Source organism: Passer montanus, unplaced genomic scaffold, assembly GCF_014805655.1.
Source record: "Passer montanus isolate IOZ18808 unplaced genomic scaffold, ASM1480565v1 scaffold65, whole genome shotgun sequence".
Taxonomy (NCBI): domain Eukaryota; kingdom Metazoa; phylum Chordata; class Aves; order Passeriformes; family Passeridae; genus Passer; species Passer montanus.
In genome coordinates this window covers 3959235-4031323 of record NW_024371593.1, presented here as the reverse complement: position 1 = coordinate 4031323, position 72089 = coordinate 3959235, and the positions used below count along the sequence as shown (strand labels likewise).

General features: G+C 39.4%; 1 protein-coding gene across 7 annotated transcripts; it reads left to right on the top strand.

The window, feature by feature from the left end:
- The first annotated feature begins 15642 nt into the window (after positions 1-15642).
- On the top strand, positions 15643-54391 carry CPT1A (carnitine palmitoyltransferase 1A). Of its 7 annotated transcripts, none has more exons than XM_039728313.1 (20): positions 15643-15714; positions 28637-28716; positions 28859-29013; positions 30015-30154; positions 30557-30728; positions 33829-33930; positions 34629-34766; positions 35616-35693; positions 36386-36493; positions 37316-37403; positions 39835-40030; positions 40590-40778; positions 41781-41886; positions 43569-43685; positions 44560-44724; positions 45452-45586; positions 46633-46785; positions 47774-47878; positions 49703-49795; positions 51289-54391. In XM_039728313.1, the coding sequence occupies exons 3-20, from the start codon at positions 28873-28875 to the stop codon at positions 51373-51375; spliced, it is 2313 nt and encodes a 770-aa protein (XP_039584247.1). In that variant the 5' UTR covers positions 15643-15714; positions 28637-28716; positions 28859-28872; the 3' UTR covers positions 51376-54391. The 7 variants fall into 7 exon arrangements, with proteins under 7 accessions (XP_039584247.1, XP_039584249.1, XP_039584250.1 ...); XM_039728315.1 differs by lacking the exon at positions 15643-15714 and adding an exon at positions 15772-15940; XM_039728316.1 differs by lacking the exon at positions 15643-15714 and adding an exon at positions 16258-16280.
- The last annotated feature ends 17698 nt before the right edge of the window (positions 54392-72089 follow it).

The window sequence follows — 72089 nt, the reverse complement described above, 5'->3', positions numbered from 1 at the left end:
CGATTAATTGTGGTCTGTTGTCTGAAGATAAACCCTCTGCAATTCCAAATCTAAAAAATATTTCTTTTATTAAAATTTTTAACAACCTCCCTGGCTCAGATGGGGCAGCAATGGAAAGCTTCTGCACATCCTGAGAAAGAACCAACCAGAACTAGCAGATCCCTGTAACATCTACATTTAGATAACTCAGAGAAATCTATTTGCCAGTATTCCCCTGGAGCTATCCCCCCTTTTACCACTCCTACAGGGATTTTAGGGTTATTTGCATGGCAGATTGATTTTCTAGTGGTTGTAAGAATTTGTCAATTCATAGTTCATGATTCAAAGTTCACAGGCAGCCAACCATAACCCCACAAACCCCAAGTTAAAACACCTGAAAAGAGTAAATCTGTTTCCGTCGTCCTGCTAAGCGGGGTATCCCCAAAGCAACACCCAGGCAGAGGCACAAGCAGGCACTGTTGAACTTGTCCATGCTACAGCCTCGCTGGCCTGCTGTTCACTCTGCTTTATCAGGGATTATTCCCAGCTGCACAGTCACTTGAGCTATTGATAATATTCCTCACCTTTAACCCAATCCTCCCAACACAGAGTTATCCACCAAACTGCAGAAATTGTTTCTCTTTTATGAATGTCTCAGTATTTCTGCCAATTGACCTTCTTTCATTCACATTTTGGCATGGAGTTATGTTGTTATCGTTACCTGACCACTGTTCCAGTTCTTTTGCAAATACATTACCAAAGAGAGTAGAGCTGTTTCTTGATCTCTGTCATAGTATTGTCCGGCATAGCTGCATCTTTCTTCCCATTTCTGGATTTCTGCTCATCCACCAGAATGCAAAAAAAAAAAAAAAGCACCTTCTAAATCCAAAATAGTCAAATAACTACTTGCCCTTTATTTATTTGGATTATTGCTCTGAAATCCTGCACCGGCCTATGTCCTTCAGAATGGGCCTTCTTTACTGGGAATATATTCTATTCAGATTGACACTCAAGCAGCATTCTGTATCACATCCAGGGTGTCATTCTCAGGTTCCTCCAAGGTCTGGTTCATTCATTAACAAGATTGAGTCTTCTGTGCCTTTTCCTGTGGGATTTGCAACCATGCAAGATTTCCCAGCTATGTGAGCATTTAACTTGCATAATAATCACATCCTCTTTATCCCTGCCCCAATGTTATATAGGGTGAAAAGGAGGGAACTGGCAATTTCCCATCTTCTGGCTCATCCCCTCTGCAACACACCACAACACACCTTGCTGTTTTCACTGCTTCTCCTCAATACATGGCATCAGCATAACTCCTCCAATTCACACCAGTGCCCTGCTTCTCCTCTGCCATCAATCTGCCACCAATGCCATCATCAAGACCTGCAGAGCCCTGCTTCCTGCTCCCACACCATCACAACAGAGCCACCAGTGACCCTGCAAACACCTGCCAAACCACTCATACACAAGCAGCTATTATGTTCAGCAAGGACATCACAAGCAGCTGAACAGGGCATGGGAAGCACATACAGCCCCAGAGTCTGAAGTGCAGTTATAGGCTCCACAGAGAGAGGAAAGCTAGCAACAGCTTTCTCTCCTGGCATTCGTTGGGATTTTTTTGGTAGCAGATGCTGGCTGTTTTCAGGTTTTTTGCTTTAACCTGCTGAAAATAAATAAAATATAGCATGGTATATTGAAAGCACAGGCTGTGTAGTTTGTGGGCTGCAATGCACAATTGAAGGCCTGCAGCTGCTTTCTTTCCAGATACCTTTTGTGTGTGAACAGTCACCAGACATGTTCAGTTTGGAGCTGCAATTGTGGTAGGTTATATTGTGCCACGGTGCACTTAGTTTGCTAGGCAGCTGCTTATCCCCATCTGGTGGGTTTGTGGATGAGCAACAGGGGCAAGGTAGAAGCCAGCAGCAGCTTTCTGTCCTGGCACTTTTGGTATGGAAGCTGTGCTTGAAAGTGTTTTCTTTTGGAAATGGCTTCTGTAGAGTGTAAAATACCATGATGGTTTATTTCCTTTAGAAGGAGAGTGCTTAGCCACTGTGGCAGTGGTGTACTTAACAGGCTGCAAGGCTAAAGAGAAGGTGAGCAACACTCAGCATTTGCTAGGACAAGGTTGTTGAATAGAAAGCACCAGGAGATAGGGCTGCTTGTGAAGACACACCAAACATGCAGCAAGTAAATTACAACAGCTTGAGACTGGCTCTAGTGGTTTGTGGTGCATGCCAGTCTTGCTCTTCCCTCTTTTAAAGCTTGCCAGGCTTTATTTGTAACCTGTGGGATTTTTCTGTGTTATAGTTGACTTTGTTCAGTTAAAGTGAATTAAATGTTCCAGGCAACACTTAAGAACTTCCAGGAAGTAGATAACTACCCAGTTCCTGTAGTTCATAAACACACCTTAGTTTAATAAGTCATCAGTTACAGGGAATTCTTGCACAATTTTTTGCCTTTGGAGCTGAGTCTGCATGTCTCACAGCAACTTTTTCTGTACTTCACACTGTTTGGCTTCTTATTTCCCTGTATACTGGTGAAAATTACTTCTGAAAATTAACTGGTCGTGGCATCTAGCAGAGAAATGTATTTCAGATACCAGACATGCACCAAAAATACTTATTCTTTGAATTCTGTCTTATTTGTGACTCCTGTTAGTGGGACTGGTTGTAAGTTGAAGGCCAGGTTCCACTTTGTAATGTTGCAGAGCCTAAAGGAGGCTTCAGTATAAAAATCCCTGCTGAAAGTAGTTGTTTGAGCATGGATGTCACTCAGATGGAAGGCCTGAAAATCTTAAAAGTGAGAAGTTCAAATACCATGTTTTGGTTTAATGCTGCTCTTGTTGTTCCACATTACTCAGCATGTTAAGGACTTGTTCTCCCCTGCAGCAGCCATCAACATGCAGGTTCATCTCCAAGCACAGGATCACTGACACAAAATGCACAGGTAAATGATTTGAATGCTTTGCTGGATTGGGGCCAGGGACTCAGCACCTCACATATGGACTTCTCTTGGGAAGATGGAGGATCTGCTACTCACTTTGGTTCTGTTCTTGACAAGAGCCCATCACTACAAGTGGAAAGGGCCTGCCCCAAGAGTCAGACAGGACTATGGACAGGACAATTATTATTTAAATCTCACCAGGATGCGGGTGCAGTAAGCACATTTAACAATTTTGATGAAGTGCTGTGATTCTTTAGGCTGTGTGTGCACTATGACCTTCAGCCTAGAGGAACATGGATGTGCTTGAATGTGCTTCTTGGCATTGTCAACACAATCAGCTGTTGGAGACAGGATCTCAGCAGGCTAAATTAGCAATCTTGCAGTGTGGGTGTAAATCTTTCTACAGCAGAGTTTCTTCACCCAGCAAGTCAGTCTTTCATGGAGTGTCATATGGGAAGCTCACCCTAGGCTCCCAAGCATTCCCATACTGTGTCTCTAGCTAAGAGAATTAAGTATACTGGGCTGGATTTCAAAGGAGACTCCCTCAAATTGCAGATACTTCTTGGGATGCCCTGTCATTTAAATGAAGATAAAATGAGTCACTGCAACTTTCTTGCTTCATTGTGGTAAAATATTTTGCTTTAAAGCTGATGTTATGAATCACTTCCTTTTCTAATTAAATGCTTCATTTTTTCAGTTGCTATATAGACACAATGTCAGAAGACACAAAAGACACATAGAAGACCAAATCTGTAGCTCTAACCCACACAGCAAAACACTTCACTCACATGGGAAGAAATGGAGTTAACTGCGCTGCAGTCATCAGTGGGAGCAGGCAGGCAGGCAGTATCTAGCCATAAATAAACATTACTGGACCAACTTATTTGAGAAGGAATCCATCTCACTTCATTTTAGGTGTCTAAGAACTAATTTCTAAGTGTAAGATAAGTGTTGTGGGCTCCTCTCCTAGCCCTGGAGAGTCATTGCAATGCCTGTGGGGCATGTTCCAGCTGCCTGGAAAAGGATGTGTTGCCACCGCTCACAGAAGGACCTGGGATCAGATTTAGTAGATTAAGTATCAGAGAGCCACCATGAGGTAAGAAAACCTCTGTCATGATGGTGGATTGGGGCAAGTGCCTGGACGTTGGCAAATTTTCACTAAACTCAGTTCCTTGGCCTAAAAAAACAACACCTTTATGTACCCTCCCTTTCTAAAGTGGGAGGTTTCCCCCTTTAACCCTCTGAATAAACTGTGCTTTCTCCTTCTGAGGCATAAATCATAAACTCCCCATGTACATGAAAACACCAGTGGCCTCATTAACCACTGCAGCCCAGGGTCTGGGGCCATGAGGAAAACCTGTGCCACCCTGGGACTGCCCCTGAAAGCTGTGGCACCAGCAGTGATGCTTTCTCTAGTGATTTTCCCAGCCAAGCATGCAGTTTCATTGCCTTCTTCTTTTAATTTGTGTGAACAACTGGATCTGTTGTTAAGCCACTTCCACCATGACTGATTGGTATTTGGTGAGATTTTGCTGAACAAGATGTGATTGAGCCACACTTGTCCACCTTTTCTGTCAGCAGCCTGAAATGTAAACACCAGCATAGGTGATAGTGTCCTAGCACCAGTATTTACAGAGAGAGAAATAAATAAGTTGCTAAACCTCAAAGCATGTATCTTGTCCAGTTCAAGAGTCCATTTTGGGCAAGGGTGCCAAGTGTTTTCGTGCCTGTGGCCTTCTTTTGAAATGACAAGCTGTTTGAGAAAGACTCCCTCTATTTGTCCTCACCACTTGTTTTTAAGGGATGATTCAAAGGTCTCTACTGTCTCTTGACTGCTGCAAGAATCTGTGTGAGGGAGGGGCAGGAATGGAGAACATGTCTAAATTTTCCCAGTAAAGTCAGGTCTTATTTCTGATATTTACCCTACAGGCACAGTGACATATGCACAGCCCATGTGCAGCTGCACATGCTGTAATATCCATTACTTATCATCCCTAGTAAGGAGTATGGCCAGTGACAGCATCCTACACGTGAGACTCCAGGCAAGAGTTTCTTTGGTGGGTAATGGTCCTTCATGCAATCCCATGACACTGACAGGTGACATCTTCACTGGAGGACTGCAGGTACAATGTGAAAGGTCAGTCGTGGGCTCACAGGGCTAACACTGTTATCAATGTCATCACCAGCTATCAGAGGAAGATTATGAAGGTGTGCACCCTGTGAAAAAAAATTGAGATTTTGCAACCTCATCTCTGTTGCAGCATTGTTATTGTAATTGTTAATATTGCTTCTGAAAAGTAGTGATGCACGTAGCCAGAATCCCCTCCACAGAAGGCTGGTGATGAAAAGGGGTGAGGGAAGTTAGCATTTGCACCAATATTTGCAGCAATATTTGCACCACATTTGCATCAATATTCATGCTGTTTGTACACTATCACAAGACATCCAGCAAAACTGCACACTTCTATCTCTGGAAGTCATATCCAACTCAATCCCAGGAGAGGGCTGAGAATTGCAGATATCTGTGAGAAACCAGCATTGTGCAGGACTTTTTACCAAGATAAAAATGAACAAACAAGCAAACACCTTTCACTTTCAAGGGGCTTTGTAGAAGTACACTTTGAAAAAGTATGAAAGCAGAGTAACTCTAAGTTTAGCTAATTTCTTGAGTGCAGTAATCCAAAACTATGTAAACACATCTCATGCTGGGATTTAAGAAGACTATTGACCGCCATGCAGGTAGTCCTATGCTACTGACAAAATTATGTAATAACAAAAGATCAGTCACAAAAACTATAAGATGAAAAAATGAGTCCATCATTTCCTTCTTCTCTCCAAACAGATGAGTTGAAGTATCTCCTCAAATATAGAAGAGTCCAGGAAAATGTAAAGGTCAGACAATGTAAGGTCAATGGGTCATCTAGTTGAGTCCTGCTTAAAAGCAGCTGCTGGAAAGGCAAGAAGAAAAGTTTCACAATGAGAAAAATACGCAGTCTGTGTTTTGTGAGTGCCTCTTCTTGGTAGTTATGTTGCATTAAACCCCGAGGCATACATTTTCCAAGGCCTCTGTTTATTATTTCTTTTCGCAGCAGCCACATGAAGACACTAGGACCTATTTTCTGCTGAAGGTGTTGCACAAAGTGCTTGTTCAGTAACATATGCATTGATACTTGCATTCTAAACACCTAATGCGACATAGTGCAGTACCTCACCAAGTTTTCAAAGTGAGGATCACTTTGAAATCCTAACTTAAATTAAGGATTCGTGAAGATAAGTACATTTAGGGACATAGTATTATGCCTTTCTTTTAGAGCACATATCTTTCCCCCATGCATGTTTTCCCAAGAAATTTTCATGCAATTATTTCTAAAAGCAAAATCTGCCTGCATGAAATTCATTATTCAAATAATATTTTCTTCCTAGAAGCCACATAAAATCAGTCACTGGCAGAGTCATTCTCACTTTGTTACAAATACTAGGCCTGCATAAGATATCCTGAGGAATAGCACTCCACTATTTTCATGAGCTTTGGTAGAAAGCACTCTTTCCTTGCATGCTGTGATGTTTCACAATATTGATTTTCTCCACTATTCTTCATTTTAAATCATTTTAAAAAGTACAGTCTTTGAATGAGAGATGCAACTGCTGTCCCTCCTCTGACCAGTAGATTTTCTTATATATCGTCTTCTATACAGAAGACAACAAACTTCTCGGCTTTGCTTTTAATAATTCCACATAGCCATTCCTTTTTTTATCTTAGCCGTTCTCCCCTGACCCTAAACTGCAGGTGTTATTCTAGTCATCAGCAGTTCATCTGTGTGATTGCTAAATTCATTAGCTTCCCAGGCACAAATGCAAACTAGGATTGTTCTCACACACAAAGAAAGAGTGAAGCTCCAGCCGGGAGGACAGGAGACCTGCAATACTCACTCCCTGGCTGACAGTATTTTGACAGTAGCCTGGCAGGCATGGATTACCTGGGAAGCTGACCTGCCCTCAGGTTTGTAAATAGCCCACAGAGTAGGGCATATTGTAACTGTTTAGGTCCTGAAAAACTTGTTTGTGAAATATGTTGATGGTCTGTGCTTCCAGTCACTTTTACTTATCTGCTCTCAGCTGTTTATGTGGTTACAATACGTGTTTTAGATGCATGTAGGAAGAATTTGTGCTTTGTGTATGACCACAAAACTGAGCAGAATGACACGGACTAGAACTGTTCAGTGACAAACATGAACAAAGTCCACTGCATGCTTAGGGTCACTCCACAACGCAGGAAAGGACTTGTGCACTTGGTTTATTTTCTGCTGTCCAGCTTACTACGACCTGAACTTAATTTTGGTAAATAGGTTAGTCAAACATTTTGCTTTCTGTAACAATTTTTATTACTCCTTGGGATGGTTTGATAAACACAGGGTCATTAAATGTGACTAAATAATTCAATTTCTCCAGAAACTGAAAAATGTTATGGTGCACTTCTCAGCTGTTTACTCACAGAGACAATCTTTGCACATATTTAGGTGAAGTGTACCACAAAATTCACTACTTCTGCACCCAGTACAAAACACCTTTTCCAGACTTTATTTATTTTTCATATATGTAGATACATCAATGTTCTCCAAAAGTATTAAATTACATTTTGCCTATTAAATGAGGAAGGAAGACCAATATGACAAATTGTTTGCTCTGGGAATTGCTCAAGCAGGGCTAATAAATAAAAACAGCAAAACAGACAACTATAGAGCAAAAAACCCAACACCCAATGTAACCCTTGACTTCTTCAATTGAATTGAACCAATTCTTCGCCTTTAGACAATTTTGCTCTCTAATGAGGCCTTGGTGGTAAAACTAGCCATTGACTTTGCTGGTGTTAGTGTCAGTTTCTGATGAGGGGAAAAAATGCAAAAAACCCATCTTGCTTGATGTCAGATATTTCATGGCATATATAAGGAAGATTTGGGCTTTTAAGTTAAACATTTATGAGCAGTAACCAAGATCCTGGTTTGGAAGCACACTTTTCTTCCTGGTAAGGATGTAAGAGGTTTCAACTCTTCTTCTGTGATATGTCACAGAACTCTTCTTCTGTGATATGTCACAGGGATATCAAAGGCAACAGAACACAATAGAAGGGGAGGAATGCTTTCTAATGTCCTGTCCCAATTTCTGAAGGATTTTCTCTCTTCTTACCCATTCAGCACTCTGCTTTGCTTGAGTTGAAAGTACTATAGAAGCTAAAGGAAACACATCACAAATAAATTATGCTTAATTATGGCTGCAAATATAAAAAGATAAGGAAATTCAACAGAAAAGGTACAAAGGTAGATTTTAATCATATGTGTACACTCAGCTTTGACTGAAGATGAGACTTGCATACACTGCAAATCTACAGGCCTTAAGATCTGTTGGTTATGCATTATACATCTGAAACAAAGTCTAAGGAATTGAGTTCATATTGCAGCTTACTTATAGAAATTACTGGTGTGATCTGAGAGAAACCACAGCACTGAGAGTTTTTTCTTTAGGATGAGCATTACAATGAAAATGAGCCCTCTTTCAGGACTAAAGTTAGAATATCTTTACTTTCCTGAAAGAGTGGTTGAGGAACAGTCTTCATAAACAGTAGCACTGTGGATCTTAGTTTTATTGCTGGGACCATGGTGTTCAATACTGGATATTTTATCTGGCTTAGTTTGGAAATAGCTCTGATGATGCCAAGAGAAGCTGGATGGGGACAGAGTTGGTGTGATTCAAATTTCCTGTATTTTCTGGGAGGTATCCTGAAATATAGAGAAAAAAAATCCAAAAGCTCTAGGCAGGATAGAAGAGCATGTCCTCACTCTGCTGTATCCACATTAAAGAAGGCATATCTGAGTCAGAAGGAAATTTAGTATGGAAGATGAGTGGATGTGCTTCAGTCAGGCAGGCAGAGATGAATGCTGAGGTTTGAAGGGAAACACTGGAATACAGTGACACAGCAACACTGTGTAACCAACAGCAGTCCTAGTGAGTGTTGCAAGGCTTGGAGGCTTCATTTCATCAAAAACCATAAGGAAAGAGGAATAATCTTTTAGTTTACTTCAGTTTACTACTTTAGTCCACTCAGCATGTAGTATTATCCTGTGCATTTCTCATTGTCTAAAATGGCAAAACCAGGTGAAACAAAAGGACTTTCCTCCTCCTTACTCCCCACCTGTACAGATGAGGTTTTGTGCAGCCTTCCCATGTCCTCTGCTTAACTTGAACTAAAGGAGGAAATCAGCTGATACTCTTTGACTGTAAATTAGAGTAGCAAGGAATTGAACTTACTTCTTTCATTTAAAGTTTCATCTCTAAACAACAGTTCAATCTACTTCTGAAACCAGTCTGAGAACTACTGTAAGGCATGTAATTGGTACACCAGAAATCAAGCAAATAGTCAGAAATAATTTATATTATTGTCCTTGCAGACCTAGGTGGGTAAAAAACAGTTCTGCTTCCATCCAGGAGACTGCAGCAGAAAATGGCACATACAGTATCTGTGGACCAATGAGCAAAAAAAAAAAAAAATCAGCAATGCAAACCCCTTCAGTTTGGCTGGCATTTGAAACTGTTAAGGAAAACTATGCTATCAGTTTTAGAGTGGCTTTTAGTCTGCAGTACAGATTTTCTACTGACAGTAGATTATTTTAAATATTTTAGGAGTGGACATAATAGTATCTTTCCAAAAGTATCTGCCAGATCCACCAATCTGAAAACCAAACCTCTAAATAACTTTTAAAATAATCTCTAGATATACCCCTAGTCTTTGCTAGAAATAATGATGTGTATTTTCAGGCCATGGAGTTTTCTTTCTCAAAGTTTTGCAGAGTTCAGGGAATGTCACAAACACAACCACCATTAAGTTGCAACATTCACTGTGACTTTTTCTAAAACAGTAACCTTTAATACAGTAACCTTTAGTATTGTATTTTTGACTTTTCCCTTACCTTAGAAAACTTCCAACTACATACTTTCTTTTCAAAGCTTGGCCAGGCTCCATTTTGCTACTGTTAGCATAACCTTAGGCACATGCTGTGAGGCTTGTATGTAATACCCTTTAGACCTGGGATCATCCATCTTCTCACATCCAGGATGGTGTCAGATCATCTGTATTCTTCCCCTAATGTGACTGTGAAGGACAAAGGCATGAACCATAAATACACAAAGCAGCAGATAAGAAGTGAAACATCAGAAGGAGAGAAATGAAAACCATGAGATCTAAAAATCTGCATGTGATGCAGTTCTGTCACTTGCTGCAGGTGTTCCCACTAAATGGCCTCTTGGCCCATTTTTCTGAGTGGAGAAAAGTTCTGTGAACTTGCCCAGCTAGGCTCTCTCTTCTGCGTGCTGCAGCAGTGCTTTCATTCTTGTCTTTTGGTCAATATGTATTAAAAATAACATGGAGAGACAGTGAATTGCTTGGAACATTGAGCATGCAGCTGTCACTCAATTTCTTTTGCACTCTTCTGTCAGAGATGCTCAGGCACTTTTAGGAAATCCCAATGGGGTTTACTCATAGTTAGTTAATTAAAAATTTAAACTTTCCTTAAAAACTTCAGGTACCTGCTCAGTTTATGGACATTTTGGTCAATAGCGTATTAGACCTATACTTGTCCACTTCCCAACAGATATTGATTAGTGCTTGTGTTCACTTGGTTCCCTGGTCATCTCTTTGGAGGTATTGTTACAACAGGTGAGACTATCTCAGCTGTTCCACACATTAATACCAGAGACTGGGGACATAACCATGCCATGGAGAATTACTAGAGAGGATTTAATTTCTAAAGCAATAACGTGTAACTTAGTGGTTAAATGGCACCTGCACTTTGCAGATAAACTGTAAAGCCTATTTAGTTTGACAAAGCACTTATTAGTGAGTATAATAAGTATACTTATTTCATTTGGATTTAAATGCCCATCAAAAGTTGTGGCACGTTTTGAGTGATCATTTTGCCATTCCTTAAAAACAAATGCTTGTCTCACTCAAGAAAATTAATAAACTAGAAGTGTTCTAAAAAGGATCCTAGTTAGGAGAAGAGGGGCATAATTATTTTCCCAAAGCATCATATGCACACCATATGTTCTGTGCCAGATCTATCACAGGGTAGTCTGATAACCCTGTTGACAACTCAGTCAAGTGAGGTTAGTTCTGGTTTAAAAAAAAGCAGTGCAAGACATGGCAAGACACTCTGATCTGCTTAAATGATCTGCTAAATAAATAGAATGGAAAAAGACAAAGCCAGCTCAAAGTCTGAGACATTGGTGTGCTGGCAGAGCTTGGTGTTACTCAATATAACAACAGTGGATGAGATGATCGATTCATACCAGTGAGGGTTTGGGACACATGATTGGTCTGGAACATGTAAGAGAAGGAGGATGTGGCCAGGCATGGGCAGTATTTGTGGTATATGAAATCACTAAATGATTTTCACTGGCCAGTAATGTGCAGTACACAGTTTTGCAATATTTTGATCCTAGCAAAACATCTTATCCATTCTGGATACTGGATTTTGTAAACACTTTCATAGAAGCATCTTTCATAGAAGCATAGAGTTGAAAGAGACTCATCAGGATCATTGAGTCCAACTCCTGCCCATGTGCAGGCCACCCCAAGGGTCCCACCAGGTACCTGAAAGGTTGTCCAAACACATCTTGAATTCTGTCAGGTTTGGTGCTGTGACCACTTCACTGGGGAGCCTGTTCCAGTGCCCAGCCACCTCTAGGTAAAAAACCTTTTTCTAATATCTAACCTAAACTTCCCCCACCTTGCCTGGCTGTCCCTGATGTCCCCAGGACAGGGTTGGCCCTCGTGGCTGTCAGGCCCCTGCTGGCTCAGATCCAGCTTCCCATAAACAGGACCCCCATGTCCTTTTCCTGTGGCACTGCTCTCCAGCCTCTCGTTTCCTAATCTGCACACATAACCAGGGTTGCCCTGGTGCAAAATCTGGCACTTGTGCAGAATCTGGCACTTGCCCTTGTTAGACTTCACATGGTTGGAGATTGATTGACCTCTAATTTGTCAAGGTCTCAGCAGGGCCTCTCTGCCCTCCAGGGAGTTGACCAGGGAGTTCTTCCAATTTGCACAATTATTTGGAGAACAAATAAATTAATACTTTTCCTGCATCACCTCGTGCAAGGTAAATGTGGCCATTTAGTGAGACCACACTCCTGCACATGTGTGCACTGTCAGGGCCTGGAGGATATTTCCTGGACTTTTGGCTGCCAGACCTCTGGGCCTCCTTAGAAAAGGATGCAGGTGTCTGGTTTTTAAATAAGCTGTTGGGAGAATCTGCTCTGCAGGGTCCCAATGGGGCTCCCTGCTTAGCCTGGGAGCAGCTTTCAAGCGCCCAGTCTCATTCTCAGTGCCCTCCTGCAGCTGACCCTCACCTGGCTGTTCTCCACCTGACAGCCTTGGACTTGCCCCGTTGCTGAAGACTCCTCTAATGATCCAGCCAGCCCAGTTTGCTCTCAGAGGACCTGTCCTGCTCATCTTGCTCAGATGCCATGAGAAGATGCCCTTGTCAGGGCAGGTCCTGTCCGGCCTGCTTTGCCCTCACCCTTGGCTGCTGGCACACAAACATGCATACACTTACCTTTATGCAAAGTTACGAAGCTACATTTTCGAGCTGTTCTTCATTTCATTATCTACTACCTTGTGTTGCCACTCAGGATATCAGTGACTGTGGAAAATTGACTTACCTGTGCTTACATTTGAACTATGGACACCTTCATTTTTAAATACCATGGGACATAACATGAAAGAAAAAAAAAACCCAAAAAACAAAAAACAACAAGCAGTCTTGGCCCTGTTTAAAATGAAACCGCAGTGGTGTTTTCACTAGCAAGTAAATTGGAAAAATACCTGCTCAAGAAACTGAGACTACACCCAACAAATTTGTGCTTGGAAGATCTTGAATAATTCAGTTCCAATGAGCAGACTAATTCTGTTACTGATATTAAACTGCTTGACGTAAGCAACTTGAGAATCTGAAGTGGGTTTTTTTTAATAAACCAAAACACAGAAACACAAAATTGCACTGGAGATAGCCACGCTTCCATAACAGATCTGGGTTTAGGGTATAATGCTTTGCCACACCTTAAAAATAGACAAAAGTAAAAATAATGCAAGGTAAGTAGACTGAGTAAGAAAAGCTGTTACAAAGAAGTCATGCTGCATGTACAGAAACCAGAAAGTCTTGAAGGCCTGGGGTAAGATAACCAAATATATTTAAGTCAAGAACTACATAACCTTCGTAGTAAACTGATATTATTTCAGTCTGACAAAACACAGATTATCATGACTTGTCATTGATTACTTTGATTTCTTTGGATTACAAGGATCAGAATTAATTACAATAAGTCTTACAGCACCAAGCACATGCAGTCTGTGCTGATGATATTCATAATTTTTTAGAAAATAAAAATAGGCCGATTAAAGGGTAAAAATTGAGTTAACTTTGCTGAGCAGTGCAAAGTTGCTACAGAAACACAGGCCATGCTGCAGGCATGCAGAAAATTGCAGTTGCAGCTACGGGTGTCAGAATCACCTTGTATCTTATCACCTTCTTAGCTGAAGAAACACAGTTAGCAGAGGAGTTGGAGCATTTCAGCAGTGTGTGCTGCCACAGTAAAAGGTACAAAATGTTCTGATTAGGTCCTTCTTATAGAACTACCAACCTGGCTCCTGTGGGTTAATGGGTGAATACAGCCTGACCTAGATGCCAGTGTCAGGACCAGTGGGAATTACTCGCAGGATTATCTGTGATGTTTACACTTGCCAGCTAAACAGAGCCAAGTCAGGTTTAGCTAAATTGCAATCATCACAGCTTTACGTAAGGCAATAGATTTCATGTCTTCACTAAGGTTATCTGCAGGGGGCCTAATCATGTTAAAGTAAGCACTCTGTCTTGACAGAGCTTCCTAATTCACGACAGTTCACACAATTATTTGGAGAACAAAATAATTAACATCAACATATGTTCTCAGCTGACTGATACTCTCCTGGTTTCATGTGTAGATGAAAACAAGAACTGGAGACTAAGATATGTATACAGGTACTAGTAGAATGAACAGACTTGTTATTTTTTGTTCTTTTATTTTTATACAAATATCTTGATAGCAAAAGGCACCTGCAAGATACAATAAGTAAATAAATGCCTAACAAGACATTTTAGGTTGCCTTTGTGCCTAATGAAAAACACACATGATTTTTCCCACTCAATCACCTTCTTGTAACTGTCCACCTTACATTCCTATCCACTATTCCTATCCTAGCCAGATGTAGATATGAGTGCTGTTGATGACTGTAGCTGATTATTTATTCTTTTGTTTTCTTTCTCCCCCTGCTGATATTAATATATCTAAATGTCTCTACTTTTTCTTCTCCTCCCCTTGCTTTTTCCTAGGCTTTATGCTTCCTTCTGGAAGAATAGCACCTTAAAATTGCATCATTAGGCATACAACACTAGAAGGGAAAATTCTGATCAGAAGTTGGGATTTCTTTTCATTGACACTGCATGATCTTTAGAGTAAGGGAAAGATTTAGTCTGTAGTGTCCATGCTTCTGGATTTGGTCCCATTTGTGTATTTTTAAGCTTTGAGCCACATCCTGGAAATTGCAGCAGGAAGGATTGCATGGCTGGGTGGGTGTGCCCACATGGGAAACATGTAGGAATCCCAGCTCTTAGCAGTTCGAAGGAGAGACTCCATACAGACACCACTGTAGTCAAACAGGCCATGACCTCCTTTTGGGACAGAGCAGGCTTCCAGCTGTTATCATGCCAACATCAAACAAAGCATCTGACAGCCAAGCTCTTGAAAGTGGCAAGTTCATTACAAATTCAAAAACTAGTCATTTTCAAACTGACTGCCATTCTGCCCTGCGACTGGCACCTTTGCATTTTAATTACTTTCGTGATTTTGCATTTTTAAAAGAATGTAGTCACTTTTACTGAGATGCATTGAGGGTACTTTTTTCCCTCCAATCCCACTGGATTGGAGCAGAGTGGGCTGGCTGGTCCTTCCCATGGGGGGCTACCTTGGCTCCGTGCTGGGGCTCCCACACACAAGGGGCCAGGACTGGAAGCTCTTGCTGGCGCTCACCGGGGCTCTGCCCTTGCGCTGCCTTGTAAGGCAGTCAGAACCCAGGCTCCAAAGAGAAAACTCAAATGAAAGACCCTCCAGCCAGGGCTCCCGAGCATAAGAAGCCGGGAGGGAGAGCTGTTGCTGTCCTGCGCCTTCCCCTGGAAGCTCCTTCACACTCCCATCTCAGCTGCTCCAGACCTGACCCCGCTCTTGCCAGAGCCCAGGCAAGCAGCTGCCTGGGGCTCACAGAGGGGCTGGGGGCTCGAAATCTCCGCTTTCCTGGGCAGTTCCTTCACCACCGAGCAGGTGCCCCACGCGCGATCCCCCTCCGAGGAGCACCTCTCCCCCCGCCTCGTTTACAGCCCCGGATCCTCTCCTCGCAGTCCCGGAGCTTCTTTCCCGCGGGCGACTGCGAGGCCACAGGGACCGTGTTTCCCGGCTCCTGTCGCAAGCCCAGCACCGCCACTCCCACGGCCGCACTTCCCCGCGGCTCTGCCCGCCTGCGTCCCGGCTCCCCGCCGTCCGCCCAGGCCAGGCCAGGCCACCGCATCCCTCCCCCGGCACCTCCCCGCCCGTCTCCGCTCCGCCTCCGCGGGGCGTGCAGGGGAGCGGCCGCCGTCCCACCGCCGTTCCCGAGCGGCCGCCGCCGCACTCGGCCCGCTCGCCGCCCGTGGCCGCCGGTCTCTGCAGGTGAGCGGCGCCGGGCTCCGGGCACGGGCGGCCGTGTGCCCGCCGTGCCCGGCTGATTCCCCGCGGGATGAGTTCCCCTCCCCCTCCGGCCGGGACGCTCCCGCGGCGCCGCCGAGCGCCTTCCTTGGGGCTGAGGAAGGGCAGCATCGGGCACGGGCGGACGGGCTCGCTCGGTCCGGTTTTAGCCTAATTGTTGTTTCCATGAGGTCGAGCGCCAAGTTCCGTGGTGCGTGTGCGAGTGCGCCGGGTGCTGCTTCCTAAGCGGGCTCGTCCTTGCTGGAGAAGAGGGTGGAAAAGCAGGGAAGGGTGGTGGGCGCGGTGCTGGCGAGTCCGGGAAAGGCGCGGTGTCCTTGGCATCGCGCTCGCGGTTTGCCCCGGTGTGAGGGACAGTGCCTTGGCGCCGCGGATGGGGGCAGGGGAGCGCTGTGACACAGGTGACACAGGGAGAATTTCCCGGGAGAATCGCTGGATCTGTGCCGGCGCCCAAACAAAGGTGACACGGGTGACCCGCGGCTTCGTGGGTTCGACTGGTAGCCGAGGAAGTGTGCTCGCTGCGTGGCATCGTGGTGGGTTTGCGAGTGCGGAAACGAATTTATTGTGTGTGTGTGTATGAGAGAGAGACTGGTCTATACGTCCCTGTGATTGCAGCCTGTAAAACCTGCAGAAACCGCAGTCACTACAAACTGCTGGAACTACAAACACAGGAAATGTAGTGTCTTGTTCAAGGCGTGACAGGTTTACTGCGTGAGAATGCTAATTAGGCTTCTTGTAAAAAGGTGGACCAGGATTCTCGCAGCATCGCATTTTCTCGCCTCGTATTCTCACAGCTTTGGTCTTTGCTCTATGTTCTCTGGTCTAAAATAGAAAATGGAACTTAAACTATTACTTGGGCTGTGATCCAGTTATCATAGATGTGTACTAGTGCTGATGAAACTGTAACAGGAAGCACCTTTTTTGGGAAGAGAAAAGTGCAAAGCAGGACCAAGACAAACGTCTCATTCTTCCTCTTAACCTGGCAGTCTGTCAGCACTTAGAGGACAATCTGCAGTCTAAAGGAAATTACAGTACAGAAAACGGCTCATTTCCTTTTCACGTGTGGGTAGGGGACTAGCACTGAAAATGGAGATCTGATTCCTTCGTTCTTCTTTCATTATGTTTTCCCGAGTGTCTGACGTGTTCATTTTCCAGATCTCCTAACTCCTTTATGCCTTTTCTGACCATCAGGACTGGATGCCACATAAAACAAATGGTAAGCTAGCAGGTTCTTTTCCTTTTCTGAGCATATCGATATAAACTAATGCCTGCCGGTTTACAATAGCACAGGTGGTGTTGTGCGGATCTTTGTCAGCGCAGGAAATGTGACTTCTCATGGTTACACAGGTATCGGGCTCTGTCACAGCCGTGACTTAGTTCGAAAGTTAAGTTGATCTCTGAGTGCTTTTTAAAATTTTGGGGAGTTTCAGCCCTGACTGAAGAGCCTCTTCCAGGAAGAAATCACTATTCCTTGTTCAAGAAAAGCGTAACCTTGAACTAGTGAGGCTTTTCAGCGCCGAGAACCGGACTGGAAATCGCTCGGCTGCACGATCCGAGCACCCCCTTTTCCCCGCAGCCCGCCGAGAGAGGCGCGCTCGGCTCCTTTCATCGCTCGCGGTCCTTTTCCCTGGGAACTTTTGTTTGGCAGCGCCTTTCCCGGCGCGCGTGGAAAGGCCTGGAGCGCCCGGGGCGGGGCGGCGCGCCGCGACCTTTCACCCACTTCTCGGCGGCCGTCACGTGGGCGCGCGCGGGCAGCGGCGGCGCGCCGGGGCGGGAGCGCGCCGGGGCGGGAGCGCGCGCGCAGCCCGGGGACGGCCCCGGCCCTGTCCCCGATCCCGATCCCGATCCCGGTCCCGTTCCCGGTCCGAGCCGGGAAGCGGCGGGAGGCTGGACCCGGAGCCGCGAGGGGCCTCCCGTGCCCCCCGGGCGGCGGTGAATCCCAAGTCTTCTCTCAAAAGTCTGGGGTGAAAGGCGATTTAAGCAAATGTTTGCACTAAAAAAGACAAACAAATAACACCCCCACCCCCCGGAAAAAATCCACAAATGAAGCCCCAGCAAGTCAACAAAACTAAGCTGTGTAATTTTTTTTTTTCTTAACATTCCAAACCATTGTCTTTGCCCTGCAGCATGCTTGTATTGTAGTCCTGAACTCCGCGTTTGGAAAAACACGATCCAAAGACTGAACCTTCTTTCTTCAAGGGTTAAATATAACGTCAATGTCAATTTCAATATTTTTGCAAATCATTGGAACCGGTTCTTCAGTCTTAGAGCCTCGTGCAAGCTGAAAGATCTCATTGAGGTCTAAAGACCTTATTGAGGTCTTTCACCCTTGTGCAGTAAATGACCATTGAGCTACTGTGAAAGCAATTAACTCCGTTTGCTTTCTCATCATCACACATTGTTGTCCATCTTCCAGCATCTCTTAAGTCCTAAAATGTGACATCTTTTATGTCTGGTGAAAGTCCTGTCACTCCAGAAACATTTGTTGTCATAGGGAAGATAATAATTCTTCTTTACTGCAGGAACACAGAAGCTCATTAAGTTCAGAGAGAGAAGGGTTCAACTTGTATATTCTAAATGCCTGGGTATGTCTTTTATAGCAGTTCAAAAGAAATACCCAGGTCTAGAGCCTAGTTTTTGTGAGGTGGGGGAGGTTTCTGCGTGGTATGATAACTGCACAGTGTTTTAGCAGAGTGTGCTTCTCTCTTAGATCATTCCGGATTTCTAGAAGGTCAGAGGATGTAGCTTGCTGAGATGTGGACAATAGAACATGTATTGCAATAGAGGCTAGAATGATCTAAGAGGCCTAGGAACAATATAGTATGTCCTGTATAAGGAAAAAAAAAAACCTAGAAATAATCCAACAGTTGTAAAAATTTCTGGTTTGATTTTGGAGAATGTTGGTGGTTTGTGTTTGTTGGGGTTTTTGAGGAGGTTGTTTATTTGTTGAAGTGTGCATTTTGGAACTATCTTCTACAGGAGTGTGCTATTGGGAAGAGGAGAGAGATCATATGATCCAGAAACTGCAGGATTAATATTCCTTAGGGTTAGCCTAGTAATTAATTAACAGATTGTTTTCAAATCTCCTCTGCTTTCCCTCTTTCCAGATCAGGTGAGAAGACAACTTACTAACTGCGACTTTTCTCCTTGAAGTGCCTGTGAAAACAGTGTGCACTCTGACAAATCTTGATGGCATCTGTGTTGAGGTGAATGGGAGTTTAAAGCCTGCAGACAAACACTTGGTTAGATGCCTTAAAGTGGATACTGAGCCCAACACTGGAGTCTGGCCCCTGAAATTAACTTGCTTGTCACAGGAGCTGGCAGTCACTGCTGGAGCCCTCAGAAATAACTGAGTGGGGAGCACATGAACTTTCTGTCACTCCACAGTTCCTCAGCATCTTGGACATGTTCAGTGTAAACAGTGCCATTCAGTGTAATGGAAAATAGTGTTTCAGAACCATGGTCTGTGACTATTTTCTCCATTGGCATCAGCTTTTCTGAAATGGTTCCAATCTGATGCAGCCCCTCTGAGCAGTTGAAAGCTGTGTGTGAATCAAAGCTCAGACTCTTTCTCTTGACTTTCTGTTTGAGAGCTGCAGCTACAGCTGAGCGAGTGCCCTTGCTGCAGTGTCTGTTAGGAGCTGGGAACATTGGAAAGAGTCTGCCTTGTGCTGTGTCCTAACTTATTCAGGATCCCAGGGCCAGTGAGCTGCTGGGATAGAAGGCTTGTGTTTAGATCTCAGCCTGCTTTTAAGGAAGACAGATGTGGGGCTATGTTTATGTTGCATTCATTGGCCTCTGTCATTATCTCTTTCCATCCATATAGACCTGTTGCTCCAGTTTACCACCAAGGAAGGGAATAAGAAAATGGGCCCAAGATTCCAAAAGAGATATCTGCGGAGGGCAGTGAATATATTCACCCACAGGTGATCTTGGAAAATCAGGACTGTCTGTGGAGGCACAAGTCACTGAAGCCTTCTTAGCTGTTCTGATTCCAAACTCTCCCCTGTGGGTGAGGTTTGCTGTGGGTCCCAGTGTTGCTGTAGCTGGGTAGATACATGAACTCAGTTCTCTACCTTGGCTTGAGCCACAGCATTTGTTCATCTCTTAGTTGTGAGAAATCCTTAAAGACATTTGCAATTCCAAGAGACCACACCTGTTTCAGGTGTATGGGAGGGTGGGAAGGATTGGGGCCAATGATTAGCAATAATCAAATATGAGGACTTGTCCCAACGTAAGTGTCATGATAACACCTGTCAGGCAAATTTTGTTTTCATCAGTGCTATGTTAATTCAGCATTTAAAGGAGAGTGAGTCTTTGGTTTCTGTTTTATTTGTATGCCATAGTTATTAGGTTCACCTGAGAAGCCTTGAGTAAACTTAATCCTTGTGGCTAATTTTTGCACAGATATGATTTGGCTTCACTCCTCTCATATTTCTCTTAAAGATTTTGTGTCTTATGTAAAATATGATTAGTCATTGTAAGATAGCTGAGTTAATGGTAAGACTTGAAAGCTGCAAGTATCTGTGTCATCCTGTATACTGAAGCATGATGAGACATTATTGAAGGTTAGTAGGCAAAGAAGCAATTTAGAAACAGAAATTCTCAAGCAAATCACTGTGTCTGGTTAATCTTTATAGTAAGTTGAGAAGTGAGCACCTTGTGGAATGTCACATGAGCAAAGTATAAATTCAGTAAACTGCTCTTTTTGAGGCTTGGTATCTTGATACCTTTTTGCATAAGTGCAGTATACAGAAAGGTGCCATTACCTCAGAGAATATCAAAGAAACAGATATGAGAGAGCAAACAGTCTTTTTGTTCATGTGTTTCAGTGTTTCATCTGCATATTTTATACTGTTTACTGAAGATTCTGTAGAACAAGACCTGAATTTCCTTTGAAAGGCATAGAACTCTAGACAAATTTGCTGTTTGTTTAGATTTCTCTTAAACTGAGTGCTTTTTCTATAGCTTTAATTTTGCTCAACTGTGCATCAAAGGAGCACCACATTCACACACATGAGAGCATTTTTGGCATCCTTTTGGCATTCCCTGGTTAGCTGCATTACCTTATCGATCCTCTTGCAGTAGGGCAAAATTTTGGCATTTATGTGAGTGACTGCCTCCCCACCACTATCTGACCCAAGAGTGGATGGGACCTCAAGTTATTGGATATACTTCAGTGCCTGAAGTTATTGTATTTGTAGAAAACCCCATGAAAAACCTCCATATACTTTACTGAAGTGACATCTGTTTTATTATTGATAATACAGTCATTTTTAATTTGGTAGGAGCAGCTCAGGAAATCTACCTGCTGCCTTAAAACTGGCAGACTTTCACTGGGCATGGTAGTGGTGTTTAAAATACCAATATGCATTTGAAAACCTTGTGTAATGGCAGTTTAGTACTTTTCAGTGAAGGCAAAGTTACTGGAGTAACGCTGAAAACTGAGATGAATCGTTTTCTAAAGGGTTCATTCTTCAAAGTCTAACTTCTTTTATCCTCCAAACTACTAGCATATTTTTGTCAGTTGCAGCAAACTTGCTCTTTTCGAATATTTGGCTGCTACTACCCATTTGAATTTCAAGGTATGCTGTTCATTTAAAGCAATTGAAGCACAAGATTCCTTGTTCAGGCCTTAGTACTCTATAAGTTTATTTCTTGCAGCAGATGTCTTACGAAAACTCCTACATTAAATTTCCTAAAGCATCTCTGCAGGTTTGGTAGTTGAAGCCCTTAATCCTCTTACTGGCTCTTCACTGGACTCTCTCCAGCAGTTTCATTTCTCTCATTGGGGAGCCCAGAGTTGCACAGAGTTTTTGAGATGGGCCTCAGCAGCACTGAGAGGAAGGGCAGGGTCAGTTCCCTCAATCTATCTGGTGGCAGCAGTGATCCTAATGCCCCCAGGGTTCTGTCAGCAAGCTCTGCAGCCTGGCTGCAAGGGCACCTTCCTGCCCCTGTGCCACTGCTGAGCTTTGTTTCCAGCCTCCCAGTCCGGAGCGTGGGCTGAGCCCTCCCCACCTGCAGGACTTTGCACTTCTCCTTGGTGAACTTCACAAGGTTTCAGCCTGTCAAGGTCCATCTGGATGGCAGTAGAAACCTTTAATTTATCAGCCACTGCTCCCAGTTTCAATCCCTGTACTTGTAAATCTATCAGCAATTTCAGTTTGGGTATTTTTTTCCCCTGGTGGGTGGGGGTTTTTGTTTGTGGGTTTCTTTTGTTTGTTTTGGTATTTGTTTTATGTTTTGTATCCACTTCTGGGATGATTGTATAGGTCAATTTAACTGTAGCAGGTGGCAAAGTGTGGAAGTAAATGAACAGGCTAGGAATTTATTTGAGGATGTTGGCACTGGCTTTGTTGTGCTTTACCATGTATCATTTCATTGCAAACGCACTGTCTGGGCAAAGTCAGCTGCCATAGTTTCATCTGAATATTTTGTGTAGGTGGTACTGAAGGCTTGGACTGACAGGACCATCAATAACAGAAATGCAAGTGAAACGTGTCATAATGCATGAGGAGATTGGATAAACATCTCAGTGTTTGCAATTCTCTTCATTTTGATTTAATGCCTGGTATGAAATCAACAGATTTGAGCATACAAAGTTCTTTAGTGATCTGTGAAAAACAAAATACATTCATAGTTTTGGCTTTCTGGGAGATGGAAAATGCAAATTTCCAGTAATGGCTTACACAGCTGAGAGAAAATACTTGGTCACTGTGTCAGCACAAACACAGTGCTGCTGTTCAAGTGTTTAAATACTGGCTTTAGTTTCATTAGGTCTGTCCTCAGACTTGTAAAATTCAGTGACCTACCCTGAAGTGTCAAAATATGTTACCACTAAACATACAAAATAAATCTTTTGGGTGTTTGTTTTCTTTTAAAAGCTATAGTAAGCTCACCTCCTGAAGGGAGATCTGATGTGTGGACAGCAAAATATTGGATAAATTTCTTCAATATTTTCAATATTTAAAGAGGTTTCAGGCTTAAAGTCTTTTAGGAGAACTTTTGGGAGTTCCAGAATTATTTTCTAGTTTTCTGTGGCTGCTTTTAACATTCAAACAGTAACTCTTACTGATTTGCATGTTAATAGAAATAGATTCCTTCCCCCTCACTTTTCTGTTTTAAATAAACTAGTTTGGGGTCAGACCAAGACTTTAGGGTACTTGCTTGGTTTTCCAAAACCATTCTTCATTCAAGGTGTCTAGCTTTAAATGGAAATTTTAATAGAGTTTTAAGTATGTTTACTAATTAAAATTGGGTTTAGTGTACTTTCATCTGATTTTTCTCCACTTCTCATCTTGAAAGCTTCCTTAAACAATGTCATTTCAAATAGTTTAGTATCTCACTTTTCTCCTCACCAGCCTCTATTTGAAACTGGAGTGCCAAGCTTATTGTAGTATGTTAGTTTATTGTAAGAACTGAATGAAGAATTCTTCAGGGTCAAGTTTCTGTTGTGGTTCGTTGGATTTTTTGTTTTGTTTTGGGTTGTTGGTTTTTGTTTTTTTGGTTTTTTTTTTTTACTTCTAAGCTTGCCTAGCTTGCCGAGTAGGAACTTGGCAGGAGTCAGAAGACAAAGCCTTTGTCATAAAATGCTTCTCATTGCTTGATCGGTGGTGCCTTGTGTCTGCCTGAAGTTATGAGGGTTTCTGTGTAATTTTGAATTCAGAAATGCCATGATACAGGTAATTCTGATTTCAGAGCTGCCATCATACCTGCTAGGAACACTCTGTGCCTTGGGTGCTGAGGATGTCTGTCTGAGAGCTCTGACAGTATCAGACCTGTGTGTAGTGGTACCTAGCCGTGTTCTCAGAGAAACTGTATGCAGCAGCCATTGCTTTCTGTAGAAAACTGTCAAGTTTTGATTATCCAAGTAGAATAATTGGAGAGAATTGTTTTGCGAGCTTGGTTTGATTACTAACAGTCATGTGCCCTGCATATTAAAGCTAATCTATAAATAGGTGTCAGAGACCTGTGAGGAGAAACTCAAACTAAATTATCAATGTGCCTTGAAAGTGAGAGTCATAGAATTAAGTCTTTCATCAAAGCTGTTTGGGATCAAGGTAATGTGTGTGTTTTTGTTAGATGTGTAGAATCCTGACAAGGAGAAAGGACAGGGGGTTTTCTATTCAAGAGAAAGAGGAAATGGGGAAAAAAGTGAATTGCATGAGCCAGGCAATGTATAGGAAGCAAGTGACATACTCTTAAAGCCTAGGATTTGCATTTGTTGTGAGGTATGGGTGTGACTTTATTATTTTTAGCACTAGCACTTTATCCATGCAAAGTGTATGAAATCCACAGAAAGATAAAGATTCATACTCAGTAGCATTTACAGGAGTAACTACTTCAAGAATTAATACCTTGTTTTGTGCAGTGTGCTGTAATGCAGTCAGCTTTTGTATCATGGCTTGCTGCTACTTTAAAATGCACATGGCAGTCCTTTCACTGCTTCAGAGAGACATTGCCAGCCACTGGCAACTTCTTGCATGCCTGACTTAAATAGAAGCATCCTGCATGTAGGACCTCTCTTAGCCTCAGATTTTCCAGAGCTGAAGCCTTATCTCCTTCTGTGATTGTAGGAACACATAAGCCCCAGCACTGACTGCTCAGTGTCTGCAACCTGAAGTCATAAGGTCTGCGAGTATAGTCATACATAAGTCATAAACCTCAGTCTTTGTGGTGTAAATGTCCTGAAACTGCAAAACTAACAGCATGAGGATGCTTTTTGCATAGTAGATGTAGCTGCATAGTTTTGCAGACCGTCAGCACATAGGCTTTCTGGTGTGTAATGTGTTTTCTTGACTTAAAAGCGACAGCCAGCCTGGCAGTGGTTGTTTATAACAATGAGGAAAAAATTGTGCTTAGTTTAGTTTGGCTCCAGCAGAGCTATGAAAAAGGAAGAGGAGAAACATCTGCAACTGTTACAGCATGTTTGAATTTAAATAAAACCAGATAAGAGCAAGGGGCAGGCAGCTTTCTTCTTTAAATAAAAGGAAAAAGACTCACAGAGAATAAATAAAACAAATTTTAAGGGGCAAGCGTGTGTTTTTTTAAGGTGCATTAGTATTATAAGGGAACACTGAAAGGAATGAAAATAGCCATTTCAGAGGAGTTGTAGAAGTTATTGTGCTGAGGTTTTGTGGGTTTTTCCTCACAGAGAATAAATAAAACAAATTTTAAGGGGCAAGCGTGTGTTTTTTTTAAGGTGCATTAGTATTATAAGAGAACACTGAAAGGAATGAAAATACCCATTTCAGAGGAGTTGTAGAAGTTATTGCGCTGAGGTTTTGTGGGTTTTTTCCCCCCCTTTGAGTAAGACTCTGCCCAGCTGCTGGCAAAGCCAGAAGCTGTTGTGGATGGCTCTCTGTTGGGAAGGGGCTCAGTTAGTGTATGCTGAGCAGAAATCCGCTGCAGACCTTAGTGCCCGCAGTTGAAGAGGCTGCTGCCGCTGCCGGGGTGATTCATTGATGTGGGGGAACAGCGGCAAGTCGAGTTTAAAGGTCCAAGGCTCCGCCCGCGCCCTTTCCCCTACTTTGCTGGCGGGCACGTGGCCGCGCAGGAATGCGGCGAGGGGAAGCGCGCCGGGCTCGGCATGGAGTCGGCCTTGGAGGAGGAAAACAAGTGCTCGGGGAGGCGGGCTGAGGGAAGCCTTTGGTGTGCCGCCATCATAATTCAGGGCAGTTTTAAAGGCTTATGGTTTTTAGAGGGAATATGAAAGGAAACAAGCTGCTTTATTGTCTCGCGTCTTAACGTCAAGTAATAAATACAGTCCTAGAACTGCGCTGTATTTGTTTTCAGGGCTCGTTTGCTTTAGTCAGGATTAATTCTTGTTGGATTAATTTTTTATTTTTTTTCATTTGGGAATAAGGAATATTTTCCTTAATGAAGCTTATTTGTTTTTATGAGAATGCTAAATTTGAATTCATTAAAATGTCAGGTTGACTGTTAATGCTTGACGCGATTTAGAATATTTTTCTGCCTTGGGCAGTAAAAAAAGCATGTGCTTAAAAACGAAAGGGTTCCTGAAATTCTTTCCATTCATCAACAAAGAGAGGGTTAATTACAAATTTCCAGGCTGAGAAGTCACAGGGGAGTTGAAGGGTAAGGGAAACTAGCTGATCTTGTACTTCAGGCACTGGCATTCCAGAATACAAAATTCCATGAGTGAACCGAGCAGAACCTGTTGGCCCTTCTTGAGACAAATCCAGGTGCCTGATTCTCTCTATGCAACTATGGTTGAGTTCTTTGTATGTGTTTGTTGGGGTTTTATCATCCCACCCTTAATAGTGCCACTAAACATATGATAAATTCTTAACTTGGAAAGCTTTTGCAAGCCCTGTTGAGTTCAGGTTATACCCTGTACCACTGCTGCCTCTCCCTGCTTTATTGCTGTCTTGTCAGCTGGTGATGACCAATTTAAATGAATGAGTGGACAGCTGACTTTGACTTCCTCATACTTGCCTGCAGCAGAGCCCATGTAAGTAGTTGTTAGTGACAGAGTCATTAAGTACTGCAAATTGCAGTTGTTCCTCCGGCACACAGGGCTTGTGTTAAAGCTTTTGAAACTGGTGTTCAAAGCTGGTTTGTGTGCTTCTGATTTGCTCTTCTTTGTTATTCTAATTAGACACTACACACAGATAAATCAATTGCATACTATCTGTAGGATACTGTGAGCTTTAGGTGCCTTGATTCACCCGGCTTCTAAAACCCAGCTTCTACAACCGAGCAGTGGCTGGTGGATGTGCGAGATCTGTGAATTACCATTAGGCACTGTAGCAGTAGTTGTATTGCAGAGGTGGATCACTGTGGGCTGGTCCGGGAGCAGGCACGTTAAATACTGCAAAGAATCCATGCCTGTTGGTCAGCAGCCTTCATAGATGATGTGCACTTACCTCATTCATCTCTGCCCAGTATTCCTTCTCTTTCTATATCGTGTATTTTTTCCTAAGCCTACAGTTATTGCTGCATTCCAAGTGCCTGGTTGTCTGCTTGTACACCTTGGCACCCATTCTTTGTGTTTCAGATGACTTTGATTAAGTAGAGTATTTACAGATTAGAGGAGCAGCACTGTGGTCATAATGAGCTGCTTTTGAAACGCCCGCCTAGTCCTCCCGTGGTGTTCAACGATGAGAGTCTTCCAGAATTTAATTACTAGCTTCAGGTTTGCAAACAAAATGTGAATTTTAGCTTTCAGGATTTAAAAAGGGTAAAGTAGCTGTACCTTTTTTTGATTCTGCTTACATAGAAATACCAGTGCAACCTTAAAACACTTGGTATTGATAATGTGTTTGGTACCAATCTTAATCTAAAACTTGCCCTTGAATCCTGACCTACAGATGGGGCAATAAATTCCACTACTGTTTAGTAATACTTGTAGGAGGATATTGTTTTTGGGGCTATGCATGAAAGTTTTGTAAGAGACTGACTTTGGAATCATGATGGTCTCCTCAGGAATACACAGTTTAGACCATTTCAATGTTATACATAGATTCTCTCTGCAAAAATCTACTTTCTAATTGTAAGTGCTCAAAAAGCATTTGTCTGAATCAACAGTTAGTAGGAGTGACTTCCAGGGTGTTTATGTATAAATGATGGTTACAAAAACTGGGAAAAGCTATGGAATTACCCACAGGTTTAACAAGGACAAGTGCCAGATTCTGCATTTGTGTTGGGGCAGCCCTGGTTGCGTGTACAGACTGGGGAATGAGAGGCTGGAGAGCAGTGCTGCAGAAGGGGACCTGAGGGTCCTGTTTATGGGTAGCTGGATCTGACTCAGCATTGTCCTGGCAGCCAGGAGGGCCAACCCTGTCCTGGGGACATCAGGGACAGCCAGTCAAGGGAGGGGATTGTCCCACTCTGCTCTGCACTGGGGCAGCCTCACCTCGAGTGCTGGGGGCAGTTCTGGGTGCCACAATATGATAAAATACATAAAGCTCTTAGGGTCCAGAGGAGCTGTGAGGATGGTGAAAGGTCTAGAGGAGAGAGAGGGTACAAGGAGCAGCTGAGGTCACTTGCTCTGCTGAGCCTGGAGGAGAGGGGACTGAGGGAAATCCTCATTGCAGTCACAACTTCCTTGTGAGGGAAGGAGGAGAAGCAGGTTCAGCTCTCTTCTCTCTGGTGACCAGTGACAGACACGAGGGAGCGGCCTGAAGCCCTGTTGGGGAAGTTTAGGTTAGATATTTGGAAAAGGTTTTTCACCAGAGGATGATTGAGCACTAGAAGAGAGTCCCAAAGGTTGCAGCCCCAGACCTGACAGAATTCAAGACGTGTTTGCACATCACTCTCAGGCACACGGTGGGATTCTTGGGGCTACATTGGGTTTACATTTCTGTTTTGACTTCCAGTGGTTTTGGTTTGAGTCTTTTGTGGCTGCTCAGTACAATTGTCTTCTGTCTGTATTGGCATGGTTGTTGATATTTGTTTGGGCAGTTAAGCTGAGCTGCAATTTCATGAAATCATAGTTTCAGCTTTCTTTGGGGAGGTAATTTTTCTGACAGTTGTGATTTGGTTTCCTGAACAAAAATAGTTTTGATTTTTGCAGTTATTTGCCAGTCACAGCACAAAGCCACAGGGACTGTAGTCTCTAATGGCTTTGAGTAATCATCTTGAAATTAGGATATGAAAAAAATTTTGGGAGAAGATATGACCAGAAGCAGCTTTGTTTCTCTAGCTGAGGTGAAAACTTTAGACAACTTTTGTTTCAAATAAAACATTTTCTGAATGTTCTTTGAAATGTAAGATGCTCTGTACCTGTGGTATGCTTTTTCTGTATGTTTTGGCTTTCACTTTCTGTTCTGCTCTGATTTTTTTATGTATTGCGTGTATAGGTGATACGTGTCTGTGATGCTGCCAAAATGCCCGAGTTACACAAATGTTTTGTTTCCATTTGCAGCTGCTTTGGTTCAAAAAGGTGCCTTAAATTAACCTTCAGGACACTCAGACTGAAGTGCAAGCAGAACCTGTAAGGAAAAGGCAAGTAATTATATGTAAATTCTTTCATACTTGGAAATCTTTGCCAAAATCATGGTGTAGAAAATATCTTGCTGGAAATGGACTAGGTCCTAGTTCCTCTGAACAAGGAGGCAATAGTGTTTGTAACTTTGTTTTTTGACAGAACTCTCTCTGAAAATGGCGGAAGCTCACCAGGCAGTAGCTTTTCAGTTTACAGTAACTCCAGATGGGATTGACCTGCGTATGAGCCATGAGGCACTCAAACAGATTTACCTGTCTGGGGTCTATTCATGGAAGAAGAAGTTCATCAGATTCAAGGTATGCTAAACTAGTCCAGTCCATCAAACTTACGAGTTATTTAATGTTTCATTAATTTATTGGAGTTTTTTTAGGGAAAACTGACTTTTTTTTCCTTTATGGTAAATAGAGTTCTTCATTGTGAAAGACTTAGGGGGTTTTATTTAAGACAAGGGGTGCTGAGGAAGGTGGCATAAGGTGATACTGTAAAGACTGAAAGGGTACTTTTTTTTTTATTTATTTATTCTATGGAAGCAAGATGAAGCATATGTAGAAATTAACTGACTTCATTCTTCCTAATGCACCACGTAATAATGTAATATTTTAGCAGAAGTCAAAAGTACAATTAGTTGTGATCTTTAATGTCATATGTCTTAGAGGTACAAGGCTACACTCTTTATTATAGCTAAATAGTATTGTATCTGATGAGGTATTTGATAAAGATTGTTTTGTTCATGGGATTGTAATTGTAAATACCTCTTTCATTAGTAGCAATGTACATAAACTAGAGGTTTTCTTCAACATCTCTTTCAAAACTATAAACGTATTAACAGAAATCTTATTAAAATTTTCTTATAAAGCCATGAGAAGAACTGTTTAAATTGTACAAAAAAGTTAATTCTGGTTCTCAGTGTCTTGTTCAGTAGGATATTTTTGCCATGTATTCATGTAGAAGGGTCTAACTCTGTGTAAATTGAAATTATCGAAGTGTCGTTTGTTTTAGAGTTGTTAGTTAGTTTCAGTACTTTTAGAAAGACTTGCAGCAGGATCAGTGGTGTCTACAGGAGAATGTAAAAGTTCCTTTCATTGTTGATTTCATTGTTACAATTTTCTGTAGTAATCAAACATAAGTAAATCCATTCCCTATTGCTGAGATAATCTCATGTAAGAAAATGTTGCGTAATCTTAACTACTTGTTTCTAACTAAATGACTTAAATGTGTTGATTTTTGTTTCTTTCCATGGTTATATGAAGTCAGTCACTTTGGTATGAAAAAATTATGTGAAGGCTTTTCTTTCCAGAATGGAATTATCACCGGTGTTTACCCTGCTAGCCCATCTAGCTGGCTTATTGTAGTTGTGGGTGTGATGTCAACCATGTATGCTAAAATTGATCCTTCCTTAGGGATAATAGCCAAGATCAACCGAACACTTGATACAACGTAAGTAGACTGAAATGTTAATGTTTCTCTAAAGGGAAATCAGTTTTATTTGCAGCTGCTCTTAAAGCTATTTCTGTTAAAATGTATCCATTTTGGAATGGTACATTTGTGACACCGTAAACCAAATAAACAACTGTATTATGAGGATATGAAATAGGGAGGTTGTACAAGTGTTGCTGCATATTTCTGGGTATTTGGGAGGCACATTTGGGAACTTTTGTGGCCTTTGATGTTGCTGCATGAAAAGCTCTTTGGAAAGGAATTTATGAAAGCAGGGTGAGCAGGCATAAATCTTGTGTAAGGTCTGTCCGTACTGCTATTATATTTTTGTTTGTAATACCAGCTTCTCTTTGGAACTTAAATAGACACTAACTGGCATATGCTGGTTTTTGTTTTAAATAGTGGCTATATGTCAAACCAAACACAGAACATTGTGAGTGGAGTACTTTTTGGCACAGGGCTTTGGGTTGCCCTTATCGTCACAATGCGCTACTCCCTGAAAATGCTGCTCTCCTACCATGGCTGGATGTTCTCTGAACATGGCAAGCTTAGTGCTGGCACCAAGTTTTGGATGGTAAGGATATGTTGGCTTCATTTCATCTTAACTTCTAACTGATCAGTATTCAAAGCCTTAAAAGAAAATTCTGCAGTTTTATTTCTTTATTGTGTTTTTTGTGTCATGGGACAGGAGGCTGTCAGGTAGCTATTTCTACTGTCACCTTTCTAATGCTGTAGTGAAACTATTCATCGTGGCCTTCTAGAAGGAAGAGTAAACACTTCAAGAGTAACTTCTAAATTGTCCAACACCTTGGGCCTGTGTGACTCAATACCTGCTTTTTCTGTATGTGAAAGTACAGTTAAAGGTCTTTGTCTGCAGCACCAAAGAATCTTGTCCTCACAGAAAGTGCTCCCCTAATTCTTCGTTGTAATCCTTGTTAGGATTCCTTTGATAGAGTCATCCATTATAAAATTATAAATAATCATCCATTATAAAATTATTCTTCTGCTTGAAGAAAATATTGCTGAGTGTTCTTTGAACCGATTTATTGGCGTGCCTCCAGAATAAGTTGGGGAAGAAGCATAGGTGTAGGCAGTGTGTTATGCAGTTTTCAGATAAGGATAAGAAGGTGAGAGTGGTATGTCTCCTGTGGATTGTTGTGGTACTTTGGAAAAGGATCCTTAAAGGATTTGATAGGTATAAAGTGAGGAAATGTAAATGTCGGTGCTGCAAGAGATGAAGTGAGGTTTTGCTGCTTGGACTCAGTTCTTTCATCTCACTTTTGCCTGTATTGTGGTAGAAATAGCTTAGTTTCTATACTGTGATAAATTAGTCTGTGTGGCCTCAAAACTTAACAGATGTGTGTCAGACTAAGCACAGGTCATGATTTACATTGGGAGCTATTCAAGGACAGGTATGCAGAATGGTGTACACTAGAATAGAGTTTAATGTTTGTCTGGTACAAGTGAAATTTCTAATTGATGGTTTCTCCTGGAAGCAGTAGCAGCCTCATGACCCAAACTGGTACAGTCCAGAGGCTCTGAATGGTAAGGCTTTCTGTCAATTGCTTGGAGCTGTAGCTGCCTTGGTTTTCAGCATGTCCTACCAGATAGATTCTTCAAAGCCCTTAATATTGCCTTATCAACTTTAAATCAGTATGAACTGTAATGCTACTTACCATGCTTTGGTGCATATTGTATTTATCAGTTTTTTCTACCATATATGTTGCATATGTATTTTGTTGTGTATTGTATGTGTTTTAAAAGTACAGAACACTGAAGGTGAACAGTGTCTCATCTATAAAGGTCTATTTAACTAGACCAAGCAAGACTAGTGAAACAGCTCCAACTACCCTAACTTTCTAGATTTTTATAATACTGTTTTCTCTTCAAATGATCATGCAGATCAAAAACCTGAGCTCTAATTTCGGTCACAGTGCAAAGTGATTTTTCAGACTGGTTGGAAGTCTGGTGGCACTTTTAATCAGCATATTTCACCTTGTAAAATCAAATATCCTGTATGAGTGTTAGGGGAAAATCCAAATATTCGTTGCCATTTAAAAAAATAAATTAAAAATATTTTATGTGAAGAGATGCAACATATGTTAGAATGATATTATTTGCTGTGTCTGCATATGAAGTCAGTGATGTAATGCAATGTGTGTATCTGTCACAGCACTTTATTGGTCTCAAGCTATTAAGAATTCTCTATTACAAGTTTTCTTTAGAGATAAGTACTGTGAAATGTGTTTGCTGGTTTTTGTCAGTTGAGCAGGTACTCTCTTAAAATAATTTTAGCCTTTTCTGGCTTAAGAATTTTGGAATAAAATTGTCTCCAAGTATGAAATTAGATTTCCATATGAAAAGCTGAGCTTTCTCTTTCCCACCTGTGTTCAAAAATTATCTTGTCCTGAAGCACAGCTGGATTTGATTGGCAGCCCACTGTGGTGCCTCCCATGTACATCTGATGGCTGTGATACAGATCCATTTGCAGGGAGGTCTTTGTTACTGGTAATACTCTGCAATTTTTAGTTGTTTTGTGCTGCCTAAAACTGTCTCCTCTCAGCTGACCCAGGAAGCTGAGAGGGAGGAAAAGCTCTATATTCTAACAGTTTTGTTAAAAGTTTTCAGACTTTTGTAGTGAAATGAAGTCCTCTGTTTTATTCTATCTTGTCTGGTGGTTTATATATACTATCCTGTGTACTGGACCAAGATTACAATTTGAGAGTAAAAGTTCCACTGGGTTGTTGGAAAGTCAAGTCACTTCGCTTGACTTTCCTGCTGAAATAGGGTGGCAGTGTCAAAATCCTTTCATGAGTAGCCTAGAGGTTGCATGGCCTAGAATTTCAGCTTAGTGTGTGCCGCAATTGAAAAGTAGCGGTGGACAGAAAAGCTGCTTCTGTTTTCACTCCTGTGTTCACAGGAGATTCTGCAATATCTGAAGCTGAGTTCTCTCTGGCTTTTTTGTTTCGTTGCTGGGGGGTTTTTTTGTAACACAAGCACTGAGTGTAACACTGGCATGCTTGCACAATTTGGTATGTTCAAATCATGCAGTAGACTACCTGAGATTGATTCATGCTTGAATTAACTCCTGTAACATCGATCCTGTTATTGATGTTGAGCTGTAACTTTGGGAAACATTAAGCCATGATACAAAAGCATAATTATTATTTTTAAAGGTTGCTGTAGTTATCTAGAAACCTTAGCTGAGTCACAGGCTTGATAATGATTGTGTTTTGAAGCACAATTTAGATATGTTTCTTGTATCTACTATGTAATATAGTAAAAGGTCAGCTAGTAGATGTGAGTTTTTTAATCTTTCCAGAGGGGGATGTATGAAGGAAAGAAGTGCTAAGTAACTGTATTTATATTGCAATCAAGGTGTGCCCTACATAAACAGCAATATTGTCTGAGACAGGATGATAACTGGGAAGTCAGGAATGATCATGCCTATCTTGCTCTTCCACTGCCATGTTGTTTAACCTTTAGGAAGTTAGTTTCTGTCAAGGCCTTTTTTCACATGTGAAACCGTGATAAATGGGGTAGCTTCCTACATCTAGTACAGTACAGTTCACCAGTGAAAAGGACAATGAGTTACATTACACATTTACTCTGTTGTTTTTCTTCCATTTAACCTAATAATTTGGGGTGTGTATTTTGTCTTTGCTTTTCTCCAGACCCTTGTAAAACTTTTCTCAGGGCGTAAACCCATGTTGTACAGTTTCCAGACATCTTTACCACGATTGCCAGTTCCAGCTGTTAAAGACACAGTTAATAGGGTATGTACATTCACCAGATCATTTTCTTCAGTAACACAGGATCCATACCTAGATGCCTTTTGGGGTGTTTTTGCCATGCCTCATGAAAAACTGCATTGTGGTATTAATATGGTGTAACAGATTCAAACTTCTGCATGGAAATGAAAATAAAGGCTGTGGCAAACCAGTGACACTGGTGGCACTTTGAAGCCAGTGTGATTCACACTGGATGGCATGATGCCTGTTGTAAGGCTGTGCCACAAAGTCAGATTTCCAGGGTGTTTGAAGCACACTTTTGTTATCTTCCCCCGTTGTACAGTGTTATAAAATGTGTGCATTATAATGCAAAACCTTGTAGCAAAGTGGGTAAATACGGCAGTATGTCACAGAAACTGAAGGTTTGATTTTTAGAGGAGGAAAAAAAAAATCTCCGTCAGCTACTGAAGAAACCGCATGCCTTACTGTTTGGGTGGAAAATATTTAGAAAAGTTACCTCTTCCACTTGTGTTTGCCTCACAAATGTCTGATAAAATATTTTATTTTTTTGAAGTTTGCAGCAGATGTTTAGAAGAGCATATGGTCTTATTTTAAAAACATGGTATTTGCAGCCTTATGAATTGAGACTGGATAATCTTTACTGTTAAAGTGCTTTATGTAGGAATGGTGAGAAGCTACATGTTAGTTCCTGTACTGATGCTAATTCTTTTCTTGTGTTCTAGTATCTAGAGTCAGTTCGACCACTTATGGATGATGAAAAATTCAAAAGAATGGAGGGTCTTGCCAAAGATTTTGCTTTTAATTTGGGACCAAGGCTTCAGTGGTATTTGAAGCTAAAATCCTGGTGGGCCACTAATTATGTAAGTAGATAAATAGGAGGCTCAGTTGTTCAAATTACATTATTTGTTCCCTGGTGCTCTTTTTAGCTTAAACTGCATTGTTTCTTAAATGTAAAAGAAGGAAATTGAAACTGCTTAATATTTTACTAAAGTACATGTGACTTTGCATGTAAATAATTTGTGTGATTTGGTAAACAGTATGGTGAGCAAAGGTGAATGAAACTTGAAAAAATGAATTCTTATTTTTCATTTTGTTATTCTGGAGAATTTACTGTTAGGGTTGCTTTTGGGGTTGGTTTATTTGCTTGTTGAGCTTGATAACTCAATAATGGGCCTGGCTGCCCAGGTAGTTTAGAAGAATGATTTAGAACAGTTTTTTTTAATATAGAGCAGCTGAGGCAAATATAAGAAGAATAAAGAACTGTATCTAATTGAGTTGGGGAGCTGTTTTTTCTTTTTTTTTCTTAACAAAAAATAAATCCAACCCTGAACATCATAGTGAGAACTGTAATATTAATTCCTTCCTGATATGTTATCTAACATACTCCAGGTAGCCTAACCTGTCCTGGCAAAGGCTGTAAAGCACTCAGGAGATCTGATACGTTTTAAATATTATGGGGAGATCATGACTTCTTTGAAACCTTATCAGAGAGATACAGCTGAATTTGATTTAGTTTTCTCACCCTTTTTTCCCTGTTTTCCCTGAAGTCTGATAGAAATTAGCAGGGTGGGGATTATTGTCTTTTTAAGTGCTAGCAGTTTCCTTCCCACTTCTGGATGGAATGTTGTCTGGTGGAGCCATCAACATAGAGGACATAATCTGTGGAAATGATGAGATTTTACTGCTTCTCTTTTTCCTTCCTGCTGCAGGTTAGTGATTGGTGGGAAGAATATATCTACCTTAGAGGACGTGGACCAATCATGGTTAATAGCAACTATTTTGCAATGGTAGGTAAATCCTTTAAACACCTTATGTTGCATAGAAACTGTAACATTTCTGGCAGGCATCTTACTTCATGGAGTCTTTCTGCTTAGAAATCTATTGCCACTGAGGATGTAACCTTTGTTTTTCTTTCTTCTGGTACAACCTGAAGCCAGTGTCTTCAGGTACATCACATACTGAAGTATGTGACATATAAATATATATACACATAAGTATGTGACACATACACCTATCTTAACAGCCCTAGCACAGCTGAAACTTTGGCGAACTCATGCAGTAATGACTTCAACAGTTCTGTCCTTACTGTAAAGAGCAATCTTCCAAAAGCTCCATGTAAAACTTAATGGGTAACACAGCTGAAGGAGGCGTATGGTCGTGCTAGCAAATGTACATACAGGAAGTAAAATTGTAAAAGACTGAAAATAAAAAGCAAAAAAGAAATATGATGGTCTTGGATCGAGTTTTATGTAGCACTGTCTTTTCTACTCAAATGATTAATAATGTTTAAGGAGACTGTGACTGCTGAAGAAAAGTTTCCTCAGCTCACTGCACTTGTGCACTTAATAAATTTTAAAGCCTTTTCTACATTATCCAGAATAAACATTTAAGTATGTGGATGAGAAGTACTATCAGGTTTGGGTTTTTTTTCTAATGTAGCCTGGTAATCATTAACTTATGATTCTTCTCTACTTTACAGGACTTCCTTTCTTTATATCCCACAACCCTGCAGGCAGCTAGAGCTGGTAATGTTATCCATGCCATCCTGCTCTATCGGAAAAAACTGGACAGACAAGAAATCAAGCCAGTATGTATATCAGTTTAAATGGCTTTTGATTTTTCCAGCACAGTCTGTGAGAAGCTGACCAGTGTTCAGAATGGGAGAGGAGAGGAATGTCTTATTGTTATGAATTTTTATGGTCCAAATCATCTTGGCTGTCACTTGAATTGCACAGGGGCAGAAACTAGCAACTGCCAAAAATACAGAATTGTATGGATACAAACAGTACAGGATGGTTGGAATAAAGGTCTGGAGGCCACCAAGAGTGGGCCAGTGGGAGCTTAAGATGATGATAACATCCTGTGTTGCACTAATTTCTAGGTAGCAAAGATAGGCATATCCCATTTGAGTTCCTGTACTGTCCAATGGCTGTGTATTGTAGTAAACAATGACTGCGGAAACAATTAAGTAGTTTTTTTAAGATCATTGAAGGGATGTAATTAATTGTATGGAACTACAAATCTGAGAAATGTGAACTTTTGTTCCTACACAGCCATAAATAGCTTAAAAGAATGCATTAAGGGGTAATGCATGCTGCAAGTGTAAAGTTTTGCATCCAGACCACCCATGGAAAACTCTTTGGATTTCAGGTGCTAGCTAGCTTCAGTCTGCCCTCATGGCGGGTGAGTTTTTGGTAGAAGGAGAAAAAATAATGGTTCTATAATTTCCATTTGAATATTCCACATATAGTTTAAGGAAAAACCATGAATGGGGAGGAAAAAACTCAACACTGCATTAATGTGTTACAAATCTTACTCTTCTGAAGACTTTGTTTAACCAGATCTTGGTCAATTTTAATTTTCTAATTGTATATGCAAAATGACGTTTTAATGTATGTTTGCTTCACAGATTCTTTTGATGGGATCCACTGTTCCACTCTGCTCAGCTCAGTGGGAAAGGATGTTTAATACTTCTCGTATCCCAGGAGAGGAATCAGGTAGGCAAGGCCAGCCAAGGAGAATAAGCACCTTGATGGAATTCAGGGCTTGGTGTCTTTTCTGCCAAAAATCTGGTTTTCCAGATAAAGATCTGACTGGCACAAGTGTATATCAATACTGTGTTCCAAGACTGAGGTTGCAATAGATTGCTGTAGAGTTCCTAGATGTTTTTCATTTTAGGGAAATTTTGAAGCTTTTTTAGTGGTTTTTCTCCTTTACTTAAATTAAAAAAACCAACTTCAAGATAATATTGTCTGTCCTGTTTTTGAATTTATAAATCATCTTTACTTTTATTTTTCCAAGATCAAGATGATTTTTGAGGTATTAAAAGTGGCATTTTTTTGTTCCCTTTTATTGTTTTTCCTAAGTTTTGTCACTGTAAATGGAGTCAGATTATATCTAGAAGGACTTACCATTTGTAATCAGCAGGTGGAAGAAAACATTGCTGTTCATTTCCTTTCTCTGTGAGAGCTTCACAGCCAGTTTTAGTGGAGGCTTGTGCTGGTGTGTCTTTCTACAATAGCTTAAGCTGTATCTAGGCTTCTCTGATCGTGTCATATGCTGAAAAGCCTCTTAGAGCTGATTTCACCTGTTTACCCAACAGTGCATCCTTGTGGCAGCATCCCAGTGAAATACAAGCAGGAGTTATTGTTTAGTCACCTCCGTTGGGAATGCACGTACGGGCTGCCACTTGAAAACAGGATGGGTTTTTTTACTTTCTGTAAGGCCTGTAACTCACTCTGATGTTTCAAACTGCCTTCAGACTTGTTACTCCCACTCAACTACAGAATTCAAAACAAAGAGTTTCTAAACAAATGCAGGGATCTGCCCACTCTTCCCTGCTGGAGGCTGACATTTGCTGTAAGAAGTTGGATAAGGGGGAGAAGCGGCATTGGGTAGTGGATAAAGCAGTAGGTGCACGTGGCAGATAAGGACTTTGCTCTCAGTTCTGCTGCTGGTCTTTGCTAGATTGTTGTGGATTTTTTTTTCAAGCTATGCCTCAGACAGCTTTATCTGCAAACTGAAGGAAAGAACATCCCTGGTGTCATTACTCCGTGTCATAACCAGTAGCTTCAATAGACAAGCAGGTTTTTAAATCTCTCTTGGACAACTTTAGTCTATGAGCTACTGTTATTTAGAATACTGCAATACTTCAAGTGCTGAGAGTGCAACCCTTGCCCTTTCCATGTAATAAAAGGTATAAACAGTTTGCATTTGGTTTTCTTTTGGTCTAAAATGAGTTTTGCACAGACGTGTAGAACTGGCTCATTCTAACTAGCACTAACAGGAAACCCTTGCCCTTTCCATGTAATAAAAGGTATAAACAGTTTGCATTTAGCATTGGTTTTCTTTCGGTCTAAAATGAGTTTTGCACAGACGTGTAGAACTGGCTCATTCTAACTAGCACCTGATTAAAATACATCCTGTATATCTTAGTAGTTCTCCACAGTTTCAAGTCTTTCAAATTAAATTACAGTCAATATAATAATTACTGTATTTTTCTCTTAGGCTTTTCACATTTCCTGTCATACTTTTTCCATTTTACTTTGTTTCTGTTTTTGTAAAGGAAAAACAGTTGTGTCATTTGTATATGTCTTCTCTAAAGGAAAAACAATTGTGTCATTCTGTTTATGTCTGAGTGAGTTCCAAAAACATTTTTCACACGTTCTCATGAGCATCTTGACTCCTTGTCTCCTGATTTCAATTACTTTATGTATATTACAGTTCCTACAGAAAAAAAAAAGGAGAAAAAATAGTCTTCCTATTAATTGGTGATAAATCTTGATGAACATTGTATCCTGTCACTTGAGCAGTTGTTAAATAGTCATGATTTTTGGCAAAACATGCTATGGAGTGAACGACTTCACCTGTGGTTTCATGCAATGCCTTCTTGACTAAATTTAGGCTTATCCCAGTTAAGCCCAGCAGATAGTAAAATGAGGGAAAAAATGTTGCCTAGTTTTTTGCTTCACATAACATTACACATTTTGGGCATATATGGAATATTCACTCTGCATCTGCCAGGACAAATGTAAACAAAAGGTGATGGTATAAATTCTGAGTTTAAGATTCTGCATGAGTTGTCCAGGACCTGGGTGCAAATGATTTAAAAATACCTTTCCTCATACTCATCTAGCATATTCTTTGCTGACTGTTTCACAAGGCCACACAACTAGTGCTCGTTTTTCAGATACAGAAATATAGATTTAGTTGCTTAATAGTGGTCTCCAGTGTGGAAACTGATGGTGCTGTATGTGGAAATGGTTGTCAGATCTGGGTATTTGACTGTTCCACGTGGGCACCTTTGTGATGAAATACCATGGGGTGCTGAAATAACTTGGAGTGCACGCAATAGGCATCTGATGTTATTTAGTGCATTAGTGTTTTGAGACTTCAGCTTTGTGTTCACCTAAGTGATTGCAATTCTAGATACCCTCCAGCATGTGAAAGACAGCAAACACATTGTTGTGTATCACAAGGGCCGTTACTTCAAAGTGTGGCTGTACCACGATGGCAGATTGTTGAGACCCCGAGAAATTGAACAGCAAATACAGAGAATTCTTGAGGATGATTCAGAACCTCAGCCGGGTGAAGAGAAACTTGCAGCTCTTACTGCAGGAGATAGGTATGGTGGTTATTACTTTTTAAATAAGTTTAGTATTTAGAAATCATTGCATAACATAATCATTGAATATTGGATGTAGAATTTTTTAATAGTCTGCAGTCAGTTTTTTTTATACCTGGGTCACTGATTTTATATAATGATGATGTATAACAGTGCTCAAGTCACTTGTAATTGTGTGGAGTTAAAAAAAATTTGCAGTGGCAATCCTATATGCAGATTATTATTTTTACTGTTGTCTTCTTCCTTATAATAGACACTTTCTTTGGTTTAGTTTTAAGTGAAAGTGATCAATGCTGTAGTAATGCATGTGCAGAAATGTTGAATTTCTGAGGATGAGGTTTTGCATGTGATGATGAGTTGAGTTGGTTCCTAGGATTCCACTGTACCAGTATTGTCAGAGCTTTTCACAGCTCTCATAGTTTAAATGCAAAGAAAGTAGTTGTGTCAAATTCCACAGAAGTAGGAGGAATGTCTCACAGTGATTTTAAAGGTAATCAAACATTGACACATTTATGTAATCTGGCTACAAACCAATTTTTTTTTTTTTTTTTTTTTACAGAGTACCATGGGCTAAGGCTCGTCAGGCTTATTTTAGCCGTGGAAAGAACAAGCAGTCCTTAGATGCTGTTGAGAAAGCAGCATTTTTTGTGACATTGGATGACATGGAGCAGGGGTACAAGAAAGAGGACCCAGTGAGGTCCCTGGATGCATATGCAAAATCATTGATACATGGCAAATGTTATGACAGGTGCAGTATTGACACTGTGAAAAATGCCTTCATTTTTTCTAGAATTTGGTTTATGCATATGGATTAATGATGACTTTTAAGTTGATAGATTCCATAGAATTACAGGAGGGTTTGGGTTAATAGGGACCTTCATCTAGTTCCAACCCCTTTTGCTACAGAAAGGGACAATTTTCAATACATCAGATTGCTCAAAGCCCAGTACAGCCTGACCTTGAACATTGGTAATGACCATGCATCCACATCTTCTCTGGACAATCTGTTCCAGTGTCTCACCAGCCCACTGTAAAAAATATTCTTCCATTATAACACATCTAAATTTATCCTCTTTCAGTTTATATCTGTTGCCCCATGTCCTGTCACTACGAGCCATGATAAAAAGTCTTTCTCAGTTTTTCTTATAAGCTCTCTTTATATATTGAAGGGCTGCAGGAAGATGCTCCCAGAGCCTTTTCCAGACTGAACAAGCCCAGCTCTCACGCTTTCTTCATGGGAGAATATTCCAGCACTCCTGCCATTTTCATGACTCTTCTCTGACCCAGCTAACAGCTCCATGTTCTTCTTGTGCTGAGAGCCCCAGAGCTGGACACAGCTCTCTAGGTGGGATCTCACCAGAGATCAAGAGGCAGAATCCCCTACCTCACCTTTCTGGCCATGCTGCTTCTTAAGCAGCCCAGGACATGATTGGGTTTTTGGGCTGCAAATGCACCTTGGCAGCTCATGATGAACTTTTCATCCCCAAGTCCTTCTCTACAGAGCTGAAAAATCCATTCATCCATCAGTCTGTTGAACTGGGCATTGTCTTGACCCAGGTGCAGGGCCTTGTAGTTAGCCTTTTTGAAATTCACAAGGTTCAAATTTCTGTCTATTTATTTAAGTGTTCTTATAAAAAAAATTATAAGTTCTAATGCATTTGAATGTGAATTTTAGAGAGAGAGGAAGTTACAATACAAAAACGCTTTTGAAATGTACAAAACCATAAAGAAATCTTGATTTCTTTTGTAGGTGGTTTGATAAGACATTCACTCTTATAATATTCAAAAATGGCAGAATGGGTCTGAATGCAGAGCACTCCTGGGCAGATGCTCCTATTGTTGGACACCTGTGGGAGGTAGGTGTTTGACACAAAGAGCTAATGCAGAAGATAACGTGACAGGGGCTTGAGGCAGCCCCGAAGTCCAGTAGCAACTTTCAATCCCTTGCATTCATGTTGATGATGAGCGACCTGGGGCCTATATCTACAACAGCTGTAGAATTTGAAAAAGAGCCCAAACCCTTGCTGCTATTTTTTGAAGGACAGCATTTCAGTGAGCTTAGATGTCTTCACAGAAGAGTGATATAGCTCCCCAGCTACCTTTTCTTTAATGTTTTAAATCCACAGATCATTGCCTCTTTCATATGGCATTGTGTTTTTTGTATGAACATTCTCCTAAAGCTCTTAAGTTTTCTTGTGCTATAAAACTCCCAAGGTTTTAAAATTTAAAAAATTATACACAGTTTAGCTTTTTGTCTAAGCATTGTTTGCTAAGATGCAGACTGATATGCTGTTGACATTATCTCATGTATTTATTTGCAATGAATGCAATAAATGCACTTTGCTTTGCATTCTTCATATGCTTAGTTTAATTCTTGAAATCCTAATTGATTTTTTCCTTTTTTCATTTTGAACCTTAAACGTACAAACAGTTACGTGACTTAGATCAATTAAAACTATTTCAAAAATGTTCTTTAATTTTGATTTTGTATATATTTGTGCAAATGGGTCTTGCATCTAACTGGCCCCCAAGTAATTTCTGAGTTTTTTATGGAAGTGTTTCCATGGGTATAAGAATTTTTAAAAAAGCCTCATTGCATTCTCCACCCAGGGAAGAAAGAAGGCCAAATGGATTTGAGAGTGACATGACAGTGCAGTGTAGACTCTCTCAATGAAAGAGGGATACTTTTTTTGCTTTTAATGAATTATTTTATATGCTTATTTCATATATCTGTACTTAATATTAGTTGATACATTTTTCTGCTAAGAATTAAGATTACTGAAGCAAGATTGAATTTTCTAGAAAGTTGTCTGTTGTTAGCTCTATACAGATTGTCTGTTTTTAGAATTGAATGGATTAAGCTTTATTTCATATTTGTCATGTTCTGACCAGTAAGTGAAATGAGAAAATGAAATTAAAATAAGAGATTAGAAATAAATCATCAAGCTTTTTCTTTCCATATTGAGCAGATTCAAATCGTTTGGTAGCTCTTTGTTTTTGTATGTGGGTTTGTTGTTTCTTAATTTTTTTTTAACATTGAGGATGCTTGATATCTTATAAGACAGGGCCTTTTATGTTCAAGTTGTGTTGTTCATCTCGGAAACATTCTTCTTTCCCACCCAGGAGCTCTAGTGCACATGTGAAATAATTTTGAAAAAGATACAAATATTAAAAGTAATTGAGTTCGTGTGGGGATTTGCACTTACTCTGAAATAAATTATTCCTTGATGAATAAGTTTTGACAAATAAACTTGAAGAAATTCTCTAAAATCTAAATTGAACAAAGATGGTGAAGTCTGAGTTCAGTTTTTTGCTTCTACTTAGTTTGAGGTGGGTTTTGAATTGAAAAGTTTTTTTATTTAATCAGTAGCATCTAACAAAATGCAGCAGTGTAATTGAGTAAGTGTTTGGTGCACATCTGGTGTTCTTTTTGTAAAACTGGGGGCTTCACTTGCAGTTGTTTTCAGTATTTGGAAATGGATTGTATATTTTATTTTGCTGTGTAGTGAAAATTCTGAAGAAATATCATTGTTTGCAGAATGTGATGGCAACTGAGTATCTTGAATTGGGCTATTCAGTAGATGGACATTGCAGAGGAGATCCCAATCCGAACATTCCCATTCCTACCAAGCTGCAGTGGGAAATTCCAGAAGAAGTAAGTTCAGAAGATTTAGTGGTATGAGAAGGAAACGTCTCTTTTCCCCAGTGGTCAAATAATTTGTGTGATAATTGATAACCCTATAAATAAGTCCTAAATTCCTTTGAGTGCTGTAGGTTGTGTACTTCATGTGCAGCCGTTACTCAGTTTGCTTAGAAAATCAGGGGGTTTTGATATCAATCTTTAAAAATTCTGACTGGGAAATGCCAACCTTTTACTAGAAGCTTTCTTGGTTGGCAATATGTCAAAAATTAGGGGCCATCTCTTTTAAATAGTGACTGTATTAAAATAACTGTTTACTGGCTGAGGCTTCATTACTGTTGTCACAACAAATACTCTTGTCTAATAGTTCCCTTAGAATAGCTTTCCTTTTTTTTGTGCTTATAGTTCATCTAATAAGATTTGATTTTTCTAAGTTGGTTTTTTTTTGTCTGAGTTTCTAGAAGAACTGCCACCACCTATTTGGATTTTAATTTTGAATAAAAAGCTAATGGTTGGTGATTTATTTAATTAAGCATGTGTGGGAGCTTGGAAGCCACACTACTGAGGCCACTCTGTAACTGTAGGCCATTCTTTTCTATTCTTCTGATCTGAAGAGTTTTAATGCTGGTGGGTTTTATAAGAGTTATTTTTGGATGTGTACTGGCTTAAAACATTTTTATTATCTTTTTTAATTTTAACTTTCTAGCAAAGACAGCTTCTTTTCTTTCTCTAAAGGGAAATTATTTAGGTAATGATGTTCCTAGCATGCATAAAGGCAGGCATTTCCTGTTTAGCAGTTAAAAATACTTGTACTTTTTCAATAGTTCTCTCAAATACCGTGAATGCATGTTTGTATACATACAGGTGTTTGTTTGTTTGTTTATTTAAGTGCCAAGAAGTGATTGAGAAGTCTCTGAGCACTGCTGTGGCTCTGGCAGATGATGTGGACTTCTGTTCATTTTGTTTTGACACTTTTGGGAAAGGACTAATAAAGAAAGTGAAAACCAGCCCTGATGCCTTTGTGCAGCTTGCCCTGCAGCTCGCTCACTACCGGGTAAGAGCAGATTGTTTCTGCCTCACAGAACCTCCTGAGGCTGGGTGTGATGTGTCTGTGGCTAAAACATCTCACTGTGTAGGGTCATCTTGCTCTGCTTGTACAATATTGTTAAAGACATTCAGTGCAAATTGATACAAACCCTAGGCGGATTACGAGCTGGAAATCAATTCTGCAGTGGTTCACATATTGATACATTTCTGAATTTTTTTCTTCTGCTTAATTGGTCTACCCCTAGGCATTTTAGACTAGAAGGAAGATATGAAACTTCTAGTAGCTGTGTTATAACCTAAACAATGTTAAATTTACCTTTTAGATTAGAGTCACACAGGATGCAGTAGTCATGGACACTCCCTAAGAGGATTAACAAAAATGCCTACCCATATTTCTTCTGTTAATTCTCCTTTCCTGTAATGTGCTGTTAGAAAAGACCCGTGTAGCAACATTCAGCTTCTCTTATAAACTGAAGAAGGTTGAATATGAAATGCAGAGTGTCATCCTTGCTAGTTTGGTTGTTCTGTTAGTGTTTACCAGATCCTGCTGCTAATCTTATTTTTGCCTTTATTATCTTTGCGTAATTGGGCTAATAGTGGGCTACTGAAAGCTTAAATGTTGAGTTTAATTTGTGGAGTGCTTCACAGCCTGTGTGCTTAGCTTGGGCTGCTGATTAGGAAAGTGGGCCCAAGTCTATCTAATCCTTGAAGTTCTTATTTGTCCCTTTTTCAAGGACATGGGAAAGTTTTCCTTGACGTATGAGGCGTCCATGACGCGGCTGTTCCGGGAAGGCCGGACCGAAACGGTTCGTTCGTGCACGGTGGAGTCCTGTCGTTTCGTCCAAGCCATGGAAGACCCCACTGAGAGTGTAAGCTCGTGGTGCTGGTGCCTTATACAGTTGAGAGAGTGGATTTGGATTGGGTTTTAGGAATAAATTCTTCACTGTGAGGGTGGTGAGGCGCCGGCGCAGGTTGCCCAGAGAAGCTGTGGATGCCCCATTCCTGGCAGTGTTCAAGGCCAGGCTGGATGGATCCCTGAGCAACCTGGTCTCATGGAAGGTTGGAATGAAATGATCTTAAAGGTCCCTTCCAACCCATCCAATTTATGATTCTGTGATAATACATAAGGCACATGAGTTACCACTAGACAACTATGTAAGTCCCCAAATAATTTTTAAGCGTTTAGAGTGATGCGGGTTTTTTTGGAAGGAGGAGCTCCTTAAGGTAATTGTCCATGTTTTCTGTCAATAAAGCAGAAAATCTGGGGCATACCAAAAAAGAATGGCAGAACTTCACCAAATATACCCTTATTTACCTGCTTCTGAACTCCAGGACACTCTGATTACGTGAAATTTTTGTGACTTGTAAAACTCAAACATAGATTTGTAGAACTAATCTAATACCAGTTAGGCTTTCCTTTCTGACAGGGAAGCAAGAATAATTCACAGGAAAGAAGTGGTTGCTCTTGTATGTTGATTTTGATGACCAGCATTTATGGACCTCTGTACCTTCAGTGTTGGCAATTTGCCTTCTAAAATAGCTCTGGCAGTTTATTTTCTTAAATCACATTGAGATGTGCTCTCTGTAACTCTTTAAGACCAGTATCTATAGAAGCCATAAATAATGTAGTAAACTTTAGTTGTAATCATGTTTGATTGTAGGGTTAGATAACACTTAAAAGACAGATTAGTTTTCATTATGCAATTTACTGCAGGTAGTAGCAGATACTTGCTAATGCCTAAAATTAAATACATAGAGATTGAAAAGCCAGGGGATATTATTTGAAATCAGTTGTCTTGTACTTGACCTTTAAGTGCTCAAGGCTTGAGAGTCATTGCTGTAACTTAGTTTCTGCACCTCCACCCTTAATGCAGTTCACTTAACTGAGTTCTCTTAATCTTTGTTTCTTTGTTAGAGAGAAAATACGCTGAAGTTCTTCCGGCAGGCAGCTGACAAGCATCAGCACTTGTATCGCCTCGCCATGACCGGGGCCGGCATCGACCGCCACCTCTTCTGCCTCTACGTCGTGTCCAAGTACCTCGCCGTGGACTCTCCTTTCCTCAAGGAGGTAGGTGACTTCTACTGGTAACTCTTCATTACTGTAATTAGTCCTTTGCTGAGTTAGTGTCTTGTGGTGTCTGCTCGAGATACTTGTACAGCTCTGGTTTTCCTAAAAAAAAAAAAAAATTGCAGCTATTGCCGCTGTTTAACGTTTGCTGAGAAATTGTTGAGTTAGTGTCATTTTCCTTTATGTGTGCATTTGTTGATAGACCTAGAAGAATGCTTTCAGTGAGCTTTTTAGCATAGGACATGTTACTTAGAATTGCAGGAAATATATAGTCAGTACCGAAAAGAGTTTTTTGCTTTGTGTGTTTTCTCTGAGAATTTTCTTGTGAAACTGACAAAATCAATTCATTTTAATTTACTAAGAGTTAAAGGAGCTGTATATGGCATTAATGTTGCTGTATATTACTCTGACAAATTATTAATTAAACTAGATTTTAAGGTTGGATTTTATAAAAGTAATTACACTGCACTTGTTCATTTTTTCTGGTTAATAAAAAATATATTCCACCTTGCCTCAAAATTAAGCTACTAGTGTTTGTCTGCTTGCTCTGCTAAATGTGGCTAAGTCAAGATCCACAACTATCAAGATGTGTTGTTAGAGAATTTACAAGCTTCTATCTTGATGTAGGATCTTCCTGGGATTTGAATATGACTAATAATGGTCTTGTTAAAACAAGACCTTTTGTGTGTAAGTTACAAGGCTTGTAGACCAGATAATCTTGTTTGAAGTAGCATTTCTATTGAAATTCTATTTTATTCTCTTTGAGGAATTGACATCACTTCCTCATATGATAATGGTTTCCACATCAGGACAAGTTTAACTGTTTCGTTTAAGCTTCTTAGTTTTTTATACCATTGAAATGGAAGTTTTCCTTAATATTGCTTTACAAAGCAATACTGCACTTGCTATCCTGACTACTTTTTGACAAAGTTGCATGTTCTTAAACAGTGTTTGCTATTTGTTTGCATCTCTTTCATATCTGATAAAGGTTTTGTCAGAACCTTGGAGGCTGTCAACGAGCCAGACACCGCAGCAGCACATTGATCTGAAGAAGAACCCAGAGATGTTGTCCTCTGGTGGAGGGTTTGGACCGGTATGTTTCCTGAATACAAGTACCCACTAAAAAAGGGTTTTACATTCAAGATACCAGTCAAAAAATTCAGATCTTTAATCCCTCATTGTTGCATATCAAAGAGGCAGCTCATGCTTTTAAATGTTTGTATTTAATACTTTCCCACGATGTGGCTGTGCTCAGAATAATCTGCATCACCTTTTGCTGGTATCCCACTACAAGAAGGGATTATTCCTAAGGAAATGCACAGTTATGAAATGTGGTACATGGCTCCATGGCAGAGAGATCTGATGAAATTGGGGTTCTTACCACATTGCCTGTACCCAGATCTTCTGTACATCAGGCTGTTATTACAGTGACAAATGCCTTATTACTTAAATTAGATTTGAAGGTTGGGTTTTGTAAATGTACTTGTACTTCACTTGTTCTTTTATTTCCTGCTTGATGAATAAATATGTTCATACATTCCTCTAAATTAAGCTGCTCACATTGTACTGCTTGCCCACCTGAGAGTGAATAATGGCCAAGTCAAGAATACAGCCATGTTCTATGGCTTCTGTAGACTTTCAAGAAAGCAGTGTTAGAGATTTGACAAGCTGCTTAGTTGCTGTGATATTTTATTGGTATTTGAGCTTGGCCATTAATGAGAATATTGGTGTCAACAAGACCTCTTAAGCAGCCTTTATGGGGCTATTATAATAGATTAATCTGTTTTCAAGAAGCATTTCTATTGAAGGAGCAATGAGAGGTATCACAGGATTGCTCTTTGCCCCACAGAAATCTGGGTGACAAGTCCAGTGTATTTTGGCTGGTTTGTCAAGCTGGGGCATGGGAGGTGGGGTGTGTTAAATTGTTGATACTTATTGATTCATGTTTATGATTCTGCTTTCAGTAGTTTTTGAAGTTGGAATGAATTTGACTTGCAGTATCAAGGAGGCTCATTTTTGAGATACTGACTTCCTCAAGCCATTATGAAGTCAGAATTCTGAATGCCCAAAAGGCAGTAGAAAAGGGTCTTGACTGCAGGAATTTCTAACACTGTTTTCCTTTTGGTTTTGTTTACAAAAACTGTGCTTTGGTTTGCTGAGTTAGCCCAGAGATTCAGTGCATCAGATTTCCATGCATGTGGTTTTTGTTGGTTTTAAAGGGTTTTTTAAGCATTCAGTAGAGTTTATCTGTAGCACTCACAGTGAGAAGAGTGAGAAGATTGTCAGACTGCTTAGCAGCAGTGGCAGCAAGGACATGGAAGGTTGTGATCCTCTAAGTTAGGAAAGACATAAAGAGGGGTGACATCAGGATAATCTGTGTTTACCTGGCACAGTTTGAATATAACATCAGTCTGAAACTTGGCACAGTTAATGCTGTTAATGTTGAAAAGAAAACTTGCATTTGGCAAGGCTTTTGGTGATGCAAGGCTTTTACACTGTTTACATCTGCAGGATGATCCCAGGAAGCTGATGGTTTAGGTATACAACTGAACTAATTTATTCCTTGCTGCTTAAGCACTGAAGCTGTATAGCTGCTTAGCACCAGGACTTCCTATTGCCTTTCTATTTCCAAAAAATACCTGAATAAGTATTTAATTACAAACGGTTAAAGCTGGGAAATATTACAGACAAATATTCAGAAAGTGGTTATTCCAGGCACTTCAGATGAGACTAGACCTATTCCTTATGTGGAGCCAATCTTCAGAAATTATGCATTAAATATAGAAGTTGAAATTTTACTTGAGGAAATTGCAACTGATTTTAAAAACTAACAATTTCTTAATTGTACATAAGTTGATTGAGAATTAAGGAAAAAGAAAAAGTTTAGAAGGTATTTTTTTCTTCTCTCTTCCCCTAGGTGGCTGATGATGGTTATGGTGTTTCTTACATGATCTTGGGTGAAAATTGCATCCATTTCCATGTCTCCAGCAAAATATCTTGTTCTGAGACGGTAAGAGTCAGTCCTTTGGTTTATAGAATCAGTCCTTATGGTTTAATAAATCTGTTCTGCTGTGTGCTTATAGAACTGTTCTACTCATTGTCTAAAATATAAATAATGTATTTTTTTCTTTCTCAGTATATGCTGCTTTGTTGGAGCTTTTTGTCTCCAGCTGTATAAATTTAATAGTTTCATGAATCAAGGATACCATATTCTGTTTCACTTACATTTTCAAGGATAAAGAAAACACGTGGCCCAGGATCATCTTTGCACGTGTGTAGTTCCCTGAAGCTCATGTGAAATGATCACATGTGTCCCTGAACAGAAAGATGGGCATATCTTGGTTTTCTTACTACAGTTTTGGTTTGTCTCAGGCTGCAGCTGTAAAGACAGAAAAGACAGAGTAAAATGTATGTTGTATATTTAAGTCTTCCTGGTTTAAATAATACTGAACAAAGCTGACCCATAAATTATAATTTGTGCTTAAGAAACATAACTAATCAAAAATTTATTAAAATAACACCCATTATTAGAGAATAGCAGATGTCATACATTGAATATGCTGCTGTTGTGGAGACTGCTTTGGTTTGAGTTCAATTCATCCTTCCCCTTTATATTTTTATGGCCTTACTAAATATGCTGAGTTCATTCAGGGTTACATAGCTGACCTAGTTTTCCTCTTTTGACCTTAACTTGTCCAGGAGATCATGGTGCTTCTGGTTAATCATTAAAAATTAGGACGTACAACTTTGTTTTTTTCATAGTTGAAATTGTTCTTCAGATGCATGTTAGCTTGTACTTTAAATTTCACTCTGTTCTTTTTACTTATCAATCAAGTCAAAGGTCCATACACAAAAGGCAGCTATTTTGTGTGTGTGGCCTTGATACTAATAGGGTCATAGTAGTAGAGCCTGTAATGTAGCTAATAATTTACATTTGTAATCTTAACTTCTTTCTTGTACCATTCATCTAATGCTTAGAATAAACAGAACAACTTCCTGTTTTGTTTACACTTAGAAAGTTTCATTTCCAGTTCTTTTTTCAATGGCAAATGGTTCAGCATTTCTGATAGGAGCTCAAATAAAAATAATTTTATGCTCTTTCAGTACTTATTGGTCATTAGTCATCCACTCACTGAACACTCCTTTGTTTTCTCAAAATGAGCTGTTGCAAATTCTTGTGGGAAAAGCAATATCAAAACCCAGCAATTTTGAAGTAGCTGAAAGTTATGCATGCATCTGATTTCAAGAGGATATGATCCCATTTCTGACTGTAGGAAAGTAAATGCTTAATGAAGAACTCATTGGTCAGTACTGCATAAACCTGGATGAATCTGTATAGCATTAAAAGTTCTGTTATTAAAATCCCCATTTTGTGGCAAAATAGAGGCCTGCATTCCAGAAGCTCGAAAACTACAAAATATTAGAAAGTTTCTTCTTTTTTTCTGAAAAATACCTGTTGATGGACAGCACAAGTATTTGGTTTTGGTTTGTTTGTTTTTAAAGGATTCTCATCGCTTTGGAAAGAACATCGAGAAAGCAATGGTTGACATCATGGCTTTATTTAACCTTGGCAAAAACTGTACCAAGTGATCTGCTTTCTTGATGCCAAGCAATCTCCTCTTGCTGGGATGAGAACTCTGCTGCACAGTGAACAAGAGCAAGGTTTGTTGAAGAGTAGCTGGAGAAGAAACTGAGTCAGCACCTTCTTGATCACCTATTAAAACCTTAGCAGTATATTAAATGTGTCTTTTTTGTTGTGGTTTGTTTTGGGGTTTTTTTTGTCAGTAGTATGGAAGAGCTTATTTCAAAAAAGGATGACTTCTAAAATCTTCTATGTTTCTAGGGAGGAAGCATAGTATCATTGCATGAAGTCATGTATATTCTAACTTCTGCAGTTTTCTCTTAATTTGTATACACTTTCTCTTTTTTTTTTAACTTTAAATTCGTTTACTTGTTTCCAGAATCAAAGGGATAAAACACACCAACTTAAATACTAGAAAAAGCTAGATTGGCTATGTATTAATAGCAGAATGTTCTTCAATGTATCTGCTGCTTTATGCAAATGTGTGACAAAACTTGTGGGCATTTGCCTTCCTTGATTTCTTTTTAGAGGTAAATTCTGTCAAACATACTAAAAAATCCTTGCTGTAACCCACCTTAACACACTAAGTTGTAGAAATGTTACGATTTTTGAAAAGCAAAAAAAAAAAAAAAAAGAAACCTGCCATTGGATAGTACAATGTGTCCCCTCATTAGCAGGTATCACATTTTTCTTACTGCTTGCAAGCCTCTTTGTGACATTGATTTTATTTCTGTATAAATAAATGGACCTGTGTGCTTGTTCATGCAAGTGCCTTAGAAGAACAGAGATCCTTAGCCCAGGAAAAAGGCACATGCTGGGAGTTGCTTCAGTGGTGAAAGAGGGAAGGTTGTAGCAATGCAGATCTGGTTTTCACATTACACATTAGGATGAAGTGGCATAAGCAGACATGAATATGTTGCCAAATGGTGCAGTCAGGTTTAAAATTCTAATGAAATGCTCCTGTCTGAAATAGCAAAGGTTGGTCCTTAGGAAGGGCAGGACTGACTTTGTTTGGGATTAGCAGATATTCATGTGTTTGTTTTGGTGGGTGCAGTTGGTGGTCACTTGGGTTTCTGGGTCCTGGGAAATGTTAATTTTGTTCCCAAGCTGTTGGGAAGCCTGCAAAGCCGGGCTGCCCGTGTGGGCTGATGGATTGCAGTCTGCCTGGAAGGACCACTGCTGCATTGCCAGCCACCTGCAGGAGAAGGGAAGCTGCTAAAGCCATGGGAAATAGCTCCAGAGTGGGAGAATCATGGCCTTCTCAAACCTCTCCTGGGAGATGCTCTTGGTCAAGCAGTTTCTGAAGGATAGAGGGAGGGAGGGGAAGTTTTTTCACTCAGGAAGGAGCATGGCATTTCTGAGTACAGAAATAAAATGGCTGCTACCAAATGGAGCAACTTCTGCATGATGCTTCTCTTCCCCAGGCTTTATAGCTGTGGTACTTTTTTACATCCTGCAGTGCAGTAAAGTGTACTTGTTAGCACAACCATTTTTGTTATTATTATTTTATATAAGGTACATGATGGTTACTAATACAGTGAATGATGCTCCTGAGCTCTGCTGAGTTTAAAAGACCCTTGGGGTGAATATAAAACTTCTCATTAGACTTTGAATGTTTTCTGGCCAGTATTTCTAACTTTCTATGCCTCTTCATGCTTATTTTTACTCTGATCTAGCTATTCAAACACCTGTGTGTGTGTCCTTGGGGTGGGAACCCTCAAAAATCCAAGATGCATACTTAAGTGACTGCATGCTTACATAAATGTGGGAATCCTCACAGGAGCTGATCCGAGACACTCATTATTTGATTAGGGTACAGTGTGTGGGAAAGGACACTTTGAAATAAGCCTTACTGCATCTGGCAGGCCTGGCACTTACCAAGCTACTGCAACAATTTTATAGTGATCTATTTTTGGAGCTGCAAAAATAATGCACTGGGGGTTTTGGGGGTTGTTTTTGGTGTTGGCTTTTTTTTTTAATTGACCACTGACCAGTCTGTGTTTAAATTAACATACTAGCTTTTAGGATTTTCTTTAAACAAAAAAAAAGGTTTAGATTTGACTCTCAGGTCTTAAGTGTTTCTAGTCTAATTGTAGTTAGTGCAATTTTGCATTCTTGGAGAGTAAGTATGATTGGCACAGAAAGCTGTTTTTTATTGTAAATGTTTAAAATATTCTGTGGTGTTAAATGTATCTTTTTAAATTTTGGAATAGATATAGTCCCTGAACAGATAATATTTTATTTCTTTTTCTTTAAAATGTCAGCAGCATGTAAATAAAATATGCTTTTTGGATGTAAATCTTAGAAATCCACAGTGATTGTAGGTTATTAATAAATAATTTAAATCTTGATGTTCAATATTGTGTACATACAGTAAAACTGCTTGGGTTTTTTTTGCTCAAAGCCATAGGAATGTAACTGAAATTACCTAGACTTGAATGACCCTTCTAGTACAGTGTATTTTATTGTAAAGTTAAATGTTCATATTCCAGTAAAACTGCTAATTTGATACTAAAACTTTGAACCATTCATTCTCAATTAGTTATTTAGGAGATCAAACTTAGGGTTGAGGAGGTGGCTAAAGACCAGGTTGGATGATGATAATTTTTTCTGTTTATGAAATGGCAGTGTGGAGTTGGTGAAATATACTTTGAGTGAGCATTTTTCAAATTTATTATTTCAGCTATTTCATGGCAGAAGTTAGGAAAGCATGGAGTCCATTTACAGGGTGCCATTGTTCAGGATTAATACTGTTCCCAGCTGAACATTCTTTTAAGGCTTGAGGCTTTTGAGGGACTAGGGAAGTATGTGCCTGACCTTGAAAATCATGGTTCTAATTCAGCCTTTGTACCAATTGTTTTCTCATGTAAAATATATTAATTTAAGGTGGTGGATTTTTTTTTAATCTTGTTTAGTTACTTTACATCTGTTGTTGGTTATTTATGTCCAACACTTTGTCTCTATTTTCTACTTCCTTCTGTGACTTCAAAAAACAAAATAAAATTTCACAATTACCACTACTTAGAACAATGTTTAATATCTTTTGTATCTTCTTCCCAGCACCCTTGCTGTAGTCACTTGAAATTCAGGATTTGTTAAACCATTGCTGTTAAATCCAATTGGGAACAGCAGCAGTGAACTGTTCAGTTTATTTTAGCGTGATTTAAACATGTCTTCTAGTTATTAGGGAATGTGTTAATGAACAATTAAAACTACAAGGAATTAAATCTCCCAAAAGAAGCTGAACATGTGGATTCAGCCTTGTCTGCCATCAAATTGTGTCCTCTTTCTTTTTTCTGTAGTGATGCCACATAAAAATTTCAGTGTTCGACTTCAAGCATTCTCCCTCCAGAAGGAGCAGTCATACAGATAATAAAGATGTGATCAGGTGGAACAGTTGCTTTCTTGAAAGAAAGATAAGTTGAAGATAATGAAAGTTTGTTGGTCTCTGTCCCAGAAGCTAAAAATTACATTTAGAAAAATCTTTGTGATTAGTTTCCTTAGTTAGCTTCCTTACAGTTTATCACACTGTGTATGAATGTCTCCTTGCTTTGCCCTTTTTCTTGAAGGTATTAGAGCAAAATTCTGATCAGGTTAAAAAATTGTATTGAAATAAAACTGATTGCTTGTTTCTATGCCGCTTGCTTACCTTCCTAAACTGCTCTCTAGCTAAGGAGGAAGCACAGCACACACAGGTGGAGAGCAAATTGTCAGGTTCAAGCAAATTCCAACTTGAAACTAGAAAACCCAGCTGTAGTTGGTTTCTGTCTTTGTTCCATTTTCTGCTTGGTTGGTTTATTTTTGAAAACACAAATGTAGGTATTAAGTGTGATGCCATTATAGTTGTGAATGCATCTGAATCAGAACTGTGCACTGAACAGAAAAAAACAAATTATATTAAAAATATGTAACAATATCTGGTAATGCTGAACAGGCCACAGCATTTATATGCTTTGTTATGTTATGAAAATGTATGTAACTTCCCATTTCAACAGCACTAAGTCATGGTTTTTGTTTGGTCATTTGGCTTTTTAAAAATTAATCATTTAATACATAAAATAGTTATAAGTTAAAGTTTCTTTTTTTCAGGAGTTCATATCATTCCTATCCCAAGTTGCAGGTAAGAATAAATGTTTTTGTTTGAAAGACATCAAATGCTCAAACTATTTCTCTCAGCATGTCTTTTACAAAAGAATAGTAATATTTCTTTCACAAGAATGTAATACTGCAATGCCATCCAAATCTTTTATTGATGCAAGGGAGTTCTTGGTTAAAACACTCATCTTTTTATAAACAAGACATGCATTATTTTATGTACTAGAATTCCTTCAGTGATATCTGTGGTTCACCTCACACTTGTGCTTCCTTCAGTGATATCTGTGGTTCACCTCACACTTGTGCTTCTGTGTATGAGTAAACAGCAAGTATGCAGGCAAGGTTTTATGCTAATTGGAAGAATCTGTCCAACCACTGACTGTCTAAAATGGGCTTTATTCTAAGTTCCAGAGGGTAAGAGGTGCTTTCAAACGGTGTCTGATCTGTTGACAAATGAGAGGCAGACAAAAATGTTGCTCTGTAGATTTCCTACATTGCAGAGCAAGAGAAAATAGCATCTGGAATTTTTGCCTGTTTCTGGTCCTCAAGGCCCAAGTCTAACTGGCTCCTGTCTTTGCCTTGCACATTCTGATTCCAGTTCAGGACAGTTAGGAAGGGATCTTCTCCTAAGGCCACCTGAACCCAAACTGCCAAGTGGGACTGCCCCAAATAACCCTGGGCAGCTGATTCATTAGTGTTTGAGCTTTTTTCCATCTGCAGTCTATGTAAAGGAACAGGGCTGAATATTCAAATCTGCCTCTAACATCAGCAACCCCTACCTGTGCAGGGATGTTCTTTACAACTTAATTATTCTCTTAAAATCCTTGATCAAATATAAAATCCTTATTCAAATATAAATTCCCAGGGTATGTGCAAGACGAGTTATAGAAATTTGGGCTTTTCATGAAGATGTTTCTGAAATGTACTGTAATTAGAAAACAGGAATTTTAAGGTGGTCTGTTCAGGGGTCAAAGTGTGTACTGAGAGCAGCAAGGCTTAGTCTAGAAGTGTGACTTTTGGGAAGATGACACTGTAATCATGGAATCATAGAACATGCTGAGTTGGAAGGGACCCATCAGGATCCCCAGGACAGGGTTGGCCCTCCTGGCTGCTGGCTCAACATTAATTTCCTTTAACGAGTTGGTGGGTTGGCAAGGTAGGTGAAAGATTGGTTTCCTGTAGAACCACATCTGTGATGAAGTGCCAGAGCACACAGTTGTTAATTTTGGAACAATCTGATTTATGGTACAGCTGAATTTGTAGTCAGTTTCAGATGATTATTTCTTACTTAGACTAAATCCTACTTATCCTCAGTCAATTTATGTAGTTCAAATTTAAGTAATTTTTTACATACTTGGTTGTGACTGTTGCCTAACTTCTTCAGGGCCATTTAGAAATAAGAGAATGCTTCTTGGTGTTGAAAACACTGAATGCCAATGTTACTGTGAAGTATGTTACTGTTCATTGTCATTCTTTAGGAGTATTTTTACTTGAATTACAAGCAAGTCATTCTGCCATTGACAATTAAATTGACTATTCACAGTGTTACACTTGAATACAATCCATGCTTTAAAAAACGTTATTTATGCAGCAAAATAATAAAATTTATTGTCTTTGTTTGGGATTTAAAGTAGGTTTTAAAGCACACCTGTTAAAATTTAAAACTTTATATTGCTGGCTGAAGTAAGAGAGACAGTCAGTATTGTTACTGAGACAGCAATTCTTCAGAGTACAAATGTTTACAAGTCTGGCTGCAAGTCATTAGCATTGCGCAGTGTAGCAGAGGAAGCCAGATGTTCACACAGAAATCATTCCAGCCCTGTGGTAATTATATGCTGTAACTGATAGCAAAATTATATGCTAGAGAAAATTGACTCATTTGTACTGTGCTAGCGTGGAAAGTCACACTTAGTAAGTGCCATATCAAGAATAATAAGGTAGTTCCTTGAACTTGCAGTCTAAGTTTTACCTCGCTATGCTGCTGCAGATGTGTGTGTATATATATATTGTGCTATTTTATATATATAAAACATATTACTTTCTATTCAACAGCTGTTTAACAAACAAAGAGAAAAATCTATGTGAAGATTTCTTTATCCAGAGGAAAACTCTTGATTTATCAACCACAACTAAATAAATGAAGTGTTACAATGGCATGTTAAGGAGCTACAGTTTCAGATCTTAATAGGTGCTTCCAGAAATTAAGGGGGGAAAAGCAAACATCTTAATGCACAGTGATCCATTTGTTTTTTGAGATTCCAGCTGTGATTATGAAGCTTTATTGGATAGGTGGTACGCATAGGAAAATCTTTATGTGCTTGGAATTACATCTCATTAGATTTAAACTAATCATCAGCTTTTCATTCCAGGTTATCCACCAATTGGAAGCAGGTACTCAAATACAGTTCATACAAACAGTTGTGGCATACAGAAGCTAAAATTAGTTCATCTAATTCCTGACTATCACAACCAAAATAATTATCTTCAGTCAGGTACAATAAAAACAAAAATTGCCTCCAGATATTTTGATGTTATATAGGTACAAATTTATATATTTGTCTAGATAATACACTTTCAATATAGTGTATCATAGATTGTTGATTTGCAACTGCTTGTGTTTATGTTCTTAAGCAGCAACAGGGCAGATCAGCCAAAGGTAATGGAGACACCACTACTTATTATTTTAATGTCTTTTTTAGCTGAAAAATTGCCAGGCATTCCAGGGACATAAGATTGATAGATATCTTAAAATTATTGGAAGTTTTATTATGGATCACTTTCCATATAAATCACTTTTAGCACAAGCACCTGAATGCTTCTGCATTTACCCCCGTTTGCCACCAAGGGACACTGTTTCTCTATAAATGAGAAGCCTTGAGGGCTACGGGATTTTCTTTAGTCTTGGGATTCGGAACGTCTCAGTAATATTTAGATAATTATGTGAACTTGAAATGCCGTGAAGTTGTTAAAAAAACCCTGGGTTTTGCTGTCCTAAAGTTAGTGCTGTTTAGATGGAGTAGCACGTTTTCATTTAAGCAGCAGCAAAATATTTGAATTTCAGTTTTAATGTACAAAAGTATTTCTTTACCTAAATATAGCTTGCTCAAAACATTTTTACATGCTTTATTTCGTTATTTATTATTATAATTTTATATAGTCTTTTATTTTGATAGGCGTTGAAACACAAAGCATTTTCACACCCTACCAGCACAGATACTGCTCAGGACAGCAGCAGGGGCTGGGTGTGGACATCCCTCAGCAAATGCTCCAGGTGTGGAGCCTGTTTGCTTTTATTTGCCAGAAGCCATCAGAAGGGCAAAACACACATTCAAGTTAAAGGTCATGTTCCCCTTTCAAATTCAAATTGTCATTTATTTGCTGTAATGGCAGGGAAGGAGACCCTGAGGGGGAGCATGCTGTCATGTGTTCTTTAGTTTTTATTTGCTTGAGTTTTTTCTGTTCTACTCACTTCAGAGTAAGTACAAGAATTAAGACAAGGAATTGAAAGTTTCTTGGGATTATTCTCTTCAGTTTTTGTGATGTCCTTTGGTTTCTTTTCTTTCGTTTTCCTCTTTCCTTAGATGGGAAGAAAGTAAATACAAGTTCAAGATTCATCTTGTATTCTTACAATGTAAAGTACAACATACATTCCTTTTCCTCTTTTTGAAATGGGTTGTTAAGGCTTGGTTTTTATCAATTCTGTGTATTTTCTAGTCCACACAGTAGTTTAGCTGGCACTCTATACTTTCTGCATATAATGGTTTTCTGGTTTCAAAATGTGCTAGAAGTAACACCAGTTTTTGGTGAGAAAAGTACATTTATTTCACTTGTGAATCTTTAAATTTGGTATTATATAGATCATGCTCCTTTCTGAGAACCCTTTTAAGACTCTCCTGGGGTGATCAAAAGCACATTGACTTTTACCAGAAAACGGAGAATATTTTCTTTCCTAAAATCATTAGGATTTTTACACATTTGTCTTTTTATTCAGGTTTCTTAACATCACTGCAATTGTGCAGTTCATTTGCCTCAAAAACATGTCATTATCTTACTTAATAGAGATGTTTCTAAATCTAATTAGCATGTGTTTAGCCTGTATTTTTAACACTAATGATTTCCTTTAATATTTAATTGCAGAGCCTTTTTAAGAGGCAGACTTGCTAGGTAGCAGCAATTAAAAAAAAAAGATAAAAACAGTACTTACCATTTCAAAACAATAGAATCATTTCCTTGTAGTTGTACATGTTTTTTCTCTCTTTTTTTCAACCTGTGTAGCTTACCTTTTGTTTTAGGGGCTACAAAGTCCAAGAAACCACATAACTGCACCAAATCTCAGTGTCTTTACCTGTAAGTAAAAATGTTTCAACATTTAAGGGTTACTAATTGCAGTATGTAGATGAAAGGACAAACATACAGAAATGTGCTTTAAGACAAATACTATGTTTGTGTTAAAAATTATTCATCTGATACTGAGATAGAAAGATCCTCAATTGATGTAGATTTGTATCACAGAAGCTCAGAATTTCGTGCAGAGCTGATGATTTCATATAACCCATAGTATGAAAAAAAAGAAGTGAATCTGGAAGCAGGTTTGGAAAACCCTGTGTAGAATGCAAATGCTGTGTAAAAAATGAAATTTCCCTGTCTTACTGATGCTTTCATACATGAATAATATGCACAGAGGTGTACACACAGTAATTAGATTTGATTCTTTGACGGACTGGGTATATTTTACAAAATGTAAATTTGATAGAGAGAAGCTCAGTGTCTAGATTTGGATGTGATTAAATTACACAGAGACAAACATTTTTCTTTAGTAGAAACTGAACATTCTGCTTAAAAGTAGAGCTTAAATTTCAAAACTTAAACAAGTTAAAATATTTTTATGTTGTTTTGCATGGTTAATAATAAATACTGTGATTGCTTTCCCAATGCTGTTTTTTCAACAACTGAAACTGCAGTAATTGTTACAGCAACTGAGTTCATGAAACTGAGTGATTAAAAGCCACTAAGATTTCTTTAAAAATGAAAAAGAAAAATGTACAATACACACTAGTATCAGCTTCATGTATAAAAAATACAGTTGTTGTTTTTTTTCCATTAGTTACAGTATTTGAAATATATTCTTTTTAGCCTAAACAAAGCTGAGCATTACCTCTGTATTATTTTTACATAAAGAAACGTAGGGATGTCATTCATTCCTTTTTCAGAATGTTGGATTAAAACTAGTCATATGTTAACTGAATGATAATTTTTATTCTTTCAAGGTAGCATTATATCCCAAAATTAAGTTCAGAAAGTTTTTTATTTGAATGAAAATATATTGTGTCACAAAGTCAGACAATAAGTAAAAGACATGAGGCAGGATCTGACTGTTGCATGCAGATGGAGGCAGAGACTTTTTGTTTAACCCTTCCCTGTCGGCACCCATTCAGCAGAATTTATATAGCTTAATTATGTAGTGAGAACGTAGTCTTCCATATGATAAATCAAGAAAAATCAGAAGCAATCTGTTAGAAGTAGGATCTACTCAGAACAGAAATCCACTTCCTAAAACTCCCAGTATGACTGAGTTTCAGTAGGATCATTACCACTAAACAAGAAATTAGAGTTAGGACTAGTGATATAAACATGGATTAAATGTAGAAATGAGGAGCATGAATTAAGATTCAATTTGCTGGGAGGAATAGAAAAAGGATAAATACATTATAGATGAACTTAGAATTCTTGAAAAGCTGAATTCTGTGTAACATGTTCTCATCATCAGATGCATCTTTATTTGAGAACACACAGCAGGGAACAATGCCAGAATATAAAGTGTCAAGTTACTAAGTTCAAAAGACAGATGAACTCAAATGATGATGAGAAAAAAACTAGGAATTTTGACTAGTCAAGCGTTAGGAAAATAATAAAGAGGAAAAATGACTGGGAAAATTTAAAAGAAGTAATACAGAGAATTAAAACACAATCCACTCCATGAGATATTTACATAAAAATTGAAAGCTGCTATTAGCTGCTCTTCCTATTATTTATGTTTAAAGTTAGTCCCTGCTTGGTTAGACCAGGTGACATCAAATTTAGTCAACTATACTTAATATTCTTAGGGATTAAATATTTCCTTTTCAATGCAGAGATTATTAAAAAATATAACACATTCTGACAGGGAACCCTTCTCTTTTTACACTACATGGTCCACTTGAAGAGCTGACATATATGGACAGAAGAAGAAAAGGGTAAATGTCAAAAGGGCCCAGGTTTTAATAAAAAGCAGAATGCAGAGGAACATGAAAGGAAATGGAAATATGAGAGGCACACCTCAGGAAGTGTAAACTGGCAGAAAGTAGCAAGATCTAAGAAATAGCTTCTAATTCTGTATTAGTTTTGTACTGGTTTGAGGCAAGGAAAGGCAAAAAGAAAGATGTGAATTAAATGGTAAATCAGAAGGTCACCATTGGCTACCAATATTTGTTCATATCCTACAGCTATGAAAAAGCTTTATACTGTTCCAGGGAATACTGGAAAGTTTATTTTTAGTAGAGGAAGGAAGATGTTTGTAATATTTTATAAAATGCTGGGAGATAATCATTTGGTTTACTGTGTAGAGTTCTGGTCATCTGTGCTCATGAAAAATAAGCTTGATTTGGAACAGATGCAGTCCTCAGAGTCTCCTGGGACAAATGAGAGAATGGAATATGTGTCTTTAATGGAGAGAACAGAGGAGTTTGATTTAGTCTAGGCAAATTAAGTCTGAGTAGATATATGCTTCCTCTTCATAACTGAATTCAGGAAATTGATGTTGAAGAGGGCTAGAAGTCGTTAACGGGTACGTATCACTTAAATTTAGAAAGGAAAGGAAGTTTTCTTAGCTGTTCAAAGAGTGAGGTTCTGAAATGTTCTTCCAGAGAGGATAGTGTGAGCCAAGAATCTGAACTATTTAAAATGGAACTTCAAAAATTGTGAAACAGATTTCCAAAAATTGTGAAACAAGAGCCTAAACTATTTAAAAGTGGAACTTCAAAAAATGTGAAACAAATTTCCTGTAGACAATAAATCCCTGGTACAAAGTTTTGGGTGTCTATACATATGGCATGTTCAGAGGATTCTGAAAGGAAAGACAGTAGATGATACCATTTTTCCTTTCCTGAATCTCATAGTTCAGGGCTTTTACTAGTCACCCATGGCATCCAAAAAAATACTTCACTTCATTGATATGTTTAGAACCACTAAATACTGACAACAAATGCTGAGGCAAAATGCAGGCAGTGTGTATTCACCTTGAATACACACTGAGATATTGAGATATTGAATAGTCCTGTTTAAATGCTTTAGCTTGAATTGGTCAAACACTCTTTTGGATCATGAAAGAATTTGCAATGACAATTTTTTTTTCAAATTATTCTCTGTGAGAGAATTGAGAACAATATTCTGCTAATTTAAAGACTTACTTGATGTTGATGGCCTCTGGCACAGGCAGCCGTGCTCCAGGAGTGGGGAAGGAGGTTGTGGGGTCTGTTGGTGCCCTGGAGCCCTGAGGGTATGGCAGAACCACGGGTCTGTTGTGCTCTCCAGGTTGTGCTGATGAGACAGAAACCTGTAAGGCAGGTGTCCCTTTTCCTCCCTATCTAATGAACAGCTCATCCCCATTTTACTCTTTGAATACCCCCTGATTTGTTAGGTTTTGTATTTAGTTTGGGGGTTGTTTTCCTTTTTGTTGTTGTTTGAAGAGTTGTGGGGCTGGAGGTTGCATCCTGGCTTGGTCATTTTAGCCTTCTGTTAGTGACCCCAGTAAATCTTTTCATTCTCCACTCAAAAGGAGTTCAGGAAACTCCTTTTCAGTATTTTTAATCTAGACATTTTCTCCTCTTGCTGTCATAGTAATATAGCCCCACATTGGCCAGCTTCTGTTATCTGCAGAATCTGATTCTTTCTCACACCCTGTTATGTTAACCCTGGCCAGCTCTGACCTTCTCTATACATACCTTTGCAGTTAATATTGCTGAAAGTGATTAATTTTGTACTGATACAAAATTATTATATTTTTCTCATTTTATTATGCTGCACTATTAGGGGGAGCAGTCATTTCTTACTGAATGACAAAACCCTACTGTCATGATTTAATCCCGATGTTTAGGTGATTTTAGTTTATGCTTTTCAATTGCAGGAACAGAAAAAAAAGTGGGGGAAAAAGACTTACCATACCTGTTGTAGTGACAGCTCTGTGTGTGTTTGGTGCTCTGGGTGTAAAGCCATGGTAAATCAGCTCATTCTGTGGAGCTACTTGTGAGCTATTGATCTTCACCCAAATGGTTTTCATTCCAGCTGTTGCAGTGTGGCAGCCTGCTGTGGTATATTTTATAGTGTTTATTCACTATGGTGGGTTTTTGCAATCATAGTCAATAACTAATTAAGCCATGTCTGGCCTTTTGAGATGTGCTAATAAGCTTTGAAATGTACCAGTTATTTACACACTGCAGACAGAAATTATGTGGCTGAGGAGCTAAAGAGGGACTGTAAAGATCTGAGTTCACTTTTGCACTGTGTCACATGCTTCTGGGCTGGGCTTGAGACACTCACCAAATTTCCATGGCTTTGACTCAGGAAAATATTGGAGCGAATGCTGTTATGTTGTCAGGGGCCTTCTTAAGTTAGGACTCTTGGAAGTGGGATGACAGGTCCCTACCTCCCCCTTGTTTTCCTGCACTGTCATTTATGAGTCCATAACTCACCCCAAATCTCCCCATTTACTTCAGCAAGCTCTGACTTGGGCTTTTAGAAGAATAAGGAATACCAGGTCCCGACCTGGTACTCACAGAAAGGCTCTCTGAGCCCAGCTGGGGGTCTCATCTAGAACACAAATGACATGTTTGGAAAGAGAAGAGGTGTATAGTTAATTTGCAAAACCCAGTAGCTCTCCTGTAACTACATGCCAAAATAATGCTTTCATAAATCTTCATTACAGAGTGGATATTTGCCATTCAGTATTACCCACTTCAGAGACCAAATGTGACTCATTATTAAATTACTTCAATCTGTGCTGATGTAGAAGCACCCCTGACACATCTCTTTGTGAGCCATTTCTTCAGAGTAATTGCATTAGTAATAGCCGATTACACAGCAATCTTATGTTCCTACAAAATTAAGGTAATTACTGTAGCTAAAAACACATCCCTCTGTATTCTGTCCTAGCAAGGAAGCTGGTAAAAGGCAGTGTAATGCTTCAATTCTTTGTAACAAGAGAAACATTAAGGCATAATTACATTATTGATGCGGCGTAGGAGAAGTTTTCATATTTGAAAGGAGCATGGAAACAAAATAAGAGTTTGAAGCTATAAAATCTTAGTCTAGAAAGGGGGGAAAAAAAAGATCTTTTGCATGTAGATGCCTTAGCAAGTATGGAGGAAATGTATTTGAACTACATGAATGAGTTTGTGTTCTGTACTTTGAAAGTATTTGAAAGATGTCTGTCTTTGAAGTAGATTTTGTTATGCAAAAGTGCAATTTTCTTGGTTCCAGATGTTCCAGAGAAACTCACACAGTTTAATTTTTATACAAAATAAATGGGTATTAATTTTTTAATTTAATGGCAAACCTGAATGCTAGGGTCAGATTCTAATTAGACTGTGTGCTGTAGAATTTGATTTTTATTTTAATTTTCATCTTTCTTTATGTCTTTGAGGGAAACTTGACATTTGACATTTTCTTTAATACAATATCAGAAGTTTAATATAACAGCTGAGGGAGAGCAGACAGGCCATCCCCTGTAAATGTAGCTAAGTAATAAAAACCTAAATATTCTAGGAGGGATATTGAAAAATTAATCTCTTCAGAGACATTGTGCAGTGTCAAAATTCACTGACAGAGGGATCCACTAGGTCATGAGAGAGTGGAAGTTTGTGTCTGGCTGGGGGCTGATGAGAGTCTGTTAAATGATGTAACTATTCCTTGCAGATTTTGCTTTCTGTAGGATCAACGTGCCATGGTTGAAATGCTGATAGAGAAGAAATGTTCAGCTGTGCAATGTATCTTGCAGTACATCATATGAAAAACTCCTAGGATTAACATGGTGCTCAAAATTGTTTTGACTACTAAGGTAAATCCTAGCAACTAAATATTGGTTTTTCAATTGACACAGCAGAATATGAGAATGTGTCAGATTCAGCTAAATTCCTTTTATGCAAGTATCTTAGCAACTGTTGTATATAGTTTACATCTACTAGGAATATTCATGGTGAAAGAAGTTGTTCTTTTAAAATGTTTACAAATTAGAAATCTTAGGAGATCCTAGTAACAACTTCAAAAACATTTTTGCAGGATGAGAAATCATGGAAGATAAGCTTATTTTTCTGTTACATACCAACTGAGGACAGTGGGAAGTAACTACAGCAGGAAGCTCTCCAAGGCTGCATTTTTAAAGATAATGTGATCACATTTGGGAACATTTTGTGTTGTAAAAGGTATTTTTTATCTGCTGTGTCAGGTGATCACAAAGACAGTGTTTGCAGGAGACACCTCACTCCTTTAGCAGCCAAGCATGTGAGGGTGATAGGCCCAGGAACAGAGAAGACAAATATAATCATGGAGCTGGATGAATATTGCTGCATCACTTGACAGGTTTTGGAAGGAAGCTCTCTGAGGATGGCAAAGATGTATTTATCTGGTATTTTGAATACTGGTGCTTCCCACAGACAATTTTGGAAATTATATGGGGAGCTATAAGCTTTTCATTTACTTGTACTCTCTCATGCATAATGTAAGGAGAAGAAAAGATGAGCTGTATTAGTAAGCCTTTAGCTTTCATAACTCTCAGGTGTAACTTTAATGAGATAAAATGAAGTTTCATCCTGGAACAAATTGATTTTAACATTTTCTGGTCTTTAAAGAAACTTACACTGCGACTTCACAACAGTTACATTCAGTTGACTTTTTAAATTGTTGATTTTCAGTGTGAGGAGAGGTTTGCAGCAAACATCAGCAAGGCTTTGTTTTATTAAAAGCAGCTTACCTGTGTATGTTGTACTGTAAATCTTCTTTTGATGTTCAGAACTTTCCTTAGTGTTGAACTCAGGTTGTTTAGTCTAAAACCCAAATGAGAAAAAAAACCAAAAAGCATCTTTTTCCTGGGCATTCTGCAGAGAGCAGTGCTTGGTATCTATGATTAATTTTCCCAAGCTATTATTGCTGCACTGAGAAGGAGAAGTTTCCTCTGACACAAGCAGGTGTTGGGTTTGGGTCCTACATCTGCACAGCAGCTGCTGCAGACATAGCTGTTTATCTTACCAGCCTGGAGTACTGTTCTTGCAAAGCCTTGAAAGCATCTATTTATCTAGCTCCATACCAGGAGATGAAACCCAAATCATGCTTTGGTTCTGTGATATTTACACTGCTTCACAGCATCCTTATCTTGTCAGGGCGGTTTCTGTTTCCTGCTGTCATCCTGCTGCTGTTCTTTTGGATGTGGGGAATGCATTAAACTGTTGTCAGCCTTTTCTCTACTTCAGATACACAGAAAAATCACAAAACTTATAACTTGGTGGGGGTTTTTTCCAAAAAATAATTGCATTCTTAGAATACCACTTGGTTTTGAGAGAGAGCAGCACAGGGTGCTTGGTGAATTATGCTCTTAGAGAATTCAAATTGGCACTGGCAGCAGAGACAGAATAATTGAGACCACTTTCAAAAATCCTGACCTCACTGTTACCCTGTAGGTTTCAGTCAGCATACCAAACCAGGAAATGGATTTTCTTTAGTGTGAATAATCCCTTGTAGTTAGAACTACTTACACCATCAGAAATATATTTTACTTTTCATGTGATAAAAAACAATGGATATGTAGCTTGTATATTATACTGGTAAATTATGTAGAGTTTTTCTTTTAAAATTGCTTTTGAAAAGGAAAAATCATCCAGAATGAGCTTGTAATATTGTCCATCATTATCAGAGGCATATCTTCTGCCATCTGGTAACAATGAGAGCAAGAAACAAACAATTCAGGAAAACTACTCCATCAGCACAGACCCAGTTCAAGGCAGCAGGTATGAGACTGCCTGCTGTTGGCCTGCACTGGTTTTCTGCCAGCACAGATGATTCAAAAGTGTGGAGAAGATTATAACTTTCTGCAATTCCATAAAGTTTTTCTGACACCTGAGACAACTGTGGAAGAATCATTTACTCCTCATCCTGGCATTCAGTGTCCCAGTGAGAAAGAAGCAACTGGAATATGGCATTTTTGATGTCTCAGTTCTAGCCAAAGATGACCCTGCTTTGACAAATAATCCCATGGAGGTTAAATTCACCTCAGGATTAATGTATATACATATTTACGGTATTTTGATTTCAAGTTGAACTGCTCCAAGGTCATTGTAGTAATGCCTCAATCTGGAGTAAGACTTCTTAGGCAAAACTGACTAACTTTTGAAAAACCAGAGGATATAGAGTATTACAGGGGTGACTCCTGGATCATCGCTCACTCCTTGAAATTGTTCCTGAAATATTGGACATAAATCTTAAAAGTCAACAGTAGGTCAGATATAATCCACAGTCTCTAGAGAAAATGCCACCTGAATAATATCTGAAGTAGGTGTAGCATTCTCTGTTCTTTAAGTGACTTATTAATTCAAATGTCTTGGTTTCAAAGGTATTTGTAGAAGAGCTGCCCACTCAGTGACATTCTGTTGTCAAGCAGCAGCAAATTTCACATTCCACTCAATCATTACTCACAAGCATTTGTCTTTTTTCTGTTAATATAGTAATATAAGCATCTTCTTAATATAAGAAGAAGGCTGCATACCACGTAGGTTCTTTTAAGTATCAGTAAAAAATAGACTACCTACTTATTTGGTAGCCTTAAAAGGCCTCAGAACTGTGTTTTAAACCCTGCAATAATGTGCATAGTTCTGGTTCCTGGTAAAATAACAGATAATGAATTATGTTTGTCTGGTTTTGAAAGCTTGACTACAAGCAAAAACATAAGATAAAAGGTAGGGGTTAGCTGTGTGCTTATCTTACCATTCTATGGCATCTGCTGGCACTGCCTTCTGTCATTCAAATATTGTCCAAGCATTTAACCTGTAAAAAAGCTGAAGATCATAAAATATATAAATCTCAGTTCAGGTGGTCTTGGTCCTTCCCAGATTTTTGTCTCAGTGTTTGTGTGCAGATGAGTTTGTGAAAATTAGGTGTAAGATACTAGGCTACTTTTGTGATTGTGTGCCAGGCTCCATTATGTCAGGGTAGCTAATGGTAGCTGACCTGGGAGATCTGGAAATAGTCTGTACCTGAAACAAAAAAAAAAATCACAACACAGAGGTTGACTAAATGTCAGGCATTCCCCATGTGTTTGAAGGATGTTGCGTGCTGATGTGCAAGGTGACACTGTGCAGTGATAGAACACTTGTAAATAGTGAAAATGGGATCACTTTCTACGTCTTAACTGCAGCAAGCGAAACTCAGCACAGCTTACATTTTCATTTCTCAGTTAGCAGGCCTGGCAACAGAGAAAATACCAAAGGTGAGGGAAACACAGGAATATCTTCCTCCTAAATTTCCACAGAAGTGTTATCTAGCTGAAGTTCTGAAAATGAAGAAAAGAACTTTTTCTTTCTTTCCTGTCTTTTTTTAAGCAAACTGTAGTGATCTGTAACAACTTGTCCAAACGGTCATTTCAGTCACAGCTTTGATAGTTTATTACAAATTTAATCTCATTTAAATCCATCCCACACACTAATGATTACCTAATTATTACACAGAATTGGCAGAACTTTCCTCAGTATCCACTCATAAATTCTTCTTTAGGTTAATTCTCTTTTGATACTCTTAATGCTGGATTGAAAGGGGGTTGATTATGTTGCTGTGATGGATACAGAAGGAACATCAGGTGAGTTATGACAAAGAAGACACAACTTGCTTAATTGGTTTCTGTGAACTAGCTATTTCCCAGCATCTTTATTGGGATGAGCATTTCAGGACAATAAGAACTCTAATAACATAATGTGGCACAATACCAGTGTATTCACTGCACAGAAGAAAGATGTGGCATTTACCTGAACAGAATATGCTTTTATAAGGAAGGAGCTGAGGGCACTCACAGCCCCTTTAATCTCTGTCAGAAGTGTTGCATCCTGAATGAACTCCACAGAGCTGTTGTTTGAGTTAACCTTTTCCAGGTAGCCTAATTTGAATATGCATAGACACAGTGAGGAATAACATTTATGTTAAAGGAGAAGCCTCTGCCTGAGCAGTTGCAGACAGACTGCCACAGAACTTTACCTGCTGTGACCTGAGTCCTTTTGAACTTCCTCCTTTTATGACCCAGGATTCTCCCTGGGTCCCCAGGAGCAGAATCCCAGGCACTGCATTTATAAAAATAAATAATTTTGTAGCATGGTACAGCAGCAGGTCAGCTCAAGTTGGGTGCCTCTCAAGAGGGAGCCAAAACAAAGAAATAATTAAAGCAATTATACCCTTACAACTCATGTACCCACCCCTCCTCTGTTCCTCAAGTACTTTGCATGTACCTCGTGGTGGAATGGCAATTTTTGGTCTGGGGTCTTTTAACACCTTATTGGATGTTTTTTGCTCTGTACTCATGCAGTCAGGTCGTACCCTGTTCTTGTCTTGTCAAGTTGCAGCTCCTGCTGATGGTTACAGCTCCCTTATCTTCTTCTTTGTGCTTCTGGTGCACCTGCTGGCTGGTAGAGCTTGGAAACTATAAAAAGGCCTGGGCTCAAGATAAACATTACTTAGCAACAACCAAAATGTAAGTGTGTTGCCATTTCCTTCTCAATTTCCTTCCTTCCTTTTTGTCCTTCTCTAAAGACAAAAGACAGCGCTGTACCAGATCGTGGGAAAGTTAGTAAGAAAATTAACTCTATTCCAGCTGAAAATTAATTCCATTATTATTAACTCCATGAATTAACTCTATTCCAGCTGAAAACATATCTAGGTGTGATATCCTCACATCTAGATATATCCTCACAGTTTGCAGCCCAAGGTCTGAGCAAATCACACTACTCCTGCTGAGCAAGTACAGTTAAGCAAAGAACAGACTAAATCACACAGTATTATAAATCTGTGTAACTCATTCTACTTAAAACTTACTTATGCCAAACATTTCTTTTTCTCAACATGTGGGCAACTCTGTCTTACTAACAAGGACAGGGATTGTGTAAGCTCACTGGTACTGAAGGCAGAGGACTGAATTTGGTGGGTTAAGGAGTTTTTGATCTGCACCATCCCTGAGAGTAAATCCCTGCTGTGCAATTCTGCGTGCCCACTGCCCAGTACTAATGACTGCCTCTGCCTTGCCCTAACTAAAAGTTGTTTATTCTTGCTGCAGCTGGCACTCCTGAGAATGAGAGCTCCTTGTTCTGAGAACTAGTCACGGAGTTCGAATTGTTGGACACCGCACAGGTAGTCTGGTTTCTCCCTGTTTACAGGCTTGAAGGCCATTGTCACCTCTTCTACAGAAAGAGGCATTGTAAACCTTAGAGTGGTTAAAGGCAAGATCTTTAAATTGGTCAGGGAAGTCACAAAAGGAAAAAAAGGTTACAGCCTCTTCTACAGAAAGAGGCATTGTAAACCTTAGAGTGGTTAAAGGCCACTTTGAATTGGTCAGGGAAGTCACAAGAGGGAAAAAAGGTTACATAATTATAATTAAAACTTTAAAAAAATATATTATTGAAGAGAAAGAGCATATATGAGGTCTTTTTAAGGAGATGAGGGAAAAAAAAGAAAATCCCTTTTGATAAAGTAGACTAAATGCTGTCCTGTTATATGCTTAAGTGAGAATCTCTTGTACCAAGACAAAGGAAAATTGCTGTGGGTCAAGGTAGTGTGATTTACTTTTTTTTCCATTGACTTGCTACCTTTTGCAGAGATGACAAGCATAAAAGTCACATCATTGCAAAGTCTGTTTCTTCAGACTAAATGAACTCCCTCACAAATGGGCAGCAATTTGTGAGTTGAGTCCTTTTGGTGAAAGGTGCATGAAGAGCATTCACTAACCATGGATTAGACAGCCAGAAGATGAGTGAACTATTATTCACCTGATTCAATGATCTTTCATCAGAGGCAATTGATGCAATCCTTCTTCTTTATTTGGTCATGGATAAAAGGCCCAATTCTAAAACTTTTAGTGGAGGTAGTATCTAGTTGTGGAAATAGTGCCTTGCCTTTACTTTATGGGATGATTTAAAAGTCTGGACTCAGAAGTGATGGTAAAATTTAAATTCATAATTTTCCTTTTTTTCCAGCCTGTGTAGTACACTGTGCTGTAAAGTCTGCCATGGCTAGCAGGGTTTAAGTGGAACACAAGAAGAATTACAGATCCCTTGTCAAATAAATTTTACATTGCGTTGCAATTATGTTCTTCGAGCATCATCTCAGAGTAAGTAAAACCTTGTAATGAAATTGCTTGCCCACATAATAATTGCTGAGCTCTATGATTAGAAACTGAAGTGTCACTTTGCATGTGTCACACTCTTTATTCTGCAGGAATATAGCACACATCCATTGTCTGAAATTTTTTTTTCATGCAATTTTAGCACCAGGGTGTTCCTTCGAGTCCACAGACATATGCTGTGTTTTAGAACAATATTCCAAATCAGCAATGTTTCCATTGATTTATGTG

Bases quoted from the DNA above. Each gene is read 5' to 3' on its own strand.
- CPT1A (XM_039728313.1), top strand. From the start codon at position 28,873: ATGGCGGAAGCTCACCAGGCAGTAGCTTTTCAGTTTACAGTAACTCCA. The intron at 40,779-41,780 runs GTGCAGTATTGA...TTTCTTTTGTAG, and splicing joins CATGGCAAATGTTATGACAG to GTGGTTTGATAAGACATTCA. The intron at 44,725-45,451 runs GTAAGAGCAGAT...CCCTTTTTCAAG, and splicing joins TGCAGCTCGCTCACTACCGG to GACATGGGAAAGTTTTCCTT.